We start from the raw sequence: 72089 nt of genomic DNA, 5'->3' as shown, positions 1-72089 counted from the left end.
TCAGTCCTTCCAATGAACACCCAGGATTGATCTCCTTTAGGATGGACTGGTTGGATGTCCTTGCAGTCCAAGGGACTTTCAGGAGTCTTCTCCAACACCACATCTCAAAAGCCTCAACTTTTCGATGCTCAGCTGTCTTCACAGTCCAACTCTTACATCCATACATGACCACTGGAAAAACCATAGCCTTGAGTAGATGGACATTTGTTGGCAAAGTAATGTCTCTGTTTTTTAATATGCTATCTAGGTTGGTCATAACTTTCCTTCCAAGGAGTAAGTGTCTTTTAATTTCATGGCTGCAATCATCATCTGCAGTGATTTTGGATCCCAGAAAAATAAAGTCAGCCACTGTTTCCACTGTTTCCCCATCTATTTCCCATGAAGTGATGGGACCAGATGCCATGATCTTAGTTTTCTGAATGTTGAGTTTTAAGCCAACTTTTTCACTCTCCTCTTTCACTTTCATCAAGAAGCTTTTCAGTTCCTCTTCACTTTCTGCTATAAAGGTGTGTCATCTGCATATCTGATATTATTGATGTTTCTCCCAGCAATCTTGATTCCAGCTTGTGTTTCTTCCAGCCTAGCGTTTCTCATGAAGTACTCTGCATATAAGTTAAATAAGCAGGGTGACAATATACAGCCTTGATATACTCCTTTTCCTATTTGGAACCAGTCTGTTGTTCCATGTCCAGTTCTAATTCTTGCTTCCTTACCTGCATACAGGTTTCTCAAGAGGCAGGTCAGGTGGTCTGGTATTCCCATCTCTTTCAGAATTTTCCACAGTTTATTGTGATCCACACAGTCAAAGGTGTTGGCATAGTCTTAATAAAGCAGAAATAGATGTTTTTCTGGAACTCTCTTGCTTTTTCAATGATCCAGAGGATGTTGGCAATTTGATCTCTGGTTCCTCCGCCTTTTCTAAAACCAGCTTGAACATCTGGAAGTTCACTGAAAAGAAAATGCCAAGATTCCAAAAAGAAATGTTAAAGCTAAATAGAACAAATGGAAAAGGAAAACTATACAGGAAACAAAAGACAGACTCCATTGAGGCGCCAACTACTATCTTTCTATGTATTTGGCAGGTGAGCATGAAAACAGAGGATTTTGGAAGAGTTTAGCAAAATCATCTATTCCTGCAGGAATTTCTCTTTATTGATACTAGTCACTACTTATTTTTATTTTTCTGTTCCCTTAAAGCCATTATTCTAATCCCTCCCCAGTACTGTCACTTGTGTGTTGGTATTAATGCAATACTGTAAGAGAAGATTAATAATATAATAAACAGATTGAGTCAGCCTTAATTGATATGTAAATCTATACATGATTTAAAAAGAAATAATAGATGATTAGAATAGTGTTATCATTTAGATTCTTAATCAGAGTCCAATATAGTGAGAATTGTCTTAATATGTGTCAAATGTTTGGGTTTTCTTGCTGCTATTGTTTTTGTTAGACATATCTTGAGAATTTAAAACTTGTGTTACTCTGGGAATGTTTATTCTCAAAAATTTATTTTTCAGTTTCTACATGTAGAATAAGTGACTATGGAAAGATAAGAATTTAAAATCCCATCAAGTTCTAACATCCTGGAATTAAGAATACTTACCAGATCACTATCTTTTTCAATCACCTTCTTTATATACTCAGTCAGCAGTGGTTCATTTTTCACTGGAAAAGGCAATTTTGATACTTAAAGATAGAAAAAATTGACCTATTGCAATATTTTTTTATAATTCATTTTGGCTGGCCTTCTGTGTTCATAAAAGAAATTTGTGTCTCCCTTCTTTGTTCATAGAAGAAATGTGTGCTTCCCTCAGGAAGACTACTGTTCGTTAGGATAATTCAAGACCTTTTATATTTCTCTGAGGCTTTTGAGACTAATTTTCTGATCTCACATCTGATTCCAGGAACACACACTGATACCCCAATCCCAGTGGGAATATTTACCAGCATAATTACAGTTCTACTGAGGAATTGTTTAAACACAAAATGAGATTTTGTAATATGTTTTTCTACAGGTTAAGAATGTCTCAGGGAAACATATTATTATATTGTGGCTTGCAAAATGGTATGCTATTATATGCAAAATTGTATTATGTATGTCTTATCTAATTTTATTTAACCTGCTCAAAGCAATGTATCAAACAATTAACAGCCTATACTAGGAAGGTGGAATAAACTGGCATAGTCTGGAATTGGTGCAGTGATGTGCCTTCTGGCCAAAGCTGTGACCTCATCTATGAGGAGGAAGAACAGCGAGGGAAAGACTCTCAGTTCAGGAGCTTCTGATAATTCAGTGATAATGAACTTTCCCACAGGAGCGCTTTATACCACATGTCAGGTTTTGGAAACTAAATGATAAATTTTGTGTTTCTCCTGAAAAAAAAAAAAGGGAGAAAGCACATTTATATTAACTTCAGAAAACTATAATATTGGCATCAAACACTGTCTTTATTTATTTGGCTTTCTTTATTTTTTTATTTTTAACAAACAGTCTAAAATACAATCATCAAATAATTCATAATGTTCAGTGTCTCAGATGATCTGATTAAAACTCAAGTATCAGCAGAAATTGATATAATTCCAAACTTTAATCTTTCAAAATAAATTGAGTTGATTAATTCAATTAGGTATTTTGCTGGATCTTGAAACAGAGTCAGTGATATATTTTAGAGCCTGATGAAGACCAACTCTTTCCTTGAAAAATGTAGTCAGTCCACCAAAGTAGGATGGCAGCTCTTATGATACTATATCAGCTCAGTTCTGTTCAGTCATTCAGTCGTGATTCTATATAATACAAGCTATTTGTTTTAATTCAGTTATCAGTCACACAGATTTGTAGTAGGTGAGGCTTTGTACAATTCCCTTGTAGGGAGCATGACCCTTCTCTTTGAAATTAGTGGCTCATAAGGACGTTTACATTTGGATTTGTGTAGAATAAAAAAGAGAATTTCAATATATGCTGATGGCTATCATAATTTTTACCTATCAAATTAACAAAGGGATTTAATTAATTACAATAGTAGTGGTAAGTGTCAATAAGGACACAGAAAGATGTAACTCTGGTATACATTTTTCTGGAAAGCCATTGATAACATATTTCCCAAGTCTTAGCATTGAAAGCCATAAAATTATATGATTTTTTAATGAGATGTTTTATTCTTGAAAGTGAAAGTGAGTCACTCCACCTCGTCCAACTCTTTGTTACCCCATGGACTGTAGCCCACCAGGCTTCTCTATCCATGGGATTCTCCAGGCAAGAATACTGGAGTGGGTAGCCATTCCCTTTTCCAGGGAATCTTCCCAACCCAGTGATTGAACTCAGGTCTCCCACATTGCAGGTGGACTTATTCTTAGCTATTAAAAGAAATAATTTAAGTACATATTGATAAAATTGAGGGGAAAAAGCTATCTTCAAAGCTACATTGTACCATTGTTTAGAATTCTAACAATATGGAAAGTTAACAGTGAAAAATAGAGTTGTTGTTTTTTTTTGTTTTTTAACTCCGGTGCATCATATCTTGGGTAGAAAATTATCACTTTATTTAAAATTATGGTTTTGCATTTTAAAAGATTATGGTTAATTTAAAAACTAAAGATATCTAAGTATACACTTAGGGTATATATGCAGATGTAAATGAAGGTGTATATGTAGAGGTATGAGTGCACAGAGATATTATATGTTATTACTCTTATTTGCCTACAGTCCTAAAAAGATAGCTCCTTTATCCATATTAAGAAAGAGGCAAGTAAAAATTTCTCCAAGGTCTCTCAAGTTCTACATTATGGATTCTATGTGAGTAGGATCTACCGTTCAGACATTTTCCTGAGGAAAAAAAAACAAGTGGAAATTGACCAGTTTTACATTCTGCTCTCCTTCCTAACAGCAGGATTATACATGCTTTCTTATACATAGTAACAAGATAGAGTCAAGTACATGCATGGCAAGTCGCTTCAGTCATGTCTGACTCTGTGTGACCCCATGGACTGTAGCCCCCCAGTTTCCTCTGTCCGTGGGATTCTCCAGGCAAGAATAGCGGAGTGGGTTGCCATGCCCTCCTCCAGGGGATCTTCCAGACCAAGGGATCGAACCCAAGTCTCTTACTTCTACTCTGGCAGGTGGGTTCTTTACCACTAATGCCACCAGAAGTGCATCTTCTCCATAACTTGATTGTTTGTTTGTTTGTTTTTAATTTATTTTTATTAGTGGAGGCTAATTACTTTAATAATTTCCTTAAAATAAAAAATTCTCCAATTCTTTAAATGGAAAACATATCACTTTCCTGAAATCATATTTTCATTGCCTGACCAACCAACAAATCACATCAAAACAAAAGAAAAACAAATTATAGCAACAACAACAAAAATTGAGTGATTTGCTTACTTCAGAGTTAAAATAGAAACATCAACTTGGAAAATTGCCTTCCTTAAGTTCTAGACTAATAATAATAAGCTAATTTATGATAAACTCATAGCTTCATCATTTTATGCCCTATTTATTCTTAGTAATATTTCTCTGGTAAAGTCTACTTTGTTTTATATTAATGCATGAGATACTTTCTGCCCTTTTATATTTAACTCTTCATAATTTACATATATATATAATTTATATTTAACTCTTTATAATTGAGATTCCTTTAGAAAGCACTTTAATTCATTCATTTTAGAGGCATATGAGCTAAAAAAATGAGTAACACAGTGTAACTTATACTCTGCAGCAGCTATAGGAGTTACCAAAGACTAATTGAAATCTAAAGGTAAATAATAGAAGAGTATGGAATTTTGCATCAGTATTTATTGAAAAGTGTCAGTGCCTGTAGTGTTGCCATATTAAATCATCCTCTTGATTATGCCACGCACTAATTTTTAAACCACAGAGGACTTAAGTAATATGTATTTCCATTTGTTCAGAATGAGAGTAAAGGAATCGTGTCTATGACTACACCAAAAAAAAAAAAAAAAAAAAATTAGTCATCCTGTCAAGATAGAGAGGAAGCTTGACAATTTACGCTCTGAAAATAGATTATTGTTTACTGATTCCAGTCAACATTAATATAACATTTCTGCTACTTTCCACTTTTGTTCTATTTAATGTAAAAATCAAGTGAGCAAGGATGTGTTGAAGAAGATAGTTTATTTGTGAATATATATAAAATAATGCTGGTTTTCACTACACATCAAAATGTTAGCCATGAAAAAAGTGATATTACATAATTCATCATTGTAAGTTTGAAATCATATAAGCATTTCAAGTTACCTCATTAAACTAACATAAAATTGTTTTTCAGTTTTTACTTCATCCTCACAAAAATGAAATTATTATAATATTTAATATTTATTTAATATTTTTTCTCAAAAGATTAGGAATTTTGTTCAGACATGAAGATTATAGAACAGAAAACAGATGTGTAAATTATTCTGGCAAAACTGATGAGACTGCAGATGAAATAAAATATAAATATGATTTTTATTTTCAAATTAAATATATGTGTCTATGAGGGTGAAAGTGAAAGTTGTTCAGTCACTTCTGATTCTTTGTGACCCCATGGACTGCAGTCCATGGAATTCTCCAGACCACAATACTGGAGTGGCTAGCCTTTCCCTTCTCCAGGGGATCTTCCCAATCCAGGGATTGAACCTAGGTCTCCTGCATTGCAGGCAGATTCTTTACCAGCTGAGCCACAAGGGAAGCCCAGGAGTACTGGAGTGGGTAGCCTATCCCTTCTCCAGTGGATTTACTGACATGGGAAATGAACTGGGGTCTCCTGCATTGCAGTAGATTCTTCACCAACTGAGCTATCAGGAAGCCCCTAAATATTACATTGCTTAGAGGAGAATGTAATCCTCCCCGATATACACAACCATGTTGATAAGATTATTTCTATGTTTCAGTTCAGTTCAGTTCAGTCGCTCAGTCATGTCCAACTCTTTGCGACCCCATGAATCTCAACACGCCAGGCCTCCCTGTCCATCAGCAACTCCCGGAGTTTACTCAAACCCATGTCCATTGAGTCGGTGATGCCATCCAACCATCTCATCCTCTGTTGTCCCCTTCTCCTCCTGCCCTCAATCAAAAAAACCTCAGGGTCTTTTCAACTCTTTGCATGAGGTGGCCAAAGTACTGGAGTTTCAGCTTCAGCATCAGTCTTTCCAATGAACACCCAGGACTTATCTCCTTTAGGATGGACTGGTTGGATCTTCTTGTAGTCCAATGGACTCTCAAGAGTCTTCCCCAACACCATAGTTCACAAGCATCAATTCTTCAGCGCTCAGCTGTTTTCACAGTCCAACTCTCACATCCATACATGGCCACTGGAAAAGCCATAGCCTTGACTGGACAGACTTTTGTTGGAAAAGTAATGTCTCTGTTTTTTAATATGCTATCTAGGTTGGTCATAACTTTCCTTCCAAGGAGTAAGTGTCTTTTAATTTCATGGCTGCAATCACCATCAGCAGTGATTTTGGATCCCAGAAAAATAAAGTCAGCCACTGTTTCCACTGTTTCGCCATCTATTTCCCATGAAGTGATGGGACCAGATGCCATGATCTTAGTTTTCTGAATGTTAAGCTTTAAGCCAACTTTTTCACTCTCTTCTTTCACTTTCATCAAGAGGCTTTTTAGTTCATCTTCACTTTCTGCCATAAGGGTGGTGTTATCTGCATATCTGAGGTTATTGATATTTCTCCTGGCAATCTTGATCCCAACTTGTGCTTCTTCCAGCCCAGCGTTTCTCATGATGTACTCTGCATATAAGTTAAATAAGCAGGGTGACAATATACAGCCTTGATGTATTCCTTTTCCTATTTGGAACCAGTCTGTTGTTCCATGTCCAGTTCTAATTCTTGCTTCCTTACCTGCATACAGGTTTCTCAAGAGGCAGGTCAGGTGGTCTGGTATTCCCATCTCTTTCAGAATTTTCCACAGTTTTTTTGTGATCCACACAGTCAAAGGCTTTGGCGTAGTCAATAAAGAAGAAATAGATGTTTAGATTGTACTTAAACATTAGAGTTATTTTTAAGCAATGTTCAAGTCCCAGGAAAGCTATTAGCTCTCAATTTTTACAACTAATCTACTCAATTGTATGAAGACCTTCTAGAGAGTCCTGATAAGGAGAACTGAGATATAGGCTTGATCAAGCTTCTATGTGAAGTAATAATATACATATAATGATTAGTAAGTTATAGAAAGGGGACAGAAAACATACAACAAATATAAAGTACCTTTGTTTTTGTTCTCAGTATTTTAAGAAGCAAGCTAATTTTCCTAAGCCTCGTGTAAATTCTTTCATCCTCTCTACTGAAACTTTTTTCCAAAGTAAATTAGAATTGTATCTAATGTATGCAAAATTTCATTTCTTCAAGCACCTAACAAGATATTTTGTATGCATATGACATAAAAGAATAGCTTAATATATGTTTAAATCATTGGCTCTTGACCATTATGTTCTTTACTCCCAAGTAAAACTTATGGCATTCTCTCTTGTTTCTCTTAAAAAATGTGCCTGTACTTCAAGGCCAAGTAAAAGAAGTATGATAACCGCAAATGATTTTGTATAATCTCTCCCCACCAACTGTATTATGATATTAACTAACACCACTGGGTCCGGAGCTTCCTGAAAGTGAAACTATATATTTCCCTGTCATCTATTTCACCAAATTTAAAGTATAAAATTGGTCACTTATTTAATGACCTGTTAGTCATCTGGGAAAAAAAGGAATAACAGAACTAGAGTTTACTGCAGATATACAATATGCTTGATCTATTATTTTGTTCTATATACAAATTTATGAACAAAATCATATTGAATTGGTTTTATAGATAAAGACTGAGTCAGGTTAATCCATCTTCTCTGACTTATTCAGTCAGAACCAGGTATAGTCTCTTGATCTAAAACTCATACTCTTTCCATTGCAAACAGGTTTTGTTTTACAAATCTAAAGTGATTTTTAAATGAATTTTTGACACATAATTCATTCAAAATCAGAAAAGTGTTGTCTAATAACCAAAGCAAATATTTAGTAGTTACATGCCCTCAATGTGAATACAATTTTGCTTTCATTAGTTTGCTCACTGTGTCTTTGACATCCTTATTTCTCAGACTGTAGATCAAGGAATTCAACATGGGGATGACCACCATGTAAAACACAGAGGCCACTTTGACTGTGTGCCTGGAGGTTGTGGAGTTGGGCACACAGTAAAGGAAGAGGATGGTGCCGTGGAAGATGCTAATGGTGGTCAGGTGGGAGGCTTTGCGATGCCCACCGGCTGACTGCTTCTTCAAGGTGGTGACAACAATGAACACGTAAGACGTGAGAATGACAAGCAATGTGATCACCTCATTAAAGGTGGCAACAGTGAAAAGAAGCAACTGGCTGAGATAAGAATCAGAATAAGAGAGGGAAATCAAGGAAGAAAGCTCACAAAAGAAGTGATTGATTATGTTGAAACCACGAAAAGATAATTTGACAGCAGAACAGGTGAGAGTCAAGGAGCACGCTACTCCCCATGCATATGACACGACCACTAGCATGGCACAGAATCTCTGGGACATGACGACTGTGTAGAGCAGAGGGTTGCAAATAGCCGCGGAGCGGTCATAGGCCATCACAGCAAACAGAATTAATTCAGTCACCACAAAGGTGCAAAAGAGAAAGAATTGCACCATACATCCTGAAAATGAAATGGTTCTGTCTTCTACAAGCAGGTTCACCAGCATCTTGGGAGCAATGATGGAAGAATAGCAAAAATCCACGAACGAGAGGTGGCTGAGAAAAAAGTACATGGGGGTGTGCAGTTTGGGGTTAACTTTGATGATGACCATCATCCCAAGGTTCCCTGCTATGCTGAAGCTGTAGATGGCCAGAAACACCAGGAAGAGGGGGGCTTGCAGTTCTCGGTAGTCTGAAAAACCCAGGAGGGTGAATGTGGCCCCAATGGTTATATTTCTCTTGGTCAGAGACATGCTTCCTGATGGACGGATCTGAAAATCTGTCTTGGAAATAAAATATTAGGAGAGTGATTGACAGATAAAGCATACTTACCTGTGCCCTGTTCAGAGGGGATATGAAATGAGCCAAAATAAATCTGTGTTATAATCCTGATAAGGGTTCATCATCTAAAGCAAAAATAGCTACAGCTTCAGAAAAGAATTACTAGTTAATTTTTTTCCTCAAACATTATAACACTTTATTCTGTTCAAGTTCTGAAATATAATTTTAATGACATACAAATGTAATAATTATAAATCAAGCAATTTTGTTTGTAACATGTAATCAAATCCTCATGTGAGACATTTTAATACTGAACTCCATGAATTCTGCAAAATGAAATAATTTTAGCTGGTATAGTTATTAATAAAAAGTGAAAACACTTGAAATAACTTCTATAATCAGAAATAAGTTTTATATAAAATATGTGCATATTTGTGATGTAAACAAAGATTAGTCTGTGTGGTAAGTAATAACAACTTACTTTTTGTTGTTTAGTTGGTAAGTCCTGTCTGACTCTGCGGCCCCATGGACTGCAGCCCACTAGACTCCTCTATCCATGGAATTTTCAGGCAAGAATACTAGAGTGGGTTGCCATTTCCTTCTTCAGGGGATCTTCCCAACCCAGGGATTGAACCTATGTCTTCTGCATTGGGGGCTGGGTCCTTTACCACTAAATCACCAGGAAACTTGTACTTACTTATGCTCATATTTTAAATATCTGATTAGCACTTTAATCATCATCCCTCTTATTTTGACCAAAAAGGTCAGCTAGCAAATTAAATAATGATTTACAGCTTTCAGGAAATAATACCTATTGAAGGGCCTTCCTTTACATGTGAGAAAACAGAACTATGACTTGCCTAGTGACATACAGGTATTGATGCTTAACTACAGCTAGAGCCCATATTCCTTAATTCCCAGTGACATACACAGCAGGCTGTGATTCCCATTACAGATTGAGATATGAGCATTTCTACTTTGCAAAGATTACATTTCACTCCTCATTTTGCTAATACTTTTGGCACTTTAAAGACAAATTTTATGATATAAAGCTATAAAAGTTAGTTCAATATTTATGTGTGGGCCACAGAGATCTTCTGAAGATCTGTGTAAAGATGGAACATAAAGAATGGATGTTAGGGGAAGCCCTTTTTAGAAATAAATATAATTAAAAGTCCTAAATATTGACACTTGTCTAGATGATTCTCTCTTCCTTGAAAGTGAAAATGAAGTCACTCAGTCATGTCCGACTCTGTGATCCCATGGACTTCAGACCCACCATGTTCCTCTGTCCATGGAAATCTCTAGGCAAGAATACTGGAGTGGGTTGTCATTTCCTTCCCAGGGGATCTTCCAGACCCAGGGATCGAACCCAGGTCTCCCACATTGCAGGCAGATGCTTTAACCTCTGAGCCACCAGGGAAGGTTTTCTAGATGATTCTCTCTTCCTTAGGCACCTAGAATACTCAAATTGTCAGAAGCATGGATGGAAATTGAGATTCTCCATACTCTGATGACACTTAAAATAAAAGAGTTCTTAATATAGGAAAAAAACCAAAAAGATGGGATTTCTTAAACTGGCACACAGATAGGAAGTCCAGTTACATTTGAATCTCAGATAGATAATGGATTATTGATATAAATGCATCCCAAGTATTCTATGGAGGTTTCCATACTAAACATTCATTGTTTATCAGAAGTTCAAATTAAATTTACCATGCTGTATTTTTGCTTGCTAAATCTGTCAACCTTATATCTAGAAGAATTTAGAATGTTATAGTGAACAATACATTCCACTTGGGACTTCCTTGTTTTAGAACAATAGGGTCTTGCCTGCCAGAAATTCCCTCCATCAAATAATGAAGACTTCTTGCTCAGACTAATATATCTGGTAAGGTCATCTCTGTTTCCACATCCCTAGAAGCAACTGGCTCTAGGTGTTTCAGCATTAAAGGTTAGAGGTCCCATGTAGCAGGACTCTTGAAGGTCCTGTATGTTCAGATATCCAAGGATTTAAGGATCAGTCAGAAGGTGATGTTTCCAAATCAGTTCTCACTATTATAAAATTCTTTACCAGTGAGCTTTCTCAGAGTTTCTCAAGCTCAGCACTATTGATATTTTGTGCTGGTTTATTCTTTTTTATGGGTACCTACACTGTTCAAGGTACCACATATAGCAGTAACTCTGGCCTCTATGACAGCATCACCCTCCCCCTGGTCTCTCCATTATGGCAATAAAAAAGGTCTCTAGATATTGTCACGTGTACACTTGGGAGGGGAGAGAAAGTGCATAAAGTGAAATTGCTCACTTGTGTCCGACTCTTTGTGACCTCATGGACTGTAGCCTAACAGGATCCTCCATCCATGGGATTCTGCAGGCAAGAGTACTGGAGTGGGTTGCCATTTCCTTCTCCAGGGGATCTTCCCGACCCAGGGATTGAACCTGGGTCTCCTGCATTGTAGGCAGACACTTTACCGTCTGAGCCACCAGGGAAGTCAAGAAAGTGCATAATTGCCTGTAATTGAGAACTACTGCCTTGTTTCTTTTATTCTGGTAGCTTTTCATTTTTCTTCTGTCTGACTTAAAGCTATTTCTTATCTCCCAAGTGATGCTATAGTATGGATTAAACAATTTAGCCTATCTTTGGATCAGGGAAGAATGGTCTAAAATCTTCTTTCTTATGACTGCTTCCCTTTTTTTTTTTTTTCATTTTGCATTTATGAGCCGACATATTCTTCCCCCTGCTCTAAAGTATTATTTAGAGCTAGTCCTATTGATTCTATTTCTACAAAAGGTTCATTTCATTCTTTCAGTTCAGTTTTATGTAAATACCTCCCTATTGTCTGAAAAATCACAGAAGCGCAGAGTCACATACCTGAAAACTCTCACGCCCCTCTGTCCCTCCACTCCCAGGAAACACTTGTCCAGGACACTATGAAGAAGTTCAGTTACACCAAGGCCCCTCTACAGAGCTCTCTAGAAAGTATGGCCTTCCTGTTCTAAAAATGTAATGTTTGCAGTGGCTCAAACTTTCCCTAAAATAATTTTTCTCATAAAGCACTGACAAGCCTAAGATATGTTCTAGATCACCTTACACAGTAAAGAAGATCCTATTTTCTCAAACCTACAAGCAAAGCCGCATGTGGAAAGAACAGCCTCCCTCCAGGCTCTGGAGAGTCACTGGTTTGGGGGAGAGGACTCTCATGTCTCTTTTACCTCTGGTGCCAACAAGACCCTAGAGAAAACTCCCTGCATTGTTCTTTGTTCTTTGGAGGCCTCAGAACAAGCAATTAGAGCTAATGATTGTTTTCTGATGAAATTCTGATTTCTTGAAAAACAAACAGCAGCTTTAGAAACATTTTTTTTCATTTATTTTTATTAGTTGGATGCTAATCACTTTATAATACCGCAGTGGGTCTTGTCATACATTGAGATGAATCAGCCATGGATTTACATGTATTCCCCATCCTGATCCCCCCTCCCACCTCCCTCTCTACCCAATCCCTCTGGGTCTTCCCAGTGCACCATTTTATACAAAAGTTGATCAAAGTGTCAACGTCAAAAAGAAAAAAAAAACAAGTGTCAATGTCTTCTCCCCATGCTCCATGATCACTGAGGTAGAATCCAAAACATTTTGTATAGTAACAAGAGACAGCAAAAGTTATGTTTACTAATTAGTAAACATACTTTTAGTATATTGTTTTATTCTTTTAAATTTTTTCTAGATTTACTGAAGTACAATTGACAAGCAAAAATTGTATATATTTCAGGTATACACCTTAATGTTCTGATAAATAAATAAATATATATATGTATATATATATATTTAATCTGGCATGAGGAAATGCACGTACAATTGAGTTAATTTACTTTTTGTAGTTTTAATATTGAATATAATCAACACTGATGGAAAAACATTTACAAGGAACTCTGCAACTTATTCCCATTAATTGTAATATTTAATTTTGTGTGTTGTTTATAAATGTTATCTCCTCACCCTCATTGAGGATTATTGTATCCAGCTAGAGAAATAATATAGTTCTGTTCATGTATTAATATGACAGTTGCTGATAGAAAATAGTATATATTATAACCTTGTACAACACCACTGGGTGTTTCAGAAAAAAACTTTATACTTTGAATGTTAAATAACATTACTCAAGTCTCCTGCATTGCAGGCAGATTCTTTAGCATCTGAGCCACCATGGAAGTCAATTGTTAAAGAATATATCCTTCATTCTTTAGTAAAGAAAAAGAAAAGAAGATGGAATAGGGACTGTTGGATATTACCCAGGGTCGGATAGAAGTATCAATACTAAGATCATAATTTAATAAATGTTACTGGATATGTTACATACCAACAGGGAAAGAAATCATTCTCAGTAAATGATGTTGTGAACATTTCTATATAGTTTGGGGATGAGAGCTGCACGATTTGTTTACAAGTACTGTTTCACTTAACAAAGTATAAAATAACAACAAAAGATCAGTAAGCTTAATACTTACCAAAATTTGAGTTCAAATATCATCCAAATTTGAGATAAAATATAGAATGGAGTTGGATTTATTTTCACTGCATTTATTCTTTTTTTTTTCTTTTTTTTCGCATTTATTCTTTAAATCACTAAAAGTAAATGTAAGTACATAAAAATCTAGACTGCATATTGAAAACAAAACAAAAACCAATTAAAAAGTAAACTACATATTGAAAAGTGTGCCTGATACATAAAATTAAGTGTTACTAAATTATGATATTTTGTAAATATTCTTCATAGGGGTTGGCGATTTTAATGTGTAAAATGTTTTATAAATTACTTTGAAAAACTTGAACACCCAGTGGAAATGTAAGCAAAGTGAACAGAAAAGAAAGGAAATCATTGAACATTAAAATGCTTCCATTTTTTAAATTTCTCTTGCTGTTGTTTTTCTCCTTTGCTTCTAATTTTTAGGTTCACATAGGAAATAACCTATAAATCCATTTGAGGATGTTTTCTGGAATTTTATTTTATCTAAAATATATTATTAGTGAGAAATGTTTCTTATACACTTTTTATTGCTGATCTGTGTACTTTGAACATATCATTTTATTTGACAAAAGGTATAAATATAGAAATAAAGTTGAATGCTTTATCTATATTTCCATGGTCCAGTGATTTATATATTTCTTTTGCCCCTTCCACAATTCTGAATCACTCTTTCCATTCTATCTGATCAACAAAGTCACCAGCTTCAAAGACTATTTATTTTTGATGGCTAAAATTCCTTTTGGAACAAGTTGCCCAGGAAAGCTTCATTTAGTTACTAAGTCTAAAATCAACCAAGGAGACTCTGAGCTTCCATTGCAGGGGGCACAGTTTCCAACCCTGGTCCAGGAACTGAGATCCAGTATGCCTTGTAGCATGGCCTAAAAAACAAAAGCAATAACAACAACAATAACAACAAAGCAAAGCAACCAAAGAAAATGTAATAATAATAATAATTATTATTATTATTATAAGGAAATTATGACATTTATTGTACAATATGGAACCATGGAATTTTACTTAGGTCTTAAAAGATGACCACCACACTCTGTCATCTTTGGTTTACAAATATTACAAAGAATAAAGTGTAATGTATCCATACTTAAAATAATAAAATGAAGATAAGAGGCTTGAGAAGTACTTGAATATTCAGTTACAGAGAGATTTATACAGTAAGTGGAGCTTACCAGCTGGCACAGTGGTAAAGAATCTGCCTGCCAATGCAAGAAATGTGAGTTTGGTCCCTGGGTTGGGAACATCCTCTGGAGGAGGAAATGGCAGCCCACTGCAGAACTGTTACCTGAAAAGGTCCATGGACAGAGGAACCTGGCAGGCTACAGTCCATGGGGTCACAAAGAGTGGGACACATATGAGCGACTGAGCACACACACACACACACACACACACACACACACACACTCTTAGCGAAATGAAAACAGATTAGAAACTCTGCATTGTGCACCACAATCCCTAAAAAGTCATGTTTGTAGCCTTTTGTCATATTTTCATGTCCACTCTTTGATTCTTTGGACCATATTTCTGCTGCGACTTGCGACCTAAATCCCCAGATGCACTTATTAACTGACTTACCTTTCAGTTCAGTTCAGTTCAGTCACTCAGTCATGTCCAACTCTTTGCAACCCCATGAACCGCAGCACATCAGGCCTCCCTGTCCATCTCCAACTGCTGAATTCCACCCAAACTCATGTCCATTGAGTCGGTGATGCCATCCAACCATTTCATCCTCTGTCATCCCCTTCTTTTCCTGCTTTCAATCTTTACAAGCATCAGGGTCTTTTCCAATGAGTCAGCTCTTCACATCAGGTGGCCAAAGTATTGGAGTTTCAGCTTCAGCATCAGTCCTTCCAATGAACACCCAGGGCTGATCTCCTTTGGGGTGGACTGGTTGGATCTCCTTGCAGTCCAAGGTACTCTCAAGAGTCTTCTCCAACACCACAGCTTAAAAGCATCAATTCTTGGGAGCTCAGCTTTCTTTATAGTCCAACTCTCACATCCATATATGACTACTGGAAAAACCATAGCCTTGACTAGATAGACCTTTGTTGACAAAGTAATGTCTATGCTTTTTAATATGCTGTCTAGGTTGATCATAACTTTCCTTCCAAGGAGTAAGTGTCTTTTAATTTCATGGCTGCAATCACCATCTGCAGTGATCTTGTAGCACCCCTCCCAAAAAGCTTACCTTTAGGTTCAGCCAAAGCCAGAGAAAAAAGAGAAAGGGGAGGGGGAGGAAAAGGAGGAAAAGTTCAAAGGAAATGGGAAGGAGAAAAGAAAGAAATGTCTTCTTGCTTTCCAGTGTCTTTTCCAGTCTTTCACCATACTCTACTCAGAAGCAAAAGCAGCAGGCTGGTTTGTCCCAGGGACCAAAGACCAACGGGGCCTGTGCCTAGAGGCTGAAATATATAGACACCCCTTAGAGCTCTGTCTTTTCCTTATGAGCTTCGTATCAGATGAGCAGAGCACATCGTCCAATCTCTGAGATTCTGGCAAGGATACTTCTTCCCTGTTGTCCACACACATAAAGAATAATATAGTTTCTTCCTGAGGTTAATAATCATTATATCAGAGACTTCCCTGGTGATCCAGTGGATAAGAACACACTCTCAATGCAGGGGCCACAGTTTAAATCCCTGGGCAGGGAGCTAAGTTCTCATATGCCACGGGGCAACTAAGCCTGCACACTATAACGAGACAGCCTATGTGCTGCAACAAGAGAAGTCCACGGACTGCAACTAGAGAGGCCTGCATGAAGCAACGAAGACCCAACACAACCAAAATAATTAAATAAATAAAATACCATTAAATGAATGCATTCTTCATCTCTCCAGGCTTCCAAAATCTAACATTCCATGTATTCAACCTCACTAGGGATTTCTTTCCCTAAGTGGACCTGCCTCATATAACACACCATGTACAATATATTCAACATGGAACAATTTTGAACTAATTTACAATCTTAAAAGTCAACATAGTACTTTAAGTTCTGATATTAAGCTCAATATACATACAGCTTGTATAACAGTTTTTATTCATCTAACTATCTAATAAAACTAAAGATAACTTATAATATGTAAGTGATAGTGAGAGAGAAAAGAATAAATAGTTCCAGGCCTCAAAGATTTCACTGAAACACACATAAAGTATCTTCCTAGTGCCAGTGAGTACCTACATGTTGTCAAAGTGTAATCTCGGTATAATGCTGAGAGGTTAATAGTAATAACCATTGTTCAAACTTGAGGAAACTGAGAAATTAAGAAGTTTGTATTACTTGTCAAATTAAAAAAATGAGAGTCAAATTGCCTGTCCTGGTTTTCATAAACTCCAGTGTCCAGTTTCATAAACTCCAGTTGCATGAACTTTCTAACACTAGGATAGACAGAGATATGCTTCATTGAGCAAGTGAATGCAATGTATAAATTTACATAAAACATAATGGAAGCACAAATAAAGTATCAGTGGCACATATGAACCACGGTTGAAGGAAGAAATGAAGTTTAAACACATAAAGGAAGGATGAACAAAGGTCATTTTATCAAGACACAGAAAAGAAATATACACAGAAGTTAGAAGTCCACCTATGAGTCACAGTAAGCATTTAATGCATATTTTTAAGTATATTATCAAGTGTAAAAGAGATCGCCAGCCCAGGTTGGATGCATGAGACAAGTGCTCAGGGCTGGTGCACTGGGAAGACACAGAGGGATGGGATGGGGAGGGAAGGGGGAGGGGGGATCAGGATGGGGAACACATGTAAATCCATGGCTGATTCATGTCAATGTATGGCAAAAACCACTACAATGTTGTAAAGTAATTAGCCTCCAACTAATAAAAAATAAATGAAAAAAAAATAAAGTAAGCCTGAAGAAAATAATTAAAAGTGAGAAAAGTGGCAAAAGTCAGAAATGCTGCTATTCATAACAATGGTTATTAAATAATTGCATACATAGAGGTACCTGATGGTCTATAGTCCATGGGGTCACAAAAGATCTGAACCTGACCTAGGGACTAAATAACATCCAACCAATACATACACATATATAATATATCAATATATCTACATAACATGTAGGTATATACATTTATAAGCATACAGGCATAACTGGGAAATATTATAGGTTTGGTATATTCACTTTATTGTGATAAGGCAAATTAGGCTTCTCTGGTGGCTCAGATGGTAAAGAGTCTGCCTGCAGTGCAGAAGACCCCAGTTCGATCCCTGGGTCCTTCCTGCAGAAGGAAATAGCTACCCACTCCAGTATTCTTGCCTGGAAAACCCCATGGATGGAGGAGCCTGGCAGGCTACAGTCCATGGGGTCGCAAAGAGTTGGACACGACTGAGTGACTTCACTTTCTCTTTCCAATAAGGCAAATATCATTAATAATGCAGGTCAAAAGCATTTTCAGTGTGCATATGTCTAAGTATGCACTCTGAAATATTATGTCTAAGGAATGTACATATATTGGGACTTCCTTAGGGGTCCAGTGGTTGAGAATCCACTTACTTTTTCAGGGGACCTATGCTTGATCCCTTATGCGGCAACTAAGATACCACATGCCACAGGGAACTAAATCCAAGCACCACAACTAGAGAAGTCCACATGCCACATAGAAGACCCAGCACAGCCAAAATAAAATAAAATAATTTAAAATTTTATGCAAATCAATAAAAACTAAAAAAACACATATCCTAGTTGAAAAATACTTTAAAATGCTAACCACCATCTAAACCTTCAGTGAGCTGTAATCTTTTTCGATAGTAAAATCAGATCACCATAACTTATATAATAATGAAAAAGTTTAGAATATTTCAAGAATTACCAAAATGTAACATGTGAAAGAGACATGAGCAAGCAAACGTTGCTGGAAAAACTGTGCAAATAGACTTGCCTGATGCAGGGTTTCCGCAAATCTTCAATCTGTAAAAATGCAGTATCTGCAAAGTACAGTACTGTCAAGTGCAATAGACAACATACATCTATGCACACACACACACACACGGACACACATATACACATACATAGAGACAGCCAATTATGTGTTAGGGATATTCCTAAGTCATTTGCACTTGACATGTAATTTGATTTCCCTAAAATTTTTGTAACGTAATTATTATCAATGTCTCTATTATTTAGATGTGATAATATATGAAACCCCAAAACCACTGGACACTGCAATGACAAAAACAAATAATAATAAAGGAAGTAAGAACAAAACAATAAAGAGAATATATAAATTTATATTTGTATACACATATGGAATCTTATTCTATGTAAAAACTGACAAAGGTGTGTTCCTTATTGTAAAATAACAGGTGTTCAATTTTGAAATGAACCCCATAATGGATGTTAAAATAAAATGTGATACTTAGTCCATTAAACTCATGAAAGTCTAAGAGAAAATTAAATTTGTGTGTTTTAACAGTCCAGTGCATGGTCCAATTTAAAACATTTTAGATAGCATCAAAGCAAAGAAGTAGGCTGCACATTTTGAAATATTCTCAATCAATCTTAAACTTGTAAATTGAAAAGGCACAAAGATAAGAAAATTAAAAAGATTCACTCATAGCTATTCACATCTTGACTGTTCTTTTCACTCCAACACTGAAATGCATCATTACCCTTTCATCAGTCTCCAATTTCTAACCCTGAGTCCTGCTAGGAAAATATTCTCTAGGATAATATTTTGGAGCTTACCACTTTCTGAGAGCTTTTTTCACATCCTTGTTCCTCAGACTATAGATCAGGGGGTTCAGCATGGGGATCACTACAGTGTAGAAAACTGGCCACTTTGTCAGTATCCATGCTGTTGCCAGAGTGGGGCTGGCAATAAATGAAATGGATTGTTCCATGAAAGACAATGATGGCAGCAAGGTGGGAAGCACAGGTGGAAAGAGCTTTGCACCTTTTGTCTGCAGAGCGCATCCTCAGGATGGTGATGAGAATAAACAAGTAGGACGTGAGGATGACCACAATGGTGATAACCTCATTGAAAATGGTCACACTGTATAGCACCAGTTGAGTCACAGTGACATCAGAGCAAGCAAGAGACAAGAGAGGGGGAAGATCACAAAAGAAATGGTTGATCACATTTGATCTGTAGGATGGGATCTGAAGGGCTAAACACAAGTGAATCAGAGAACATACAGCACCATTGAAGTAGCAACAAAACACCAACTCCATGCAGAGATTCCAGGACATGGTGACCATGTAGAACAGTGGGTCACAGTTGGCCACAAAGTGGTCATAGGCCATCACTGCCAGCAGAATGACCTCAGTTACCACAAATGTGCAAAACAGGTAGAATTGCACAGCACATTCCAGGAAGGAAATGGCTTTGTCATCATTTAAGGATGTTAGCTAGCATCTTCAGCATGATGGTCATGGAGTAACAGAAATCCACAAAGGACAAGTGGCTGAGGAAAAAGTACATGGGGGTGTGGAGTCGAGAGCTGACCTGAATCAGGGCAATCATGCCCAGGTTTCCCAAAACTGTGGCTCCATAGATGGAAAGAAACAGCAGGAAGAGGAAGACTCTGAGCTCAGGGGCATCTGAGAATCCGAGGAGGGTGGAGTCTGACACAGCAGTGCAGTTTTCCTTTTCCATGTTCCTAATTTACTGGGTATGGAGTAAAATACTAATAGTTATTCTTCATTGGATCATTCCCAATTAGCTGCTAAAAAGGACATGAGAATAAATAAGACAGTCAACTTTTTCAGCAAAGAAATAAAACATTGACATCTTGAAGCTTAGGAAAAGTTCGGATATTATAGCCCACAAATGCACAGAGCTCACATTCAAATTCACAGATCACATGAAATAATTCACATCCATGAAAATCTGTGTGTTTATTTAAACTAGCTCTACACAATTTGCAGCTTGGAAACGGCTCATTAGAAAGACATCAAACGTTATTTAGTTAGCCATATTTGAAATTTAAATATCTTTTTTTATTCATAGACTTTTTAATCAGTTATTGAAATACTGGAATCACAGGGGATTTTTTTCTTAACACTACACAGGGAATTTCTTTCTTTCTTTTGATGAAATGATGAGAAGTATGCTTATTTAAGATTATTAACACACAAGCATCATGTTTTTATTATTACCCTTTAAATGGAGAAGTTAATTTTATACTCTATTTTAGCATGTTTTTTCTATACAATTAGCCTAGTGATTTTTAAATTATGATATACAATGTTAGTCATTGTTCAGGGAATTATTACTTAGGTCTAAACTTTCTGAACTGTGACTCTGAAGCCTTCTAAAACCTATTTGACAAATGCATTCACTACTTTAATTTATTCAAGAAATCAAATTTGTGAATATTAAATTAACACAAGTTCTTGTTGCCACATTGCACTATTATTAATGATAGGAACTTAGAAACAAAATGTCAAACAGCAGGGTAAAATTTGAGCTACATGTATATTATTGGAAAATATGCAGCTTTCAGAGGAGCTCTCAAAGACCTGAAAAATGACTAAGAAAATGGCAAGTTAAAAATAGAAAGCCAGATCACAAAGATAGAATATGGTATATCTGTACATAAGTCATAGTGCATATTTAATTCTCAAACCATCCAAGAAACATAAATATTTTTACCAATATTTTATTCCAGTTGCTTTAAAAGTGCATTCAGAAATTTGCCTACTTTTTTTAAGTAAAGGATAGATACATACAAAGCCTTTGATATGTAGAAAATGCCAACAAAGTGTAAGACATTTGTTTGCTCTCCTGATCCTAACTAACAATAAAATGACTTAGTAGCACCTACTACTTATTCCTGGAGGAAAGGGAATTTGGACTAAAAGTCAACACAGCCAGATTTTTCCTCATTCTTCAAACAACTTGAAAGAGGTAAATGATATGTGAATTAAGGAATCCTAGTTTGAATACAAATAATCATTCTGATGACATGCATTGCTCTCTTCAATGGCCAGTAATACGTGAGTTGTCTTTTCTGATTTCAAAGTAGTAAATAATTTTGAAAACCTTTTCCTGTTTTTAAGTTCTAAAGATGAAAAGTTGGCTGCTGATTACTTACGGAGCAGGAGTGATATTGATCCGTGTTGGACCTTTGTCAATGTCTGGAGATAGAGCTGGCTGTCACAACAGGAAGGGGTGCTCCTGACATCTAGAAGGCAGACTACAGATGCTGCTAAGCAGTGTGCAGGCACAGGACGACATCTCCTTCCCCATTCCGATCCTCCACACACACCCACAACATAAGCAAAACCCAAAATATAATCTGGCCCCAAATGTTAATAGCATCACATTTGAGAAAACTGTTGTGGAGATACATGGCCTTGGCACAAGGTCACACTACTGGCTCTCCTGTCTGTTTCAGAAGTGGTTCACAGGCCTCTGCCCCTCTGTCTGCAGTCCTAAGGACCCCTCACCACCATTCTCAGCATCAGGGTGACTCTCAGGAGAACCTCCCTGTTGTCTTTCCTTAGTTCTGTGGATGGAGTTAATGTGAAAGGAGAAGAAGAGGGGAAGGGGGGAGGAATCAAATATTCTTCCCAATTGGCTCACACTCTTTCTCCTGTTGCACTAATAACCATTACAAGATATTTCATTCTACAGATTGAATCGCTCCCATTTCCTGTTAAGATCATTTTTCAGTAGGTAAAAGGAAAACACTTTCATAGAGTTCTCCAAACTTGACATTTGTTACAACACTTTCCAAATACAGACTTTTAAAAATCATTTCTAATGTCATTTCCCTCTTTTACAATTCCTCCTTCTCTGACACATGGCTAATAATGAATCACTCTCATTAGAAAAGAAACAAATAAGTTTACAGGCATCAGGAAATATCATTCAGTCCATTCCTCCCCAAAATATAGTCCGACCAACCTGTTGATTGGTATTGCTCCCTGTGTTTCTGAGGATGCGATGAGGGAAAATGTCACAGGCTTTATGTTTTCATGTGTGTGTATCCAGAAGGCCCACATCCTTTGAGATGCCAGAACCAATCACTGATCTCTGTGGGATCTCAATCAGATATCAAGAAAACAACATCGTCTTGGGACTCAAACAATTAATGGCTTTCATAAGACGTAAAAAGAGGGGAGAAACTCTCCTGAGTTGGTAAATGTTATTGTAAGACAACATGATTCCTTTCAGAATTTATGATAAATGACAGAGTGTTGTATGCTCCATCCAGACATTGCACTATGAACAAGATAATGTTGCCATTATGACATATGTGAATGAGTCTTATAAACTCTGCCCATTTTACACTCAAAGCTCCTTTCTGGAGGACATAGGGTCTGAAGTCACAGCAGCATCCTACCAAATACCAAAAAGGGGTGGGAACAATGGGCCTCCTTTTCTGAGAATAATAGCAACTGCTCACACTTACTCACCACTTTCTATGTGTTAGGTACTGTTCTGAATACAACAATTAGCACATTTCATTTTAAGTACAGTTATATAGCTTTGTTAACACAATGCCTGAGGCATAGGCAGTTGCCACTTGCACAAAGTCACTGATAGAATGAGCGCATATGTTGCATTTGGGTTTCAGCACCCACATGGCTCTGTGATGAAGAGCAAAGCTAATGGACGGTGCTGGATGCAGACCCTACTCATTGCAGAGACCATTTATGGGTCTGCCTGAAGGGTCTCTCCCAGGACCGCTGCTTCTCTGCCTGTGTAATCTTTTCCTAAACCAATAGATAGAGTTCGAACAATATGATGTGGTTTGTGCTCCTGGATATACCAAACATTTAAGAACTCCATGACTCTAAATAGTAGCAAGTAAATTGGTTTCCAAATTCTCAACAGCTTTCGTGTGTTTCCCTAAACTTGATTCATCTGACAATTTCCCGAGATTGTGGAGTGTTTCTGCCTCTACATTCCACCCAGTACTTTCACTATTCCTTTTGCTTCATTCTTTAACAGCAAAGCTTCCTGTTAGCCATTCACATTTTACTGTGGGAATTACCCCATTTAGAAAAGTAATAGCAAACTTCCAAAACTTAAGAACACTGTGAAATATTTTTTTTTCCATGAAACCTGAAATTTGTTTGAATTAACATTTCAAGCCCATGGTATGACTTCTTGTTTCCCTCTAGATTATATAACTTTATTTTCTCAGAAAATAAGGGCATTGGGCATGTATTTTAGCCAATACAGTGATGTTTTGGTATTATATATAGTAAATTCATGATGATATCTCATTAGCATCATTTTTTTGTTGTTGTTGTTCTTAGTATACCCTGAAAGTGTTGCCACAAAATGCATCTCTCTGGAGAGAGTCTCATGGCAGAAAGACTAAAAAGACAGTATCATTTGCAGTGATATTTATATTATTTATCCAACCCACTCATAGAAAACTGTTTTGCATATCTATCTTAAAGACAAAGCAGAAACTTTTCTTAAAATTGATTTAAATATAAATATTTAATATTATTTCATAGGCATTGCCCATAAATTAAGTACTACAAATACTAAGATCTAAGTTTTTGATAAACTGTATTTATATCACATAAGATCATATTGTTTGAGTGAATCATTTCATCAAAAGATTCAATGACATCAACAATATGTTAAATTTTCTAAACTTTTTAATTGTACATTTTAACTGAGAAGCCTCCAAGCAGAAGGAAAGCAGAAATGCTTCATTGCTGTATGATAAGACTTGGGAAGGTGATTGTGGTAGCATCAGAAATTAAGAAAATCAGTTGTATTTGAAGATAGCACAACAAACTACTCCAAAACATATGAGTTAAAACAGCTGTTTATTGTATGGATCACTACTACATAAGTCACTCAGGTAGTTCTGATGATCTGATCCAGAGGTGACTGATCTTCGCTGGTATGTTTGTGAAAGTCGCTCAGTCATGTCCGACTCTGCGATCCCATGAACTTCCCCATGTTTGCGATCCCATGGAATTATCCAGGCCAGAATACTGGAGAGGGTAGCCTTTCCCTCCAGGGGATCTTCCCAACCCAGGGATCAAACCCAGGTTTCCTGCACTGCAGTGGATTCTTTATGAGCTTAGCCAACAAGGGAAACCCAAGAATACTGGAGTGGGTAGCCTATCCCTTCTCCAGCGAATCTTCACGACCCAGGAATCAAACTGGAGTCTCCTGCATTGCAAGAAGATTCTTTATTAACTGAGCTATCAGGGAAGCTGGTATGTTTATGTGTGCTATTAGCTTGTCAGGCTTGGTGATCTAAGAGAGCTCATACTGACATTGCTACAGGGCCTTTCTTGTAACTGACACTTCAAGAGCATTATATTAGCCAAAATCACTCACAAAAATAGCCTAAATTAAAAAAAAATGGAGTAATTGATTTGACCATTTGATCAGAAAAAAAGAAAAATGTAGGCATGCCTAGTTAAGTGGAGAATTGGGATCATGCTTGCAATATATCATACAGGGTAAAAAAAAAAAAGAAAGAAAGAAAAGAAAAAGAAATCATTTTCAAAGACAGAATCTCCAAAAATTTAGCCTTAAGCAAACTGGAAGATAATCTAATTTTGTTTAAAGTATTACTTTAAAAAATTTGATGAAAGATCATTTTAAAAAATTAAATGAAAGATCGGCATGTCAGTACTATTCCAGCACAATTTCTGACAGAGTTTCTATTCTCATTTACCATTATTACTCCCAAATATGCTCAGCATTTTCATCTATTAAAAAGTTGGCATTGAGAAATTTGTTTAGACATATTGAGTAGAGAAGGAGAAGGGTGTTTTAAGTTATTCAAGAAAAAATGAGCTATTGATGTTAGAGAAATCTGATAGTTCTAATTTGCCTTATAGAATAGACCCTAATACTAATGATCAGGCTTCCCTGGGGGCTCAGCGGTGAAGAATCTGACTGCCATTGCAGGAGACATGGGTTCAACCCCTGTGTCTGGAAAGTCTCCTAGAGAAGGAAATGGCTATTTCCACTCCAGTATTCTTATCTGGAAGATCCTGTGGACAGAGGAGCCTGGTGGGCTACAGTCCAGGGGGTCACAAAAAGTCTGACACGACTTGGTCAGTAAACCACAACAACCACAACAACACTGATGGCTATCTGGTTTACATTTTATTTTGAATATAGTTACACAGGTTGTTAGTTTTCAAATCTTTGGGCAACAGCAAGCAACTTTTTTTTTTTTTTTTTAAGCTGCAAGTTCAGTTGAGAAGGATAAACATTATATTTAGGAGAAAAAAATAGCATGAAGAATTGATAATATTTTTGATGACTTCATAGGCAAAATAATAGAAAGTGAAAGTGGCTCCATTGTGTTTGACTCTTTGTGACCTCACGGACTATATAGTCCATGAAATTCTCCAGGCCAGAATGCTGGAGTTGGTAGCATTTCCCTTCTCCAGGGGATCTTCCCAATTCAGGGATCAAACCTAGGTCTTCTGCACTGCAGGCAGATTTTTTTTTTACCAACTGAGCCACAAGTGAAGCCCAGGATAATAGAATGAAATGTCAATTTGGTAGTCATTTGTCATGCTTCCCTTTTGCATGTAAGATGTTCTGAGAATGAGTTCTCCATTTTTAGACCTCTGGTGGAGTTTATCATTGTTGTTCATGCTGCCATATTGGAGTTCTTTTGAAAACATATTCAGAATATAGACAGTGTCTTATCAGCTTTCCTTCATGCCAAGTAACCTGTATATACAATACAACCCAAATACTCCAACACACAGGCAAATATACACATGAGTTATACAGCATTCACTCAATATAAAAATTGTTGTGTCATTAGCACATTATTAATTCTGATCTCCTTGTTTGTCACGATTTAGTCTCCTGGATGAGACTCCTGCATTGAAATATGTCTCCTAAAACTCTGTCTCTTCAGTTATCCAAGAGAAGTCAACACAATACCTTCATAAAATTTATGAAGGACTTGAACATTTTTTTCCTTCTCAAATCCATTGTTATACTGTTTATCTAACTTATACAGTTGTCACTTTCTTAAGTATCCTCCTGTCACCACTGGATTTTCATTCCTTGAAGGATGAACACCATGTCTTATTTTAACTGTTCTTTGTATTTTTATAAGACAAATGCATGTGCTAATTGAGAGCTTAGCTTTTTTCGGTATTAAAAAAAAGAAGATGAAATTAAATTTATTAAGATTACACAAAGTTTGCCACGTGATATCTATATTGTATTTTAATCTATGTAATACAGTGATTTTGCCTAAGTTTCAGATAAAAATTTTAAAATTGAGAGATTGTTATTTTTTTTCCCAGTAAGAGACAGAGTCGAGTTTAGTGTCTTTGAGTCAAAATTCACGTTCTTCAATTTTACAGCATTTATTTAACACTTTTTAAAAAATCTTTTTATTTTGTATTCATATACAGCCTTTTTTTTTTTCATTTATTTTTATTAGTTGGAGGCTAATTACTTTACAATATTGTAGTGGTTTTTGCCATACATTGACACGAATCAGTCATGGATTTACATGTGTTCCCCATCCTGAACCCCCCTCCCACATCCCTCCCCATCCCATCCCTCTGGGTCATCTCAGTGTACCAGCCCTGAGCACTTGTCCCATGCATCTAACAATGGAATATTACTCAGCCATTAAAAAGAATACATTTGAATCAGTTCTAATGAGATGGATGAATCTGGAACCCATTATACAGAGTGAAGTAAGCCAGAAAGATAAACACCAATGCAGTATACTAACACACTTATATGGAATTTATAAAGATAGTAATGATAACCCTATATGTAATATGGAAAAAGAGACACAGATGTATAGAACAGATTTTTGAACTCTATGGGAGGAGGCGAGGATGGGATGATCTGAGAGAATAGCATTGAAACAGATATAGCCTTTTAACAATGTTGTGATAATTTCAGGTGAAAAGTAAAGACTCAGACATATATATACATGTATCCTTTCACCCACAGACACTCCTCCCATCCAGGCTGCCTCATAACATTGAGAAGAGTTTGGTGTGCTATACAGTAAATCCTTGTTGGCTATCCATTTTAAATATAAGATTGCTCATATCCATCCCAAACACCCTAACTATCCCTTCCCCCCATCCTTCCCCAAGCCTAGCATTCATAAATTTTACAGCATTCACTCTTCTTCAACCTAAATGTATCTTTAAAAACCAACCTCTGTAGACACACCATATTTACATATCAAGGAAAAACTCTACTATTACAATAATGCTCAATAAGAAATCAATTTAGAGCTCATGATCTTTGAGAATGTGTCCTTGGCATTCTTATTTCTCAGACTGTAGATCAGGGGATTCAACATGGGGATGACCACCGTGTAAAACGCAGACACCACTTTGACTGTGTGCCTGGAGTTTGTGGAGCTGGACACACAGCAGAGGAAGAGGATGATGCCTTGGAAGATGCTGATGGCGGTCAGGTGCAAGGTGCAGGTGGAGAGGGCTTTGCGGCGACCACAGGCTGAAGGCATTTTGAGGATGGTGACAATAATAAACACATAAGACAGGAGAATGATGAAGAGTGTGCTGAGCTCACTAAAGGTGGATAAGATAAAAAGCAGCAACTGGTTGAGATAAGTATCAGAGCAAGAGAGGGAAAGCAGGGAGGAGGACTCACAGAAGAAGTGATCGATTGTATTGATAATTTGCTAACAGAACATGTGAATGTCAAGGAGTAGGTTGCTCCCCAGGCATAAGATCCAACCACTAACTTCACACAGAGTCTTGGGGACATGGACACCATGTAGAGCAGAGGGTTGCAGATGGCCACGAAGCAGTCATAGGCCATCACAGCAAATAAAAAGGACTCAGTCACCACAATGGTACAAAAGAAAAAGTATTGCATTATACATGCTGCAAATGAAACAGTTCTGTCTTCTACCATGAGATCCATCATGGTCTTGGGAGCAATGATGGAGGAATAACAAAAGTCTGCAAAGGAGAGGTGGCTGAGGAAAAAGTACATTTGAGTGTGCAGTTTGGGGTTAATTTTGATGATTACAATCATCCAAGATTCCCTACCACAGTGACACTGTCGATGGCCAAGAATGTCAAGAAGAGGGGGACTTGCAACTCTGGGTAATTGGAGAAGCCCAGAAGAGTGAACATGGCCCCACTTTTATTTATCTCTGCTAGAAACATGGTTTCTGTTTGTCAGAATCTGAATCAGCCCTAGCAACAAAAATATTAAAGAAAATGAGGATGTAAGACCCTTGGTTAACTACTTCTTACCAAGACTTGTAGATGAAACAAAATATCTCTTTTAGAATCTCTCCATTTGTTTTTTCTTATGCAAGATATGCTAAATGTCTAAAATTTTAAGCAAGATAACCATTTAAAATTTTCTTTAAGTAACACAATTATTGAACTTGTTTTGTTCTCAGTTATAAATTTTAATACTAAGAAATATCAATATGAGATTTAAAGGATTATTTTAAATGATTAAAAGGTTATTTTTTTAAAAGTTGTAGTGGATTTTATTAATATGTAAAAATGAAGGTTCAAGGAAACCAAAGAGTACTCAGAATACACAGGTAAAGGATGAGGTTTATTTTAGAAAATTCAGTTAGCTTGTTACTGAGCAAAGAATAAGGAAGCAACAATCACATGTATATAGACAGTTATGTTCCTCCAACTAATATAAATAAATGGAAAAAAAGGTCATTTTAAATGAAATCCTCCCACAATGCTTTTAGGTCTCCTTGAATATTATAAATTCGTAAAAGATTAACCTAGCCTAGAACTATAGCTGATTATTTCAGTCCTGCAACTAATAGCAAAAGTGAGAAATTTCTAAATTAATTTACCATCACAAGTTTACAATGTGACTTTAAGAATGACACCTCTTATCATTTAAGTCAGTGTCTTTATTGTTAATTCCACATAACACTGTAACATTTATTTTTGTTTCTGACTTAGTAAATCTATTGTTAAAATAAACCTTATTATTTTTTTTTCAGACAGTGTTCTTCTCAACTCAAGGAAGCCTGATTATCAATCCCACCTTGCCACTTGAGGAATAATAACAGTGAACAAATAAAGTTAATCCAGTCTACGTCTTTATTCAAGACTTGACAAAACAGAAGACAGAGATTCTTGACTTTCCTTATAATATGGAAATAAGGGCAATATACACCTTAATGTCTGGAATCCTGATTCTGACTCCCACAAATTTTCTATTCCTCTACAATAGGCTCTGGTCTATGTTCAAAGTGTCAAAATTAAGATATTCACTTTATTTATGATCATACTTCCAGTTAAACACCAACTACAAGTGGCTCAGATGGTAAAGACTCTACATGCAATGTAGGAGAACCAGGTTTAATTTCTGGGGTGGTCAGGTCCCCTGGAGAAGGAAATGGCAACCCACTCCAGTATTCGTGCCTGGAGAAATCCCAAGGACAGAGAAGCCTGGCAGACTACAGTACATGGGGTCGCAAAGAGTCGGACTTGACTAATGGCTAAGACTCACGTCCGATTTAACGACACTAGAGGGCTTCCCTGGTGTCTCAGACGGTAAAGTGTCTGCCTGCAGTGCAAGAGATTCAGGTTCGATCCCTGGATTGGGAAGATACCCTAGAGAAGGAAATGGCAACCCACTCCAGTATTCTTGCCTGGAAAATTGCATGGACTGAGGAGCCTGGTAGGCTACAGTCCATGGGATCACAAAGAGTAGGACACGACTGAGTGACTTCACTTTCACTTTCAGAGATTTTAAATCTATGGAAAAGTGTCCAGTGAAAGTGTACATAAGACAAAGCCTTACCAGAAAGCAGCAACAAGATGAGATGAGAAAGAATTTAAGAAAGTTTTCTTTCCCAGGAAGAATAAATTACTTTACTAAAGTTTATAACTTAGAAACATAGGATATTTAGTATGTTCCTGTAAAGGACAAAGATAAAACACTTGAGGTGGTAGTACACTGTGAAGACATTTCATGAGGAAACAGTAATAGCAAATAATTATATTTCTCTAATTGGTGACAATTAGGAACCAGGAACTTTCTCTATCATTTCTGGCAAGGTTCTCTCTAGTCCCATAGCTCAAGAAACAGATTTCAGATGATTCAGCATGAAGATGTCAGATCATATGCAAAACTGAAATACTTAAGACTCCTATCTCTTCTTAAATTCATAAATTTGAATGTTGAAGACAAACTCGGAAGACAATCTATCACAAAACCAGATATTCTAACTATAGCTAATTTGCTTAAGCCACTACAAAATTCGTTTTAAACTAAAATTATATTCCATGTAATGGTTCTTGTGACCCAAATATTATTTTTAAGTTATTGGTGAGTTTTCTTTCTTTTCTTTTCTTTTTTTTAATTTAGGAAATGGGACAGCTAATATTGCCTGAATAATTTTTCTTCTCTGTTTTGTTATCAATTTTGCTCTTAAGTCTGCTTTGTAACCTTAATCAAAAATAGAGCCATTTACTCTTTCTTCACTGGTGTTTGTTTAACCTCTGCTTATTTTTTGTTGTTGTTTGTTTGTTTAAATAATTGTCTTTTTTTTTTTCCACTTTGACTACTCCTTTAAAAAACTGTAGAAGCAAGACAATGCACCTTCCCCAAATGCTCAGAGCTCTTCTAGCCCCCCATTCCAGGCACTTGCTTGTGTTCAGTCACTCAGTTGTGTCTGACTCTTTTGTGACCCCCATGTCCTGCTGGCAGGGCTCTTTTGTTCATTTATTCCAGGATAGAATACTGGAGCTGATGGCATTTCCTACACCAGAGGACCATCCTGACCCAGGGATCAACCCAGTCTCCTGCATCTCCTGGATTGGCAGGCAGATTCTTTACCACTACTACACCTGGGAAGCCCTATTGTTTCAATCAGTTCAGTTCAGGCCCTCAGTCATGTCTGACTCTGCAACTCCATGGACTTCAGCACAGTGTGCCAGGCTTCTGTATCCATCACCAACTCTGGGAGCTTCCTCAAAGTCAAGTCCATCTAATTGGTGATGCTGTCTAACCACCTCATCCCCTGTCATCCCCTTCTCCTCCTCCCTTAAATCTTTCCGAACATCAGGGTCTTTTCCAGTGAGTCAGTTCTTTGCATCAGGTGGCCAGAGCATTGGATCTTCAGCTTCAGCATCAGTTATCCAATGACTATTCAGGACTGATTTCCTTTAGGATTGACTGGTTGGATCTCTTTGCAGTCCAAAGGACTCTCAAGAGTATTCTCCAACACCACAGTTCAAAAGCATCAATTCTTCTGTGCTCAGCCTTCTTTATGGTCCAACTCTCATTTCCATACACAACTGTGGAGAAAACAATAGCTTCTGTTTTTCTCAACAGCCTCTTGACTAAAGTGAAAGAGGACAGTGAAAAAGTTGGTTTAAAACTCAACATTCAGAACACTGTGATCATGACATTCAGTCCCATCACTTCATAGCAAATAGATAGGGAAACAAAGGAAACCATGATGGGCTTTATTTTCTTGGGCTCCAAAATCACTGCAGATGGTGACCACAGCCATGAAATTAAAAGACGCTTGCTTCTTGGAAGAAAAGCTCTGACCAACCAACAGCATATTGAAAAGCAGAGGCATTACTTTGCCCTGTTGTTTACGGGGCTATAACTCAGGGGCTCAGTTGGTCCAGCTCTAATACAAAGCTCTGGAGACTGAGTGCATGCCCTCTTCCTTTACAGTTCTTATTGGTAGCTTTTACGTTAACTCGGTATTACACAAAGACTCTCTATGTCTAAAGGGCAAATTTCCCCACACGCTTTTTTTTTCCTATATACCCTACATGGAGAATAATATTAATTTTTCTTTAGAATATTTTCAAATTTTATTTTTAATTGCAGGGGATATATAATATAACCCCTCCCCCTTGAACCTCCCCCCTCCCTTCCATGGCACCTCCTAGGTCGTCACATAGTGTCAGGCTGAGCTCCTGAGTTACACAGCATCTTCCCACGAGCTGTCTATTGTACATACTTGCTGATGGGTGAAAGTAGGATCTCTCTTGTTTGGGAGTGGTGGATATATTATTATATCTAGAGTCACAACCCATGGGGCATAAACCCTAGAGACTGTCTGTTGCCTCATTCTCTTAGAGCCTTGAAATAATTAAAATTAATCACAATTCCCTGATGCAATTATTTCTTGCGTTCTAGAATTATTTTCTTGCGTTCTGGAGCAATGTTAGGGGCATTTCACATGAACATTTGTAGGTTAAAGTCACTTCTCTCAGATGTTTCATCACTCTGATATGGTTTTACAATTAACAAAATTATGTAACTACAGAAGTCATCATTATCAAATATTAATTGAATGATACAGTATGCCAGTCATAATCCTGTTTCTCCATACTTTTAGTCTAACATATGGGAGAGGTATGAAGATCCACCTTTAATATCACCATGATTCATTGAGAGTTAAAGCAGAGATATTTACAAAGTTAAATATTAAGTTTGGATAATGATCTGATCCCTTTAAAATAAATGTTCTATTCGATTGCACCATCACATCCATTCCATTAATTACTTTTGTTTATTGAATTATTGAAATAACACATATTCATTGAAGAAAGCATAGACTATAGAATGTAAATAAGAAACATGAACACACTAGAGATAATTGATATCAACTGCATTTCGAATCTCACATTCAAGTTTAGTAAACATGAGTAACACTACCTGAAGTAAAAGATAAACGTGAGCATCCCCAGTGGTGCAGTGTGGGCATCACTTATCCCCTGACATTATGTGATGAGAAACTTCACCTCTGTAATATTCTTTCCCCAAAATCTCTACTCCAGTCTTAACATGAGAAAATTATTAGGCAAAGCCATATTTGCAAGCATTCTACAGGATACCTCAGCACTCTTTAAAATTATTGAAGCCAAAAAGTAAAAATAAAATAAAATAATATTCAAAACCTGTCACAGGACAGGTCGGACATTTGGGAGACATGATGACAATACAGTGTGGTACCTGAATTGGGTCCAAGAAAATAGAGAGAGAATTAATGGGAAAAAACTGATGGAATCCAGGTAAAATTTAGATTTTAGTGATCATATTGTACTAATATTTCTTTTTTATTTTTATTTTATTGTGAAAGAACATTTCACATAAGACCTACCCAGTTAAGATAGTTTAGGTGTAAAATACAGTTTTGTTGACTACAGATGTGATTTTTGTACAGTGCATCTTTGGAACTCATTCATCTAGCTTAAATGACATTTTATGCCCTTTGATTGGTAATGTCCCATTGTTCTCTCCTCTTGCCTGTGACATCTATCACTCCACTTTATGACTCCATGAACATATAAGTGGAGTCATACATTATTTGTCTTTCTGTGACTGATATATTTCACTAAGAATACTGTCATCCATGTGGTAACATTGCAAAATTTCCATCTTTTTAAAAGGGTGAATTGTATTCCATTTTATCTGCATGCCACTTTTCCTTTATTCACTTTTTGGTCCATTTAGGTTATTTCTACTTCTCGGCTATTGTGAATAGCTCTGCAATGAACACAAGAATGCTTCAGAATCATGATTTTAATTCTTTTGGATAAAATTCAGAAGCAGGATTACTGGGTCATATATTTAATTTTAATATTGTGAAAAACTACCATATTATTTCACAGCATCTGCATGATTTTACATAACAGAAATAGTGTAAAAGGGTTTCAGTTTTCCATATGTTTACCAACACTCACTTATTTTCAGTTTTGTTTTCTGATGATTGTCATCCTGACAAGTGTGACTTGATCTCATTGTGGTTTTGATTTTCCTCTTCCTGATGCTTAGTGACACTGAATATGTTTTCTCATTTTAATATACTTACTGGCCATTTGCATATCAGAAAAAATCTAAATCTTGTGTTTAGATAACTTTTTTTTCATTTATTTTTATTAGTTGGAGGCTAATTTCTTTACAATATTGTAGTGGTTGTTGTCATATATTGACATGAATCAGCCACGGATTTACATGTATTCCCCATCCCAATCCCCCCTCCCACCTCCCTCTCTACCCGATCCCTCTGGGTCTTCCCAGTGCACCAGCCCCGAGCACTTGTCTCATGCACCCAACCTGGGCTGGTGATCTGTTTCACTATAGATAATATACATGTTTCGATGCTGTTCTCTCGAAACATCCCACCCTCACCTTCTCCCACAGAGTCCAAAAGTCTGTTCTGTACATCTGTGTCTCTTTTTCTGTTTTGCATATAGTGTTATCATTACCATCTTTCTAAATTCCATATATATGTGTTAGTATACTGTGTTGGTGTTTATCTTTCTGGCTTACTTCACTCTGTATGATGGGCTCTAGTTTCATCCATCTCATTAGAACTGATTCAAATGAATTCTTTTTAATGGCTGAGTAATATACCATGGTGTATATGTACCACAGCTTCCTTATATATAGATAACTTTTTAACTGGGCTATTAGTTTTTATTTTTGTTGTGTTGTTGTGTTTGTTTTTGCTATTGAGTTGTATGAGTTCTTTAGATGTATATTAGAGATAAATATTTTAACATATAGATTGCTAATATTTTTTTAATTCTGTTGCTTCTTCATTCTGTTTGTTTCTTTTCCTGTGCAGAAGGTTTTAATGAATGACTGATAGCAATCAGCAATTGCACTGGATATTAACAGTGCAAGTAATTCAGAAAGCTCTCATGATCAACACATCCCAGTTCACTTGTAGCTGTCCTTGTTTTAGTAAAGTCATGCATATCAGGTATTCTCTTAATCATATTTCTTTATAATGGATATTTCTTTCTCAGATTAACATTTCTGATAAGGTCAGTTTTGTTTCTACAGGCCTAGAATCAGATGTGCTAAATTGTTTGTATCATGTCTGGCTCTTGTGACCCCATGGGCTGTATCCCACCAGACTCCTCTGTCCATGGGATTTTTCAAACAAATTATTGGAGTGGGTTGCCATTTCTTTCTCCATAGAGACAGATAGTTTTAGATATATCAGCACTAAAGGCTTGGGATCCCATATAACAGAAACAATCTTTGATGGTTTTATATGTTCAGATATCCAAGGATGTTTCAGGATCAGTCAGAAGGCAATCTTTCCAAGTCGATTCTCACTATTATATAACTCTTTTTTACTGATCTTTTTCAGAGCATTTCAAACATGGCACTATTGATGTTTTGGGCTGGATTATTCTTTTTATTGGGAGGTATCCTGTGCATGGTACCATGTAGAGCAGCTTCTCTGGCCTCTATCAACTGGATGATAGTACCTTCACCCCTGGTCTCTGCATTGTGACACCAAAGATGTCTCCAGATATTGTCTTCTGTCCCCTTGGGAGGTGAGGGGGAGTGAATAAACAACTGGCCATCCTTTACTCAATTCCGGTAGATTTCTATGTTTTGCTGTCTAACTTACATGCAATGAAATATCTAATTCCTTATCTCCCAAATACTTCTATATAAGCAATATGTATTATCATTGATCCTGGGAAGCATGGTGTCTAAAATCTTTATCCTTACAATTTCTTCGCATTGTTTTTGTTTGTGGTCTTGTTAGTCAGCACTTGTTTTTCCCATGCTTTAAAATCTTATTTAGAGGTGACCTTACCTGAAGGAGATCAGTCCTGGGTGTTCATTGGAAGGACTAATGTTGAAGCTGAAACTCCAATACTTTGACCACCTGATGCCAAGAGCTGACTTGTTTGAAAAGACCCTGATGCTGTGAAAGATTAAGGGCAGGAGGAGAAGAGGACAACAGAGGATGAGATGGTTGGATGGCATCACCAACTCAATGGACATGCATTTGGGTAATTTCTGGGTGTTGGTAATGGACAGGGAGGCCAGGCATGCTGCAGTCCGTGGGGTCACAAACAGTCAGACATGACTGAACAAGAGAACTGAACTTATTGATTCTATTTCTCCAGTTTAGTTTTAGTTCCTTTAAATTCAGTTTGGGTTAAATACCTGTCAATCCTCCCTTGTACAGTTCTACCCTGAATTGGCAGAAGCAGAAAGACATGCACCAAAGAGTCTCAGGGCCCCTGTGTCCTCACACTCCCAGAAAATACTTGTTCAGTACACTGCTATGAAGGAGTTCAGTAAGCCAGGCCCTTCTACCTATCTTTCGGGAAAGTATGCACTTCCAGTTCCTGATATGTAATGTTTTCCGTGACTCAAAATTCCCCCAAGTGATTTGTCTCATGAAGAAATAACTGAAGCTAAGGTATCTATTAGATACTCTACATGGGACTGTGGGAAAGGCAGCCCCCCTCTGCCCTCTAGAGGACTTGTTGATTTACCGGGAAGGCTGAGACCCTTATGTTTCCTGCACTCCCTGTGGCGCAAGGCCCTAGAGAGAATCCCTTGCATTCTTCTTCAGAGGCTCAGAACAAGCAATTAAAGCTAATTATTGTTTTCTGATGCAATTTATATTTCTTGGAAAACATGAAGAAAAACCAACAGCAGATTTAGAAACATTTTATATGAAAATTAATCAAAGGTCTAACTGTCTTCTCACCATGCCCCAACCAACTCTTTGTGACCCCATGGACTGTAGCCTGCCAGGCTCCTCTGTCCATGGAATTCTCCAGGCAAAAATACTGGAGTGGGTTGTCATGACCTTCTCCAGGGGATCTTCTGACCCAGGGATCAAACTCAGGTCTTCTGCATTGCAGGCAGATTCTTTACCATCTGAACTACCTGGGAAGCCCAATTATCATTGCCATAGACTTCAACAATGTTGGACAATGACAAGTCATAACAAAAGTTATCTATATTGCACAGAAAATAACTCTCTTTTTTAAGCACACTGTTTTATGCTTTTAATTTTTGTTTAGATTTACTGAGGTATAATTGACAAAAAATTCTATATATTTAAGGTGAAAATTTGATGTTCTGATGTATATGTATACACAAACACACACACACACACACACACATATATATATATATTGAAATAATCACCACCATCAAGCTAGCATGTCCACTGATTTATGTTACCATTTTCTTTTTCTTGGACTTCCCTGGTGGCTCAGACGGTAAGGCGTCTGCCTACAATGTGGGAGACCTGGGTTCAATCCCTGGGTTGGGAAGATCTCCTGGAGAAGGAAATGACAACCCACTCCAGTATTCTTGCCTGGAAAATCCCATGATGGAGGAGCCTGGTAGGCTACAGAGTTGGACACAACTGAGCAACTTCACTTTCTTTTCTTTTTCTTTATCTTTTTAAAGTAATTAGAATACAAATTCTACCCTCTTAGCAAGTTTCAAGAGTACAGTACAGTATTGTTAACTATAGTCACATTGTTGTACATTGAAACTTCAGAGTTTGTTCGTCTTGCATGAGGACTTTGTATCTCTTCACCCTCATCTCTCCTTGCCCTGATCCCCCAGCCCTGAATCATCAGTCATCACTCTACATTCTACTTCTATGAGGCTAACTGCTGTAGTTTATGAGCAAGTGAGATCATGGAGTAGTTGTCTTCCAACAAATATTAAGTTTCTACCATGCTTGTGACCTCTGTAAGGCAGAACTGCCCCTCTTATACTAACCACAAGCAACAGTGGGGAAATCTTGCCTTCAAATCTCTCGGCTACATTGTTACCAACCTGTAAATGGCATTACTACTTATGGACACACAATCCTTAGCTTTATTTTCTTCAGTTGAAATACTTGGCATAAAAGATGCTCTTCACATCAGGAGTAATGTGTTTCCGGTCACATTCATGTATTGTTTATTTTGGTTTACTCTCTTAGTTGTGTCTGACTCTTTGCCACCCGGCCTACTGTAGCCTGCCAGGCTCCTCTAGCCATGGGGTTCTCCAGGCAATAATATTGGAGTGGGGTGTCATTTCTTTTTCTAGGGGATGCTCATGACTGAGGGATGGAACTCTCCTCTCTTGCTTGACAGGCAGATTCTTTACTGTTAAGTCACCTGGAAGGCTCTCATGTATTAACTGCTGCAACCAAACCTAGATCTCAAGTCTTATCTTCCATTCTTCAGCTCTTTCTCCTGTAGCAAGCTGACTGTTGGCCTTTGGTGTAAGAAATAAACAGATTGTGGATTGTAAAGCCTTGATTGAACTGTGCAAATGATACTTAAAATGTATGATACAAAATTTTTAAAAGTAAAAAAAAGAAAAGAATTATAAAATATTAATAAAGATTATTTAATTTTCCAAAAATAAAAATAAATGAATAAATAAAATGGGTGATGCAGTTGGGAATCTGCTGGCAGTCCAGAGGATAGTACTCTGTGCTTTCACTGCCAAAAGCAGGGGTTCAGTCACTGGTGTGGAAATTAATATCCCAAAAGCTGCATAGTGCAGTCAAAAGAAAAAAAAATGCATGATACAATAAAGGCCTAATTGATTTTTATTGTATTTTTGCTTATGAAAAAAAAGTTAATAATAGAAATGTCATTGAATTCATACATTATTTAAACTATTTTAATGTATTTTTTCTATTAAAACATCATTGAATCTTGTAATTAAGGTAAAGAAATTGCTGCCTCATATTGGAATGTATAAAGATTGTTCCCTTTGGGTACATTTAATGATGGTGTATATTGTCATCTGCTTCTTGAACTTATATGCAGAGTACATCATGAGAAACGCTGGGCTGGAGGAAGCACAAGCTGGAATCAAGATTGCCAGGAGAAATATCAATAACCTCAGAGAGGCAGATGACACTACCCTTATGGAAGAAAACAAAGAACTACAGAGTTTCTTGATGACAGTGAAAGAGGAGAGTGAAAAAGTTGGCTTAAAACTCACCATTCATAAAATTAAGATCATGGCATCCAGTCCAATCACTTCATGGCAAATAGATGGGGAAACAGTGGAAACAGTAGCTGATTTTATTTTTGGGCGCTCCAAAATCACTGCAGATGGTGATTGCAGCCATGAAATTAAAAGACACTTGCTCCTTGGAAGAAAAGCTCTGACCAACCTAGACAGTGTATTAAAAAGCAGAGACATTATTTTGCCAACAAAGGTCTGCCTAATCAAAGCTATGGTTTTTCCAGTGGTCATGTACGGATGTGAGAGTTGGACTATAAAGAAAGCTGAGTGCCCAAGAATTGATGCTTTTGAACTGTGGTGTTGGAGAAGACTCTTAAGAGTCCCTTGGACTACAAGGATATCTAACCAGTCCATCCTAAAGGAAATCAGTCCTGAATATTCATTGGAAGGACTGATGTTGAAGCTGAAACTCCAGTACTTTGGCTAATCTGATGCGAAGAACCATCTCATTGAAAAAGCCCCTGATTCTGGGAAAGATTGAAGGCAGGAGAAGGGGCCGACAGAGGATGAGATGGTTGGATGGCTTTATCTACTCAATGGACAGGAGTTGGAGTAAGCTCCAGGAGTTGGTGATGGACAGGAAAGCCTGGCGTGATGAAGTCCATGGGGTTGCAGAGTCGGACACAACTGAGTGACTGAACTGAACTGAGAGACTGCTCCCTTTGGGTACATTTAGTGATGGTGAATCTTATAATACTAAACTAGGAAATGGTCATGGTCATAACAAGGAAGGCTGCATGGTGACAAACATTCAGAAACAGCACTCCTGAGGCTCGGTAATAGCATGCTCTTTTATTCTATTAGCATAATCGTGGATATTTGAAAGTGAAATTCGTTCAGTCGTGTCCAACTCTTTGTGACCCCATGGACTTTGCAGTCCATGGAATTCTCCAGGCCAGAATATTGGAGTGAGTAGCCTTTTTCTTCTCCAGGAGATCTTCCCAACCAAGGCCTCCTGCGTTGTAGGCGGACTTTTTACTGACTAAGCTATCAGGGAAGTCCTGGATATTGGAAGACTAACAGGAAAAAAAATATTAAAAAAGCAACTCTATTGCTGTCCAAGTCCTGGTCTTTTAAAATAAATACTATGGGTGAAATTAAAGCCACAGAGTTTAGATGGATTTGTTTAAAATCACATACACACAGACAAAATTGCAATAAAATTAGTGTTTTCCTTGTCTACTTGCTTTTTAATTCATATGTTTCTCAGCTAAATATTATTTAATGACCTACCTAAAAAAAAAAAAAAAAAGAAAGAAAAACTAACATAGAAACACTGAATTAGATGCTATTGATGTTACCATTAAAATTATGATTTTTTTTCTATATGCCAAAAATATCCTGAGCAAGGCCTAATTACAGTATTTTGAAAGATGGTTTTGCATAAAATGCATATTCCATGAAAGTGACTCTAAAGTAATTAAACAAGTTAGTTGATTGGAACAAATTTTCAAAATATGGGTGATTTTAGCTCTGAAAATGGTTTTCCCAATTCTGAAGTACAGTATTTTTTGAAATGTTTATTTCTTTTTTAAAAAATTCTGAGCAATATTTCTTGCTAGATACTGGTTTTTCTTTTTGAAAGCTGTTTTTAATCCAATATGAGATATTGTTCAAATATTTGATTTAATGTACTTCTTGTAGTGTGATAATTAACTTGAAATCAAGTACATTTCCATAGATCTTAAGGGTGACAACTACCCTGTGTCACATTTGCTTTATAACTCTTATGATGAATCAAGTACATCTAAACTAACAATGACCTGAAGAGTGAAGAGTCTTGAGGTGCACTTGCGTGTCCAGTTACAGAGAGATTTACACATTCTAAGTGAGGATATAAGAGAAATGAATCTCTCTTTTTGCATCCTAACCTGCAAGTCCTTTGTTGCCTTTTGTCATGTGTCTATGGCTGCCCTTCTATTCCTGAGTTGTGGTGCTGTTGCTGGGACTTGCAAACTGAATCCCCAGATGCCCTTGCTAGCTGGTTTCCATTTAGGTTTTGCTAAAGGGATATACCAAGGGAAATGGGGGAAAGAAAAGAATATTGAAGAGAAATGGAGAGGAGAGAAGAAAAGGATTTCTTTTCTTCTTGTTCTCCAGTTCTGGCTCCAGTTTCTCATCCTACTCTCTTCAGAGGTCAGAGCGGTAGTCTGGCATTCCTCTGGGACCAAACACCACTAGGGCCCATCACCAGCTTCTGAAAACTGTTGAGTCATAAGCCAGACTTAGGCCTCAGACACCCTTACAACCATGGCCCTTCCTCAAGGGCTTACCACTGATGAGCAGAGTACTTCCTCCAAGTTCTGAGACTCTGATAAAATGACTTTTCTCTACTTCTCCCAACCTCAAGAATGATGGCTGCTTCCTGAAATTATAATCATTAAATTAACAGACTTTTTTTTACTTTTCTGAAAAATTTTAAATATTATAAGAATTACAAAATATTCACAGAGACATGAAGTGAGAGATGTTCTTGGAAAAAGGCCCATATATACTTGCTCAAGGGAGAGTTGCCACATACCTTTAATCTGTAGAAAAACTACCTGCGAATTTCAATAAAGAGAGGTATGCTTGTATACACACACACATACACACACACCTCCACCCCCATGCACATAGGGAGAACTACTGATATACCAGGGATTACTCTAAGATATTTCCATATGATCTTTAATTTAATTTTGTTAAGATTTCTTTGAAATAATTATTATTAATGTGCCTATTATTCAGAAATAATGATATGTGAAACTCCCCAAACACTGGACACTGCAATGAGAGCAAAAACAATAAAGGAAGCTAGAAATAAATAAGCAGGATATATATATATAATTTGTGCATAAACTCAAACGTGTGTTCTTCACTGTAAAATAACAGCCATTCAATTTTGAAATAAATCATAGTTTCCACAATAGATAGTGAAATAAAATGTGAGTTCTTTAGTAAACTTGTGAAAGTTATACAGCAAACTAAATGTGTATTTAAACAGTCCATTACCAGGAACCATTTAAAGCATGTTAGACTGAATAAGCGTAAATAAGTAGGCTACTCTTGTAAATTGACAGGATATAAGGTACAAAAATAAGTGAGCCAGAAAGACTCACTTGAATCTACCCACTTAAATTCTGCACTTCCAACACTGCAATCATTATTACCTTTTCACCAGCCTCCAATTTCTAACATTGAGTCCTGCTAGGAAAATATTCTCTAGGATAATGTTTTGGAGCTCACCACTTTTCTGAGAGCTTCTTTCACAGGCTTGTTCCTCAGACTACAGATCAGGGGGTTCAGCATGGGAATCACTACAGTGTAGAACACCATGCCCACTTTGTCAATGCCCATGCTGTTGCCAGATTGGGGCTGGCAATAAATGAAAAGGATCATTCCCTGTAAGACTGTGATGGCTATAAGGTGGGAGGCACAGGTGAAAGAGGTTTTGCACCTTCCCTCTGCAGAGTGCATCCTCAGGATGGTGATGAGAACAAACAAGTAGGAGGTGAGGATTACCATGATGGTGATGATCTCATAGAGAGTGGCCACAGAGTATAGCACCAATTGATTCACAGTGACATCAAAGCAAGCAAGAGACAAGAGAGGGGGAAGATCACAAAAGAAGTGGTTGATCAGATTTGATCTGTAGGATAGGATCTGAAGAGCTAAACATAAGTGAATCAGAGAACATACAGCACCATTGAGATAGCAACAAGATACCAACTCCATGCAGAGATTCCGGGACATGGTGACCATGTAGAACAGTGGGTCACAGATAGCCACAAAGTGGTCACAGGCCATCACTGTCAGCAGAATGACCTAAGAATGACATTGTTACCACAAATGTGCAAAACAGGTAGAATTGCACAGCACATTCCAGGAAGGAAATGGCTTTGTCATCATTTAAGGATGTTAGCTAGCATATTTGGAGTGAAGATCGTGGGGTAACAGAAATCCACAAAATACAAGTGGCTGAGGAATAAGTACATAGGGATGTGGAGTCGAGAGCTGACCTGAATCAGGGCAATCATGCCCAGGTTTCCCAAAACTGTGGCTCCATAGATGGAAAGAAACAGCAGGAAGAGGAAGACTCTGAGCTCAGGGGTGTCTGAGAATCTGAGGAGGGTGGAGTCTGTCACAGCGGTGCAGTTTTCCTTTTCCATGTTCCTAATTTACTGGGTATGGAGTAAAATACTAATAGTTATTCTTCATTGGATCATTCCCAATTAGCTGCTAAAAAGGACATGAGAATAAATAAGACAGTCAACTTTTTCAGCAAAGAAATAAAACATTGACATTTTGAAGCTTAAGAAAAGTTCAAACATCATAACCCACAAATGCACAGAGCTCACATTTAAATTCACAGATCACATGAAATAATTCACATCCATGACCACCATCAGCCTAATAACAAAACCAGACAAAGATGCTGCAAAAAAGAAAACCACAGGCCAATATCACTGATGAACATAGATGCAAAAATCCTTAACAAAATTCTAGCAAACAGAATCCAACAACATATTAAAAAGATCATACCTCATGACCAAGTGGACGTTATCCAAGGAATGCAAGGATTCTTTAATATTCTCAAATCAATCAATGTAATAAACCACATTAACAAATTGAAAGATAAAAATCATATGATTATCTCAATAGATGCAGAAAAAGCCTTTGACAAAATTCAGCATCTATTTATGATAAAAACTCTCCAGAAAGCAGGAATAGAAGGAACATATCTCAACATAATAAAAACTATATTTGACAATCCCATAGCAAACATTATCCTCAATGGTGAAAAATTGAAAGCATTTCCCTTAAAGTCAGGAACAAGACAAGAGTGCCCACTTTCACCACTACTATTCAACATAGTTTTGGAAGTGTTGGCCATAGCAATCAGAGCAGAAAGAGAAATAAAAGGAATCCAGATAGGGAAAGAAGTAAAACTCTCAGTCTTTGCAGATGACATGATCCTCTACATAGAAAACCCTAAAGACTCTTCCAGAAAATTACTAGAGCTAATCAACGAATATAGTAAAGTTGCAGGATATAAAATTAACACACAGAAATCCCTTGCATTCCTATACACTAACAATGAGAAAACAGAGAGAGAAATTAAGGAAACAATACCATTCACCATTGCAACAAAAAGAATAAAATACTTAGGAGTATATCTACCTAAAGAAATGAAAGACCTATATATAGAAAACTATAAAATAGTGATGAAGGAAATCAAATAGGACACAAATAGATGGAGAAATATACAGTGTTCATGGATTGGAAAAATCAATATTGTGAAAATGACTATACTACCCAATGCAATCTATAGATTCAATGCAGTCCCTATCAAGTTACCAACAGTATTTTTCACAGAACTAGAACAAATAATTTCACAATTTGTATGGAAAAACACAGAAACCTCGAATAGCCAAAGTAATCTTGAGAAAGAAGAATGGAACTGGAGGAATCAACCTGCCTGACTTCAGACTCTACTACAAAGCCACAGTCATCAAGACAGTATGGTAGTGGCACAAAGACAGAAATATAGATCAATGGAACAGAATAGAAAGCCCAGAGATAAATCCACATACCTATGGACACCTTATCTTCGACAAAGGAGTCAAGGATATACAGTGGAAAAAAGACAACCTCTGTAACAAGGGGAGCTGGGAAAACTAGTCAACCGCTTGTAAAAGAATGAAACTAGAACACTTTCTAACACCATACACAAAAATAAACTCAAGATGGGTTAAAGATCTAAATGTAAGACCAGAAATTACAAAACTCCTAGAGGAGAACATAGGCAAAACACTCTCTGACATAAATCACAGAAGGATCCTCTATGACCCACCTCCAAGAATATTGGAAATAAAAGCCAAGATAAACAAATGGGACCTAATGAAACTTAAAATCTTTTGTACAACAAAGGAAACTATAAGCGAGGTGAAAAGACAGCCTTCAGAATGGGAGAAAATAATAGCAAAGCAAGCAACAGGCAAAGGATTGATCTTAAAAATATACAAGCAACTCCTGCAGCTCAATTCCAGAAAAATAAATGACCCAATCAAAAAAATGGGCCAAAGAACTAAACAGACCTTTCTCCAAAGGAGACATACAAATGGCTAACAAACACATGAAAAATGCTCAACATCACTAATTATCAGAGAAATGCAAATCAAAACCACAATGAGGTACCATTACACGCCAGTCAGGATGGCTGCTATCCAAAAGTCTACAAGCAATAAATGCTGGAGAGGGTGTGGAGAAAAGGGAACCCTCTTACACTGCTGGTGGGAATGCAAACTAGTACAGCCACTATGGAGAACAGTGTGGAGATTTCTTAAAAAACTGGAAATAGAACTGTTATATGACCCAGCAATACCACTCCTGGGCATACACACCGAGGAAACCAGATCTGAAAGAAGAACGTGCACCCTAATGTTCATCATGACACTGTTTATAATAGCCAGGACATGGAAGCAACCTAGATGCCCATCAGCAGACAAATGAATAAGGAAGCCATGGTACATATATACCATGGAATATTTCTCAGCCATTAAAAATAATTCATTTGAATCAGTTCGAATGAGATGGATGAAAGTGGAGCCTGTTGTACAGAGTGAAGTAAGCCAGAAATATAAAGACCAATATAGTATACTAATGCATATATATGGAATTTAGAAAGATGGTAATGATAATCCTATATGCAAAACAGAAAAAGAGACACAGATGTACAGAACAGAATTTTGGACTCTGTAGGAGAAGGCGAGGGTGGGATGTTCGGAGAGAATAGCATTGAAACAAGTATACTATCAAGGGTGAAACAGTCCAAGATCACCAGTCCAGCTTGGATGCATGAGACAGGTGCTCAGGGCTGGTGCACTGGGAAGACCCAGAGGGATGAGATGGGGAGGGAGGTGGGAGGGGGGATTGGGATGAGGAACACATATAAATCCATGGCTGATTCATGTCAATGTATGGCAAATACCACTACAATACTGTAATTTAAATAGCCACCAACTAATAAAAATAAATTTAAAAAAGAGAGAGAGAGAGACAGTAGAGAAAAACATTAAAAAAAAAAAAAAAAAAGGAAGACCCAGAGGGATCGGGTAGAGATGGAAGTGGGAGGGGGTATCAGGATGGGGAATACATGTAAATCCAAGGCTGATTCATGTCAGTGTATGACAAAAACCACTACAATATTGTAAAGTAATTAGCCTCCAACTAATAAATTACTTGAAAAAAAAATTAAAAAAATTCACATCCATGAAAACCCGTATGATTATTTAAACTAGTTCTACACAATTTACAGCTTGGAACTGAACCCTTGGAAAGACATCAAATATTAACTAATTAGCGATGTTTGAAATAATACCTTTTTACTGCTAGACTGTTACATCAATTTTGGAAACACTAGGATCCTTGGGAATTTTTTTTAATACTATAAAGGAAATTTATCTTTTTTGATGAAATGATGAGAAGTATGCTTATTTAAGATTATTAACACAAAAGCATCATTTTTACTCTTACCCTTTAAACGGAAATGTGAATTTTATAGTCTATTTCAGCAGTGTTTTTCTATAAAATTAGCTTAGTGATTTTTAAACTATGCTATATAATGTTAGTCATTGTATAGAGAATTATTACTTAGGTCTAAACTTTCTGTATGGAGAAGGAAATGGCAACCCACTCCAATATCTTTGCCTGGAGAATCCCATGGACAGAGGAGCCTGGCAGGCTACAATCTATGGGGATGCGAAGAGTCGGACACGACTGAAGCAACTAAGCATGCAGCACAAACTTTTTGTAACTGTGGCCCTGAAGCCTTCTAAGACCTATTTGACAAATGAATTCATTACTTGAAATCTATTCAATAAATCAAAATTGTGAATATTAAATTAACACAAATTCTTGTTGCTGCATTGCACTATTATTTATTATATGTGCTTAGAAACAGAATGTCAAAGAGGAGGGTCAAAGTTATGCTATGTGCATATCATAGGAAACTATGCAGAAAGTGTTGAGTTAAAAATAGAAAGTCAGATCACAATGATAGAATATGGCATACCTATCCAAAAGTCTCCATGCATATTTAATTCTCAAAACATCCAAGAAGCATACATATTTTTTACCAATTAATTTAAAAAGTGCATGCTTGGAGACAAGAGAAGGGTCTTTACATTTCCTTGTTTGTCAGCATTTCTTGATAAATATGAGCTGCAAATACCATCAGATGAAAAACTTGAGGAGTTTTGGATAGATTTTAATCTTGGGAGCCAGACTCTCTCATTCTACATTGCTGGAGACAATGATGATCATCAGTGGGAAGCAGTCACTGTGCCTGAAGAAAAAGTGCAGATATACAGCATTGAAGTGAGAGAATCAAAGAAGCTACTGACTATAACTCTGAAAAATATAGTAAAAATTAGTAAAAGAGAAGGGAAAGAATTGCTTTTGTATTTTGATGCATCATTAGAAATCACTAATGTGGCACAAAAAATTTTTGGTGGAAATAAATATAGGGAATTTACCAGAAAACAAGGTATATCCGTTGCCAAAACATCTGTGCATATTCTTTTTGATGCAAGTGGATCACAGATTCTAGTCCCAGAAAGTCAAATCTCACCAGTTGAAGAAGAACATAATAGTTTGAAAGAAAAAGCTGACCTCCAAGAGGAATTTACTAAACCTTCAAAATATATCAAAAACAGTAATCAAAGGGATAGAAAAAATAGCCAGCCTGAGATAATTACTCCTAGCAAAAGAAAAATGTCTGAAGCATCAATGATTGTTCCTGGTACAGATAGATACACTGTGAGAAGTCCAATACTTTTAGTCAATACATCAACACCACGAAAAAGAAGAATTAAACCACCACTGCAAATGACAAGTTCTACAGAAAAACCTGGTGTTTCTAAAACATTGGAACAAGGAGTGGATTATGCTGTATCACTTAAATCTAGACCATCTGAAGAAGTAAAGAGAGGAGATAATACAGACAAACCTATCAAAACTGCTAAAGTTGTAGAAAAGACAGAAAATAAGGACACTGAATTCCCAAACCAAAATTTTAGTGAACTCCAGGAAATTGTTCTTGATTCACAGGCAGCAGGAAGAATAGATAAACCTGTGTTACCTGGTATTGTAGACAATACCGGTGGAGATAAAATGCACTCCAAATGGGCATGTTGGACACCTGTAACAAATATTAAGCTGTGTAATAACCAAAGAGCAAGTACTTCATCAAGAGACACATTTAATCAAGATATTGTTATCAACCAAAAACTTAATAAACAAAAGTCATCCTCTTCAATATCTGATGATAATTCTGAGGAAACAGGAAAGGTACAGTATAGGAAGGAGATAATGCAACATAATAGAACAGATGAGGCAGAAGCAGATGACTGCATACGAAGCAGACAACAACCAGGTCACGCTACACATTTGGAGGATAAAAGTATTGAAGATACCAAGCAGAGTGATTGGTGTATTGAATCTGAAACTACTTTTAAATCAGTCCTCCTAAATAAGACAGTTGAAGAATCTGTGATCTATAAGAAGAAATATGTGTTGTCAAAAGATGTGAATACTAATACTTGTGATCAAAGCCCTTCTCAAAAAAATGCAAAGAGTCTTAGAAAATCAGGGAGAAGATTGACGTCTGAGTTTAATTCCTGGGATTTGAAACAAAAAAACACGAGAGAAAAGTCAAAAGGGAAAGGATTTACTGATGCAGCAGAATCTTTGATAAATCAAATTAATAAGCGATACCAGCCAAAGGACAGCATACAGTCTGTAAGAAAATCAAAGGAGTCTTTGATTGACAGTGGTTTTTCAAACAAATTAGATCTACAGCTTGGTAAGGAGAAGGTTCAGAAAAAAAGTTATAGACAATTGAAGACTACTTTTGTTAATGTTACTTCAGAATGCCCATTGGATGATGTTTACAATTTTAATTTGAGTGGAGCTGATGAACCTGTTATTAAACTTGGAATGCAAGAATTTCAAGCTACAGCTAGAGAAGCCTGCGTGGATAGTTCAATAACATTGGTAGGTTTAAGGAATCATGATGAACTTGAACCTTCTCTCAAAGCAAAAGATAAAAGAATTGGATCAGATTGTAAAAAGAAAAATCCCTTTAGTGATAGTGACACAGAATATAGATGTGATGACAGCAAGACTGATATTAGCTGGCTAAGAGAACCAAAATCAAAACCACTGATGATGGACTACAGCAGAAATAAAAATGTGAAGAAACATAAAAATGGGAAGAAATCAAGACCATCTTTGGAAAGGGCGCAACCAAGATCTAAAATGATACCCAACAAAATCATTACCAAAAAGGTAAATGAGACAGTTGCATATGGGAGAACCAGACTTCCACGAAGAGCAGCAAAAACCAAAAAAAATTATAAAGACCTCTCAAATTCAGAATCAGAGGGTGAACAAGAATTTTCATGTTCATTTAAAGAAAAAGTTCTAGTACAGGAGAAGATTCATTCCAGAAGCAAAACCGTGAAACTGCCAAAGAAACAGCAGAATTCCTTCACTGCCAAAACACAAGAGGATGTATCAAAAGAATGGAAAATCTCATCTGTCCTGAAAGATGCTGGAAGAGATAATAGTCTTGACCCATCTCCTATGTCTTTATCTGGGAGTCCATCATCTATAGAAGTAATGAGATGTGTAGAGAAAATAACAGAAAGGGACTTTACTCAGGATTGTGACTGTGTAGCAGAATCATTATCACCTTATCCAAAGACTTCATCACCCGAATCCTTGAACAGTGGAGTTGGAGGTCCAATAAAGTCATCCAAAAACAGCGAGAAAAATTTACTGTGTACAAGAGAAAGTTCATCAATTGCACAATCATTCTTTTTGAAAAGTCATTCAGCATCTCCATTGTCCACGTCTAGTGAAGAGAGAGAGAAAACATGGTATGGCGTGCCCAGTGACTCCACACGTATGTCAGGCTGTATACAACATCTTAGTTGCAAACGAATGTACACAGAAGACAGCCTAAATTATTCTGGTGAACTGGAAGAAGAAAGAGCAAACTTGCTTCCCAAAAAACTCTGTAAAAGCGAAGATGCAGATCATCACACCTACAAAGTGTCCAAAAGTATATCTCCATTATCAGCAAATGACTTTTCTATTCCTTTGGAGAACTGGGAAACTGAAATTTCAGATGTAGGGATGATGGTGTGCGAGCAGCTCAATACAGAATTTCAGAGGAAAGTTAATATCCGCCACAAAATGATGGATTATTTTACCAAACAGACTTGGAAAACAGTTCAACAGCATATAAAAGCAATCAACCAGAAGATTCAGGAGTACAGGATCAAAAAACTTGACAAATTCCAATTCATCATCATGGAGGAGCTAGAGAATTTTGAAAAAGATTCACAATATTTAAAAGATTTGGAGAAGGAATTTGTGGACTTTCGGGAAAAGGTATTTCAGCAGTTCAGTGCCTATCAAAAAAGTGAACAGCAGAGACTTCACCTTTTAAAAGCTTCATTGGACAAGAATGTCTTCTACAGCACTGATTGTGAAGAAAATATTATTACATCTCAGATGGGTTTGATGAAAGAAAACATGAAAATGCTGCAAGACAGACTTCTTAAGGAAATGCAAGAAGAGGAGCTTCTCACTGTACGCAGAGGACTGAGGTCATTATTCGTGGCTCATGAGAGAAACAGTGATGTCTAGTTGTTCTCAACAAGTTTTATCCAATTATTCCTGTTTAGCTTAGGAAATGCCAGAGTAGCTCTATAAAGAAAAGACATGTTACCCAGGCAAGAGTACCTCTGTAGAACCCTCTAAATTCAAAGAACAGTCGTCCTCTGCTGGATAAGAAAGAACCTGTAATCACCATAACATGACTGAGCCCCTAAGCCTTTTGTCTGTGCAATACTTTTTTCAGAAAACTTTGGGAAACCAATCAGTAGAAGGAATTGGCTTACTTTTATAGTAATATTTGTATGAGGCAAATATTACCAGTTAACTATACTCATAAAACTAGTTATTAAAATTTATCATATAAAATATATTTTAAACACAAACAGTTGTAACTAAATATATAAAGTATTGTTAAAATTTACTAGTTCAGAACATGGTTCAAATAATAAAATTTAGTGATGCATAGAAGGGGAAGAAGTCTGATTTAAAATGCTTACCTGAGTGTAAAGCAGTACTTTCAGCACACTGTTGGAGAGTGTATTTATTCAGCTATGGCTCCATTGTATTAGAAGACACTAAATAGCCTAACAGAGTTACCATTTAATAATAGGTAGACATACTATTAACCTTGGCTGTTTGGACAAGTACTTTTTAAGCCCTAGGGTTCACTGTAATATTTTGCTAGATTAATATATGAAAATGAATACACAGTTTGTGTAATAAAGTTGAAATAAATGCTGTCACTTGGAAAAAAAAATAAATAAAAAGTGCATGCAGAAACTTTTTTTTTTTTTTTAATACAGGAGAGATACATTCTAAGACCTGGACATGCAGAAGATGCCAAAAAGGATATGAACATGCTCATTTATTCACTCTCCTGACCCTAACTAAAAATAAAATGACTTAGTATCACTGACTGCTTATTCCAGGAGGAAAGTGAATCTGTACTAAAAGCCAACACAGTCAGTTTTGTCCTCATTCTTCAAATAATTTCAAGAGGTAAAGGCTATGTGAATTAAGGACTCCTGGTTTGAACACAAATGATCACTGTGATGGAAGGCTTTTCTCTCTTCAAATGGCCAGTAATAAGTGAGCCGTATTTTCTGATTTCAATGTGGTGCATAATTTTGAAGCTTTTTCCTGCTTTTAAGTTCTAAAGATGAAAAGTCAGGCTGCTGATTACTTGTAGAGCAGGAGTGATGTTTATCCCTGTTGGACCTTTGTCAATGTCTGGAGATATTGTTGACTGTCACAGTAGGAAGGGGTGCTACAGACATCCAGAAGGCAGACTACAGATGCTGCTAAGTGTATAAGGTGCAGGATGGCATCTCTTTCCCCACCTCCTTCCTCCCACATATCCTCAACATAAGCAAAGACCAAATATATATCTTGACCGAATGTTAATAGCATCACACTTGAGAAACCTGCTATAGAGATGCATGGCCTTTTCACAAGGTCAAAGTTCTTGCTCTCCTGTCTGCTTCAGAGGTGGTTCACATGTTTGTGCTTCTCCATCCACAGTCCTGAGGACCCCTTGCCACCACTCTCAGCAACAGAGTGACTCTCAGGAGAATCTCCCTTCTGTCTTTCCCACGTTCCTTGTATGGAGTTAATGTGAGAGTGGAGGCAGATGGAAGGGGAGAGGAATCAAGCATTCTTCCCACTGGCTCACACTCTTACCCTGTTACACTAACGGCTGTTACAAGATATTTCATTCTACAGATTGAAGTGCCCCCATTTCCTCTCATATTGTTTCTCAGTACGTAAAGGGAACACATTTCATAGAGTTCTACACACTTGGCATTTCTTAAAACACTCTCCAAATATAGACTTGTAAAAGTTATTTCTAATGCCACTGCCCTTTTTACCATTCCTCTTTCTCTTATACAAGGTTAGTAATAAATTAATCCCCTAAAAAAAGAAGCACACAACTTTCCAGACATCAGGAAATATCATTCATCCCATTCCTCTCCAAAATAGAATGTAGTCTATCAACCTTTTGACAGGTATTTCTTCCTTTGTTTCTGAGGATGCTATGAGGGAAAATTTCACAGGATTTATGTTTTTATGTGTGTGTATCACTTCATGGGAAATATATGGGGAAACAGTGCCAGACTTTATTTTTTGGGGCTCCAAAATCACTGCAGATGGTGATTGCAGCCATGAAATTAAAAGATGCTTACTCTTTGGAAAGATCGTTATCACCAGCCTAGATAGCATATTAGAAAGCAGAGACATTACTTTGCCAACAAAGGTCCATCTAGTCAAGGCTATGGATTTTCCAGTGGTCATGTATGGATGTGAGAGTTGGACTATGAAGAAAGCTGAGTGCTGAAGAATTGGTGCTTTTGAACTGTGTTGTTGGAGAAGACTCTTGAGAGTCCCTTGGACTGCAAGGCGATCCAACCAGTCCATCCTAAAGGAGATCAGTCCTGGCTGTTCATTGGAAGGAATGATGCTGAAGTAGAAACTCCAGTACTTTGGCCACCTCATGCGAAGAGTTGACTCATTGGAAAAATCCCTGATGCTGGGAGGGATTGGGGGCAGGAGGAGAAGGGGACGACAGAAGATGAGATGGCTGGATGACATCTCCGACTCAATGGACATGGGTTTGGGTAGACTCCAGGACACCAACTCTGGGAGTTGGTGATGGACAGGGAGGCCTGGTGTGCTGTGATTCATGGGGTCGCAAACAGTCAGACATGACTGAGTGACTGAACTGAACCGAACTGATCCCCGAGGCCCATATCCCTTAATTTTCCAGAACCAATCATTGGTCTCTATGGGATCTCAACAAGATGTCAAGAGAAAAACATCATCTTGGGACACAAACAGATAATGACTTTCATAAGATATAAAGAGAGGGGGGAGGAAACTCTCCTAAGTGTGTACAGTTCAGTTCACTCATTCGTGTCCGGTTCTTTGTGACCCTGACTCTTTGCAAAGCCAGAAGCACACCAGGCCTCCCTGTCCATCACCAACTCCCAGAGCTTGCTCAAACTCATGTCCATAGAGTTGGTGATGCCATCCAGCCATCTCATCCCCTGTCGTCCCCTTCTCCTCCTGCCCCCAATCCCTGCCTGCATCAGGGTCTTGTCCAATGAGTCAGTTCTTCACATCAGGTGCCCAATGTATTGGATCTTCAGCATCAGTCCTTCCAATGAATATTCAGGACTATATATAAAGGAATATTTCCTTTAGGATTGACTGGTTTGATCCCCTTCCAGTCCAAGGGACTCTCTAGAGTCTTCTCCAACACTGCAGTTGAAAAGCATCAATTCTTTAACACTCAGTCTTCTCTAAAGTCCAACTCTCACATCCATACAGGGCTACTGGAAACCCATTGCTTTCAGTAGACAGACCTTTGCCAGCAAAGTAATGTCTCTGCTTTGTAATATGCTGTCTAGTTTGGTCACCACTTTTCTTCCAAGAATCATGCGTTTTGTTGTTCCTGTTGTTGTTTGTTTTTTGTTTTATTTTTTTATTTTATATTTTTAAAAATTAATTAATTTATTATTTTACTTTACAATATTGTATTGGTTTTGTGATACATTGACTTGAATCCTCCATGGGTGTACATGTGTTCCCCATCCTGAACCCCCCTCCCGCCTCCCTCCCCATCCCATCTCTCTGGGTCATCCCAGTGCACCAGCCCTGACCACCCTGTCTCTTGCATTGAACCTGGACTGGCGATTCATTTCACATATGATAATTTACATGTTTCAATGTCATTCTCCCATATTATCCCACCCTCACCTTCTCCCACAGAGTCCAAAAGACTATTCAATACATCTGTGTCTCTTTTGCTGTCTCGCATACAGGGTATCATTACCATTTTCTAAATTCCATAAATATGTGTTAGTATATTGTATTGATGTTTTTCTTTCTGGCTTACTTCACTCTGTATAATAGGCTCCAGTTTCATCCGCCTCATTAGAACAGATTCAAATGTATTCTTTTTAATGGCTGAGCAATATTCCATTGTGTATATGTACCACAGCTTTACTAATCATTCATCTGTTGATGGACATCTAGGCTGCTTCCATGTCCTGGCTATTATAAACAGTGTCATGATGAACATTGTGGTACACGTGTCTCTTTCAATTCTGGTTTCCTCAGTGTGTATGCCCAGCAGTGGTATTGCTGGGTCATATAACAGTTCTATTTCCAGTTTTTTTAAGGAATCTCCACACTGTTCTCCATAGTGGCTGTACTAGTTTGCATTCCCACAAACAGTGTAAGAGGGTTTCCTTTTCTCCACACCCTCTCCAGCATTTATTGCTTGTAGACTTTTGGATGGCAGCCATTCTGACTGGTGTGAAGTGGTAGTTCATTGTGGCTTTAAATTACACATCTCTGATAATGAGTAATGTTGAGGATTTTTTCATGTGTTTGTTAGCCATCTGTATGTCTTCTTTGGAGAAATGTCTGTTTAGTTCTTTGGCCCACTTTTTGATTAGGTCTTTTATTTTTCTGGAATTTAGCTTTAGGTGTTTATTGTATATTTTATAGATAAATGGAATAAAATACAAAGCCCAGGGATAAATCCACGTACCTATGGACACCTTGTCTTTGACAAAGGAGGCAAGAATATACAATGGAGAAAAGACAATCTCTTTAACAGGTGGTGCTAGGAAAACTGGTCAACCACTTGTAAAAGAATGAAACTAGAACACTTTCTAATACCATACACAAAAATAAACTTAAAATAGATTAAAGATCTAAATGTAAGACCAGAAACTATTAAACTCCTAGAGGAGAACATAGGCAAAACACTCTCCAACATAAACCATAGCAGGATCCCCTATGAGTCACCTCCCAGAATATTGGATGGGGAACACATGTAAATCCATGACTGATTCATGTCAATGTATGGCAAAAAACCACTACAATATTGTAAAGTAATTAGCCTCCAACTTACAAAAATAAATGGAAAAAAATAAGGAAAAAAAAAGCAAAAATAAACAAATGGGACCTAATTAAGATTAAAAGCTTCTTCACAACAAAGGAAACTATAAGCAAGGTGAAAAGACAACCTTCAGAATGGGAGAAAATAATAGCAAATGAAGCAAAGGACAATGAATTAATCTCAAAAATATACAATTTTTTAAAAAATTTGATGGTTGCAGTCACCATTAGCAGTGATTAGCATTAGCACTCCAGAGCCCAAGAAAATAAAGTCCACCACTTTTTCCATCATTTTTCCATCTATTTGCATGAAGTGATGGGACTGGATGCCATGATCTTAGTTTTCTGAATGTTGAGTTTAAGCCAAATTTTTCACTCTCTTCTTTCACCTTCATCAAAAGCCTCTTTAGTTCCTCTTCACTTTCTGCCATGCCATGGTGTCATCTGCATATGTGAGATTATTGATATTTCTCCCAGCAATCTTGATTCCAGCTTATATTTCATCCAGCTTGGCATTTTGAATGATGTACTCTGGGTATAAGTTAAATTCGCAGGGTGACAATATACAGCCTTGACGCACTCCTTTCCCTATTTGGAACCAGTGCATCACTCCATGTCTGGTTTTAACTCTTGTTTCTTGACCTGCATACAGATTTTTCAGGAGAGCATGTAAGATGGTCTAGTATTCCCATCTCTTCAATGATTTTCCACAGTTTGTTTTGATCCACACAATCAAAGGTTTTAGTGTAGTCAATGAAGCAGAAATAGATGCTTTTCTGGAATTATTACTTTTTCTGTGATCCAGCAGATGTTGAAAGTCTGATCTATGGTTCCTCTGCCTTTTCTAAATCCAGCTTCAACATGTGGATGTGTAGAGACCATTTAATGGATCTACCTGAGGGACATCTCCCAGGTCTGCTCCTTCTCTGCCTGTATAATATTTTCCTAAAGCAAGAGTTTATGATTGATACTATGTGGTTTGTGCCCCCGGATATACCAATCATTTATGAATTTCATGACTATAAATAGTTAGAAGTAAACTGGTTTCCATATTCTCAACAACCTTCATGTATTTCCCTAAAATTGATTCACCTGATAATTTCCTGAGATTGTGGAATGTTTCTGCCTCTCCATTTCACTCAGTACATTCACTATTCCTTATGTTTCATTTTCCAAAAGCAAAAGTTCCTGTTATCCATTCACAGGTTACCTTGGGAATTACCATGATTAGAAAAGTAATAGAAAACTTCCAAAACCTAAAATATAAGAACACTGTGAAACAGTGTATTCTATGAAGCCTGAAATTTATTTTTATTAAGACATTTCAAATCAGTGGTATGACTTCTTATTTCCTTTTAGCTCATATGTCTTTCTTTTCTCAGAAAATAAGAGATTTGCAATAGACACATATTTTAGCCAATACAGTGATGTTTCAAAATCATATATAGTAGATTGATGATGATATCTAATTAGCACTTATTTTTTTGTTGTTTTGAAAAATTGAATGAAAGGTCTGTGTATCATTACTATTCCAGCACAATTTCTGACAGAATTTCTAATCCCATTTACTTTTAATAGTCCCAAATATTCTCAGTATTTTCATCTAAAAAAGTGGGGATTTAGGAATTTATTTATGCATATTTAGTAGAGATGGAGAAGGAAATGAAGCCCACTCCATTATTCTCACCTGGAAAATCCCAAGGACAGAGCAGTGACAGTCCATGTGGTCGAAAAGAATTAGACATGACTGAGTAACACACACATTGAGTAGAGAAGGAGAAGGGTATGTAAATCATTCAAGCGAGCATGACTTATTGCTGCTAAAGAGATATCTTATTTCTAATTTACATTATTAAACAGACCTTACTAATACTAATGTACAGGCTTCCCAGGTGGCTGGGTAGTGAAGAATCTGCCTGCCAATGCAGGAGACATAACTTTGACTCTTGGGTCTGGAAGATGTCCTAGAAAAGGTAATGACTACCCACTCCAGTATCCTTGCCTTGGTAATCCAAAGGACAGAGGATCCTGGTGGGCTACAGTTCATGGGGTTGTAAAGGGTTGGACATGACTTAGCCACTAAACTACAACAACCACAGCAAACTAATGATACCTAGTTTGCATTTTATTTTGAATATGACTACACAGGCAATTAGTTTTCAACTCTTTGGGCGATTGGAAGCCCTTTTTTTTTTTTTAAGATGCAAGATTATTTGAGAAGGATACAGACATTAAGTTTGGTAAAAGAAAAAAAAATAATTGATAATGCTTTTGATGACTTCATAGGTAGAATAATAGAATGAAATGTCAATTGGGCAGGCACTTGTCATGCTTCGTTTTTGCATGAAAGATGTTCTGAGAGCTCATTCTGCAGTTTTAAGCCTCTGGTGGAGTCTACCATAGTTGCTCATGCTGCCATACTGAAGCTCTTTTGAAAACACATTCAGAATATAATCCGTGTCTTATCAACATTGTGCCAAGTAACCTGTATACACAATACAACACAAATACACCAAAACAGATAAAAACATATGCATAACTTATGCACTATTCACTCAATTAAAAACAGTGTTTTATCATTAATATATTACTACCTTCTGATGTCCTTGTTTGCTATGCTTTAGTCTCCTGGATAAAACTCCTAAATTGAAATACATTTCCTAAAATTCTGTCTCTTAAGTTATCCAAGCCAGGTCAACACAATACCTATTTTATGAAGGACTTGGACTTTTTTTTCCTCTCAAACCCATTGTGATACTATTTTCCAGCTTGCACAGTTATCATTTTCTTAACTACCCTACTCTGAACACCAGATTTTCAGCCTTTGAAGGATGAATACCACATCTTTTTTTAACTTCTATTTGTATCTTTGTAAGAGAAATTCATGTGCTAATTGAAAGCCTGGTTATTATTCTAGGTGTAAAAAAGGAAGATGAAATTCAATTAAGATTACACAAGCCATGCCACATATCTATGTTGTATTTTAATCTATTTAATAAATTTATCTTGTCTGAATTTTTTAGATGAAAACTTAGAAAATGGTAAGATTGCTAATTTTTTTTTTTCCTGGTAAGTAAGAGAGAATTAAGTTTAGTCTCTTTGAGCCAAAATGCATGTTCTTTCTATATTAAATAATTCTCTTTTTTTAACTTTTTTTGTTTTAATTGGGGTATACCCTATTAACAAACAGTGGTCTGATAGTTTCAGGTGAACGGCAAAGGGACTCAGCCATATGTATACATATATTCATTCTCCCACAAACTATCATCCCATCCAGGCTGCCACATAACATTGAGCAGAGTTCCATGTGCTATACAGCAGATCCTTGTTGGCTATCCATTTAAATACAACAGAGTTTACACATTCATCCCAAACTCCCAAACTAACCCTTTCCCCCAAACTTCTTTCCTCTCCTGGCAACCATAAATTTTATAGCATTAACCCTTCATTAATTTAAACTTATCTTTAAAGCCCAACCTTTGTAGCTACACTTTGTTTACATATCAAGAACAAACTATAATTATTATAATGCTCAATAAGAAATCAATTTAGAGCCCCACAACCTTGGAGATTGTGTCCTTGACATCCTTATTTCTCAGACTGTAGATCGGGGATTCAACATGGGGATGACCACCGTGTAAAACGCAGACACCACTCTGACTGTGTGCCTGGAGGTTGTGGAGCTGGGCACACAGGAGAGGAAGAGGATGATGCCTGGAAGATGCTGATGGCGCTCAGGTGGGAGGCGCAGGTGGAGAAGGCTTTGCGGTGACCACAGGGTGAACACATCTTGAGGATGGTGACAACAATAGACAAATAAGACAGGAGAATGATGAAGAGTGTGCTGACCACATTAAAAGTGGCAAAAATGAAAAGCAGCAACTGGTTGAGATAAGTATCAGAGCAAGAGAGGGAAAGCAGGGAGGATAACTCACAGAATAAGTGATTGATTATGCTGAAACCTTGAAATGATAATTTGGTAACAGAACATGTGAATGTCAAGGAGCAAGCTACACCCCTCCCCAAGCATAAGATCCAACTACTAACATCACACAGAGTCTTGGGGACATGGCCACCATGTAGAGCAGAGTGTTGCAGATGCCCACGAAGCAGTCATAGGCCATCACAACTAATAAAAAGGACTCAGTCACCACAAAGGTACAAAAGAAAAGTATTGCATTATACAACCTAAAAATGAAATGGTTTTGTCTTTTACAATGAGGTTCACCATGGTCTTGGGAGCAATTATGGAGGAATAACAGAAATCCACAAAGGAGAGGTGGCTGAGGAAAAAGTACATGGGAGTGTGCAGTTTGGGGTTAATTTTGATGATTAGAATCATCCCAAGATTCCCTACCACAGTGACACTGCAGATGGTGAAGAATGTCACTTGAAATTCTGGGTAATCGGAGAAGCCCAGGAGAGTGAACACGGCCCCACTTTTATTTCTCTCTGATAGAATCATGACTTCTGTTTGTCAGAATCTGAATCAGCCCTGGAAACAAACATATTAGAGAAAATGAGGATGTAAGACCCTCAGTTAATGACTCCTTTCCAAACCTGGAAGATGAAGCAAAGTGTCTCTTTTAGAACCTCTCTCTGTGTTTCTCATGCACAATTGCTAAATGTCTAGAATTTTCAAAAGATAACTGTTTAAATTTTCTTTAAATAGCACAGTACCATTATTGAACTTTTTAGCTCTGAATTATAATTTCAGTATTTAGAGATAATATGAAATCAAAATTCTTGGAAGTTATTTTCAGTGAAATCCTTCTATAACACTTTTAGGTCCTCTTGAACATTATAAAATTTTAAAAGATTAACCTAGCCTAGTACCATACCTGATTATTTCAGTCCTAAAACTAGTAGCAAAAGTGAGAAAATTCTAAATAAATTACATTTTGCATCACATATTCACAACATGACACTAAGAATGACCCCTCTAACAGTTTTTACCTGTGCCTTTATTGTTAATTCCACATGATACTTTAACATTTACTTTTGTTTCTGACTCAGTAAGTCTATTGTCAAAATAAACCTTAGTTTAATTTTTTTTCAGAGTGTTCTTCTCAACACAGGGAGCCCTAATTACCAATCCCACCTCATTGCTTGTGGAATAATAGCATTGAACAAATAATAAGGATAATACAGTCTAGGTCTTTATCAAAGACATGACAAAACAGAAGACAGAGATCCTTGACTTTCCCTGTAACATGCAAATAAGGATCAATCTACACATCTGTGACTGGAATCTTGATCCAGACTCCCACAAATTTTCCATTTGTCTACAAGAGAATCTATGTTCAACGTCTTAGTACTAAGATACTTCACTTATTCATAATCATGTCCCAACTTGTGACAAACTAGTGATCTTAAATCTATGGGAAATTGCCCAATCAAAGTGTACACATCAGAGAGCTATACGAGAAGGCAGCATCAGACGAGATGAGAAAGGAACTTAGGAAAAAATTAACTAACACTACTAATGCCTCTAACATAGAAATGTCCATAAATAAAGACATTTATTCTGTCCCTATATTACCTGTAAAAGAGAAAGATCAAACATTTAAGGTAGTACTGCAGTGTGATATTTCATGAGAAAATGTTAATAGAAAAGAATTGTATTTCTCTAATCGGTGACCAATGACTTCTCAGGGGGATAGTGGCAAAGAATCCACCTGCCAATGTAGGAGATGCAAGAGATGCAGGTTCAGTCCCTGGGTTGGAAGATCCTCTGGTGGAGGAAATGGCAACTGACTCCAGTATTCTTGACTGAAAAATTACGTGGGCAGAGTCAGGTTGGCTATATAGTACATGGAGTTGCAAAGAATAGGACACAACTGAGAGACTCAGCACACATGCATGCAGAATTGGAGACCTACACCTCTTAGACCCTGCCATACCAGGAATTTTCTCTATTATTTCTGATAAGGTTGTCTCTAGTCCCACAACTCAAGAAATAGATTTTACATGGCTCAGCAGTGATGTCAGATCATAGGCAAAACTGAGGCACTCAAGATATATATATCTTCCTATACTCATAAATTTGAGTATATATTTTAAAAAGACAACCTCAAAAGACAATCTATCACAAAGCTAGACATTCTAACTATAGCTGATTTGTCTAGGTCACTTGAAAATTAATATTAAACTGTTTTATTTCACACAGTGGATTTTGTGATGCAAATGTTATTTTTAAATTGCTGGTGATAATACACCTTCCACAGATTCTCAGAGCTCTTCTAACCCTCTATTCCAGGCACTTGTTTGTGTTCAGTCACTCCATTGCTTCAGATTCTTTTATGAACCCATGGACTGTATGTAGCTCGCCATACTCCTTTGCCCATGGAATATTTTCCGGGCAAGAATACTGAAGTGGGTTACCATTTTCTACTCCAGGGGACGTCCCTAACCCAGGGATCAAACCCGGGTCTCTTGCATCTCTTGCACTGGCAGCAGATTCTTTACCACTGCCCCACCAGGGAAGCCCTGTTGTTTCAGAGGCTTAGCTGAGCCAGTTCTCAGCCAAAGCTCTGGAGGCTGAGTCATTTCCTCTTCCTTTACTGTTCAGATTGGTGACTTTCACAATGACTCAGTATTACTCAAGGACTCTCTATGTCTAAATGATAAATTTTCCCTCACACTTTTTTTTCTGATACCCTACTCTGAAAATAATATTAATTTTTTTTAGAATCTTATTTTTTAATTTACTTTTGCTTGGAAGGGATATATACAGATATATCCCTGCCCTCTTGAGCCTCCCCCCTCCCTCCCATGCCTCCTCCTAGGTCATCACAGAGCATAAGGCTGAGCTCCTGAGTTACACAGCAGCTTTCCATGAGCTGCTGAGGTATTATACATACCTGCTGATGAGTGAAAGTAGGATCTCTCTTGGTTGGGAGTGACAGATATAGCCTTATATCTAGAGTCACAACCTATGGGGCATAAACCCTAGAGACTGTTGCCTCATTCTCTTAAAGCCTTGACATAATTAAAATTAATCACAATTCTCTGATGTAATTCTTTCTTGTGTTCTATAAAACCTGGAGCAGTGTTAGGGGCATTTCACATGAATATTTGTAGGTTAAAATCACTTCTCTCAGACCCTTCCTCACACTGATACTTTTTTCACAGTTATAAAAATTATGCAATTATAAATTAAATAATTATTAAATATTAATTGAATGACTACAATATGCCAGGCATAATCTTGTTCTTCCATACTTTTACTCTAACATATGGGAGAAGTATGAAGGTCCAGCATTTAGATCATCATGATTCACTGAGAGTTAAAGCAGTGATATTTACAAAGTTAAATATTAAGTTTGGACAATGAACTGATCCCTTTAAAATAACTGTTCTATTTGATTGCACTACCACATCCATTCCATTAATTACTTCTGTTTGTTGAATTATTGAAATAGCACATATTCAGTGCAGAAACCAAGGACTACAGAATTTAAATAAGGAAAATGAACACAGTAGAAATAATTTTTATTAACTCAACTCCATTTCAAATCTCACAGTCAAGTTTAGTAAATATGACCAACATTACCTGAAGTAAAAGATAAAGGTGAGCATCTTCAGTGGTGCAGTGTGGGCATCATTTACCCCTTGATATGATGTGATGAGAAACTTCACCTCTGTGATATTCTTTTCACAAAATCTATTATCTCATCTTACTATGAGAAAATTATTAGGCAAACCAATACCTGAAAGCATTCTACAGGATACCTCACCCATACTCCTTAAAATCATTGAGGCTGGAAAAAAAGGAAAGAGTCAAAATCTGTCACAGGTCAGACATTAGGGAGACATGATGACAACACAATGTGGTACCTGGATTGTGTCCAAGAAAATAAAGAGAGAATTAAAGGGAAAAAGCTGATGGAATCCAAGTACAATTTAGATTTTAGTAATCATATTGTGCTGATATTTATTTTTATTTTATTGTGGTAAGAACATTTCACATAAGACCTACCAAATTAAGATATTTTAGTGTACAATACAGTATAGTTGACTACTAATATGATTTTTGTACAGTATATCTCTAGAACTCATTTAACTTGCTTAATTGATATTTTATGTCCATTGATTTGTAACTTCCTGTTTTCACCTCCTGCCTCTGACATCTATCACTCCACTTTTTGACTCCATGAACATATAAGTGAATTCATACAGTATTTGTCTTTCTGTGACTTATTTCACTAAGCATACTGTCATCCATGTGGTAATTTACTGCATAATTTCTTTCTTTTTTTATGCCATTTTATGTACATGCCACCTTTTCTTGGCCCACTTTTTGGTCCATAGACATTTAGGTTATTTCTAATCTCTGTTATTGTGAATAGCTATGCAATGAACACGGGAATGTTAATATCTCTTTGAAATCATCATTTTAATTCTTTTGAAATAAATAAATATTTGAATTAAATAATTAAATATTCAGAAGCAGGATTACTGGATTATCAGAGCATATATTTAATTTTTATATTATGAAAAGCCACCATACTATTTTCACGAGTATATTTAAATCAGAAGGGAATTTTTCCATGTCAATTCTCACTGTTATAAAATTCTTTATCAGTGATCTTTCTGAGTTTTTCAGTCATGGCACTATTGATATTTTGAACTGGATTGTTCTTTTTATGAGGAGCTATCCTTTACAGCTTCTCTGGCCTTTGTCCACTAGATGATAGTAACTTCACCCCTTGTCCCTGCATTGTGACAACCAAAAATGCCTCCAGATATTGTCTATCATCCTCTTTGGAGGTGAAGGGGAGTGAATAAACCACTGACTATCTTTTACTCAATTCTGGTAGATTTACATGTTCTTCTAGTTAACTTATATGCAATTAAATATCTATTTCCTTAACTCCTTAAAATCTTACTTAGAGGCAACCTTGTTGATTCTATTTCTCCAGAAATTACCTTTTAATTCCTTTAAATTCAATTTTGGTTAAATACCTACCTGCCTATTCTCCCTTGCACAATTCTACTCCAAATTGGCAGAAGGGGAGAGCCATGCACCAAAGAGTGTCAGGGCCCCTGTGTCCTCACACTCCCAGGAAACACTTGTTCAGGACACTGCTATGAAGGAGTTCAGTAAGTCAGGCCCTTCTACCTATCTTTCATGGAAGTATGCACTTCCTGTTCCTGATATGTAATGTTTTCCGTGACTCAAAGTTCCCCAAAGTGATTTGTCTCATGAAGAAATAACTGAAGCTAAGGTATCTATTAAATACTCTACATGAGACTGTGGAAAGGCAGCCCCCCTCTGCCCTCTAGAGGACTTGTTGATTTACCGGGAAGGCTGAGACCCTTATGTCTCCTCCACTCCCTGTGGCGCAAGGCCCTAGAGAGAATCCCTTGCATTCTTCTTCAGAGGCTCAGAACAAGCAATTAAAGCTAATTATTGTTTCCTGATTCACTTTATATTTCTTGAAAACATGAGGAAAAATCAATAGCAGATTTAGAAACATTGTATATGAAAGTAAGTCAAAAGTTTAATTGTCACCTTCTCACCAAACCCCATTATCACTCCCAGAGACTGTAAATGATACAGTCTCTATGTTTTTATTTGTGTCTGTCTCTGGGGCCCATACTCCTTAAGCTTCTAAAACCAATCATTGATTTCTGTAGGCCCTCAGCAGAATATTAAGAAAGCAACATCATCTTGGGACTCAAATAATTAATGAGTTTTATGAGGTAAAAGAGGGGTAAAACTATCCCAAGTGGGTACATGTTATTATCAATATAATCAAACATGATTCACTCCAAAGGTCATGATGAACTGTAGACCACCATAGGCTGCATTCAAACATTGCTCTGTTCACCAGGACCTACACTGTCATTATGAAATATAATAGGACTTTTAAACTTTGTCTGTTATATACAAAATCTTCATCCTTGAGGGTTTAGTGTCTGAAGTCACACCAGAGTTTTGCCAAAAATTAGAGAAGGGTAAGAATATTGAGCCTCCTTTCCTGAAAAAAATAATAGCTGATCACACGTACTTTGCACGTTCTGAATACAGCTATTAACACATTTGATTTTTATTAAAATAAGTTAGGTAAGTAATGTACCTTTACTAATAAGGTGACTGAGGCAAAGACAGGTGTCACTTGCACAAAATCCATGATAAGATGAGCCTACATGCTGCATTTGGGTATCTGCCATCCACGTGATTCTGTGTGGAAGAGCAGAGCTACTACACAGTTCTGAATGGCATCCCTCCTGCTTAATGCCAAGACCATTTAATGGGTTTGCCTGAAGGATCTCTCCCAGGTCTGCTCCTTCTCTAACTATATGAATAATGTCCCTAAACCAACAGTGTTCAAAGGAAAGGCTGTGGTTTGTGTCTTTGGATATACAAAATGTTTCAAAAATTCCTTGAATATAATTAGTTACAATAATTGGTTTCCAAATACTTGACAATTTATATGGCCTTCCCTAAATTGATCCATCTGATAAGTTCCTGAGTTTGAGGAGTGTTTCTGTATCTTCTTTCTATCTGGCACTGTCACTATTCCTTTTCTGTCATTTTTTCAAAAGCAAAGATTCCTCTTTTCCATTCACATAATACCCTGTGAACTGCCTCAATTAGGAAAGCAAAATCAATTTTCCAAAACCTAAAACACAAGAACACCGTGGAATATTACTTTCCAAGAAGCCTAAACTGTGCTTCAAACCTATGGTTTGACCTCTTATTTCTCTCTGACACAAACACACACATGTGTGTGTGTGTGTTCATGGAAAATTATGACATTAGATGTGTTTTACCCAATACAGTGATGTTATGAAATTGAATATTAATAGATTGTCATTAGTTTGAAATTCTTAATACACCATAAACTTGTTTTCACAAAATGTATCATCTGAAGAAGGCTGTGTATTGTCACCCTGCTTATTTAACTTATATGCAGAGTGCATCATGAGAAACGCTGGGCTGGAGGAAGCACAAGCTGGAATCAAGATTGCTGGGAGAGATATCAATAACATCAGATATGCAGATGACACCACCCTTATGGCAGAAAGTGAAGAAGAACTAAAATGCCTCTTGATGAAAGTGAAAGAGGAGAATGGAAAAGTTGGCTTAAAGCTCAACTTTCAGAAAACTAAGATCGTTCCATCTGTTCCCATCACTTCATGACAAATAGATGGGGAAACAGTAGAAACAGTGGCTGACTTTATTTTCTGGGCTCCAAAATCACTGCATATGGTGATTGCAGCCATGACATTAAAAGATGCTTACCCCTTGGAAGGAAAGTTATGACCAACCTAGACAGCATATTAAAAAGCAGAGACATTACTTTGTCAACAAAGGTCCATCTAGTCAAAGCCGTGGCCTTTCCAGTGGTCATGTATGGATGTGAGAGTTGGACTGTAAAGAAAGCTGAGTGCTGAAGAATTGACACTTTTGAACTGTGGTGTTGGAGAAGATTCTTGAGAGTCCCTTGGACTGCAAGGAGATCCAACCAGTCCATCCTAAAGGAGATCAGTCCTGGGTGTTCATTGGAAGGACTGATGCTGAATCTGAAACTCCAATACTTTGGCCACCTGATGCGAAGAGTTGACTCATTGGAAAAGACCCTGATGCTGGGAAAGATTGAGGGCAGGAGGAGAAGGGGACGGCAGAGGATGAGATGGTTGGAAGACATCACCGACTCGATGGACACAGGTTTGGGTAGACTCTGGGAGTTGGTGATAGACAGGAGGCCTGGCATGCCTCCCTGGGGTCGCAAAGAGTCGGACATGGGGTCACAAAGAGTCGGACATAACTGAGTGACTGAACTGAACTGAACTGAAGAAAGGAGTCTCATGACAAAAACACAAAACCAAAATCTATAAAGAGCATCATTGTCAGTGGCCCTTTATATGTCCAGGAAACACATTCACAGGAAAACTGCTCTGCATGGCAGGTGTTTTACATAAATTATTTAAATATAAAAATTTATTGAAATTTATTTCATAGTCATTAGTCATAAATTGAGTAACATAAATATGCAGTTTTGTTTGATGAGCTGTATTTAAACCACATGAAACAAAATTTTAGAAGAATATCAGAAAGGTGGAATGACATCAACAATATGTTAAATTTTCTAACTTTCAGATTTCATTGTTTTAGTCAAATTTATTCTATGTGGAAGAATAGCAGTCATTTTTAATTGTTATATAATAAGCAGTACTTAATACTAAGTACATAATGAGGATACATAATTACTCATTCATTTATTCACTCATGTTTAAACATATTTATTATAGGCTTGCCCAGAGATAAGTACTATTTTAGGTACTGCAGGAAGAAAGAAAGAATGTTCCCTTGTCAAAAATTTATATTTAATGGGAACAGTTTAATAGACTAATGTCTTAGTCATCTATAAAAATTTCATGTAAATATATGCTACACATCTTGGAAGGCTCTTTACCCATTGTTAATGGGAATTGAAGACTTCTTTGGACATTGGTTCAGTGAAATGAGGCTTTTGTGTCTATTAATTTTCGGAAGGCATCATTCACATCTTTATTCCTCAGGCTGTAGATCAGAGGGTTCAGCATGGGGTTGACCACTGTATAGAACACAGAGGCCACCTTGACAGTTTGTCACGAGTTCTTGGAATTGGGCACACAGTAGAGAGAAAGGATGGTCCCATGGAAGATGGTAATGGCAGTCAGGTGAGACGCACAGGTGGAGAAAGCTTTGCGACATCCACTAGCAGAACGGATGTTTAGCACAGTGACAAAAATAAACACATAGGAAGTGAGGATGATCAGAAGTGTACTCACCTTGTTGAAGGTGGTGAAGCCAAAGAGCAGCAGGTTGGGGGTGGGTGTATTGGAGCTTGAGACAGCAATGAGAGCAGTGTATTCACAGAAAAAGTGGTCGATCACCTTATGTCCAGAAAAGTTTAGTTGGAGGGCATAGCAAAGGAGTACCAATGGGCCAAACATGCCCCAGAGATATGACCCAGCCACCAGCAGGGCACACAGCCTCTGTGACATGACCACTGTGTAAAGCAGAGGGTTACAGGTGGCCACAAAGCGATCATAGGCCATCACTGCCAGCAAGAAGGACTCAGTCACCACAGCAATGCAGGACAGGAAGAACTGCAGCATGCAGCTACTATAGAAGATGCTCTTATTGGCCATGACCAAGTTCTCAAGCAGCTTGGGAGTAACAATGGAAGAGTAACAAAAATCAACAAAAGGAAGATGACTAAGGAAAAAATACATGGGGGTGTGAAACTTAGGGTTAATTTTGATGATTACCATCATGGCCAGATTTCCTACCACGGTGATAATGTACATGATCAGAAACATGAGGAAGAGAGGAATCTGAAGCTCTGGATAATCTGTGAAACCCAAGAGGGCAAACATTGTCTCCAGACTCAGATTTTTTGTAGTCATCACTATGATGCCTTTGAAAAGAAAGGATGGGTAAAGGGAGTTTTTCTTGACAAAGATGAGATTTACAGAAATAAGTGAAAATCATACTATGACTTTCTATGATGGACTAAATAAAATGAAAGGAGTTATTAGTTCTAACTTTTTCCATTTACAATATTCCTTATATAGATAACTACTGTGGATGGATCTACCAATCCAAGTGAGTCTCTGAACTGTTTTTGCATATACATTGCAGCTGGTATTTTTCTAGAAATACTTAACACATTGAAGTGAGTACATTCACTCATCAGCTAGTAGCATAGTATGCACATAACTGATAGAAAATATTTGCACAGAATGCATAAGCAAATGAAAGTGTCTAAGAAAAATGTGAGATGTTTGCCTCAAATAACAACATATATTGTTACTATATTTTGCTTGCATACACAAATCAATTAAAGCCTTGAAGAGAATATGTTTGTCTTCTAAGTATCAAGGAAAATGATAGAGTCATCTAATAAGATGTCATTTCAGTCAGTTCAGTTCAGTCGCTCAGTCGTGTCTGACTCTTTGCGACCCCATGAATCGCAGCACGCCAGGCCTTCCTGTCCATCACCAACTCCCGGAGTTTACTAAAACTCATGCCCATCAAGTTAATGATGCCATCCAGCCATCTCATTCTCTGCCATCCCCTTCTCCTCCTGCCCCCAACCCCTCCCAACATCAGGGTCTTTTCCAGTGAGTCAACTCTTCACATCAGGTGGCCAAAGTATTGGAGTTTCAGCTTCAGCATCAGTCCTTCCAATGAACACCCAGGACTTATCTCCTTCAGAATGGATTTGTTGGATCTCTTTGCAGTCCAAGGGACTCTCAAGAGTCTTCTCCAACAACACAGTTCAAAAGCATCAATTTTTCAGTGCTCAGCTTTCTTCACAGTCCAACTCTCACATCCATACATGACCACTGGAAAGGCCACAGCTTTGACTAGATGGACCTTTGTTGGCAAAGTAATGTCTCTGCTTTTTAATATGCTATTTAGGTTGGTCATAACTTTCCTTCCAAGGAGTAAGCATCTTTTAATTTCAAGAAGAGAGCATAGCAATCCCATTTTAGCATGTTTTGTTCAGTAAAGGATACTTCTCTCCTGGGACAGTTTCACTGCTGAGGAGGACAATAACTCGTTTTGAATTCTAAGTGGAGTGTACACTTTATCAGGATTTATAGCTTATAGCTTAACTTCTATTACAGACCTAGACATTGCATACATGTCTCTTAAGGGTCTCAAGATTTATCAGGTAAGAGTTCTGTCAGAATTAACTACTTCTTATTTTTGTAAAAGTTTATATACCAATTTAAAACTACACGTAAATAAATATGTATAAATGCCCATTTCCCAGTAGCAAGTTTATTCTCTTCTTTGTGAAATAATTGTCAGTGGCCTTGAAGCATGGTTGCTAATTTGTTTCTTTAATATTGTTGGACTCAGAATTGGCTAGCATTTACAGTGATTTAACATAAAAAGAAAAGTGAAAAGAAGACCTCAGTTACCATTTCAAGAAAATAATATTTTTTACTGTGTCATAAACAACTTCAAAAACTTACTTGCAACAGAGAAGCAGGTCTCCACTGTCCTGTTTTTCTGTGGGCTGCATATAACTGGGAGACCAAGATGCTTACATCTGACTCTGTAGCCCTGGAGACTCAAACCCAGGAGGACCACTAGCAACATTTTCCTCACAAGCATCAAAACAGATCATTAAGGCAAATGACAGGTCTCACATCATTTTTAATGACTAGAACTTTTTTGGAATTTCACAGAAATGTGTGGCTTGAAATTGGCTGCTCGGCTTTGTTTCCATGTAATTAAAATGCCCCCTGGAATGCATGACACTAAAATAAAGCTAAGGGAAAAGATCCTTAATGATGTCTAAAATTGGAAGTTTACTTACATGGTTTTCTTTGCAATTTGGTTTGTCTGTTTCTTGAGTATATGTTTAATATTTATTCTTTCTTGGATTTACTTATGTTTGCCAAAAAATTTAAAAGATTTAGATATAATTTTCCAACTTTTTTCACACCTGATATGCCCAGCATTGCAATTATTTTCCTAGAAAGCATCCTGTCAGAAATATATTTCATATTTGAGTTATAATGAACAGGACACAAGTCAATTCACAGTCAGCTATATCAGCAATAAGTGAACAATGAACTTCCAGATGCTCCAGCTGGTTTTAGAAAAAGCAGAGGAACAAGAGATCAATTGCCAACATCTGCTGGATCGTTGAAAAAGCAAGAGTTCAAAAAAAATATTTCTGCTTTGTTGACTATGCCAAAACATTTGACTGTGTGGATCACAATAAACTGTGGAAGATTCTGAAAGAGATGGGAATACCAGACCACCTGACCTGCCTCTTGAGAAACCTGTATGCAGGTCAGGAAGCAACAGTTAGAACTGGACATGAAACAACAAACTGGTTCCAAATAGGAAAAGGAGTACATCAAGGCTGTATATTGTCACCCTGTTTATTTAATTTATATGCAGAGTACATCATGAGAAACGCTGGGCTGGAGGAAGCACAAGCTGGAATCAAGATTGCTGGCAGAAATATCAATAACATCAGATATGTAGATGACACCACCCTTATGGCAGAGAGTGAAGGAGAACTAAAAAGCCTCTTGATGAAAGTGAAAGAGGAGAGTGAAAAAGTTGGCTTAAAGCTCAACATTCAGAAAACTAAGATCATGGCATCCAGTCTCATCACTTCATGGGAAATAGATGGGGAAACAGTGGAAACAGTGGCTGACTTTATTTTTCTGGACTCCAAAATCACTGTAAATGGTGACTGCAGCCATGAAATTAAAAAGACACTTACCCCTTGGAAGGAAAGTTATGAC

The 72089-nt window shown here is 37.2% G+C and overlaps 2 protein-coding genes and 5 pseudogenes across 2 annotated transcripts; 1 reads left to right on the top strand and 6 right to left on the bottom strand.

Moving 5' to 3' along the window:
- Window positions 1–8033: 8033 nt before the first annotated feature.
- Window positions 8034–8963, bottom strand: LOC122693352 (olfactory receptor 5D16-like). Its single transcript, XM_043900859.1, has one exon. It carries the CDS (start codon window positions 8961–8963, stop codon window positions 8034–8036), a length of 930 nt encoding a protein of 309 aa, XP_043756794.1.
- Window positions 8964–19189: 10226 nt separating this feature from the next.
- On the bottom strand, window positions 19190–20138 carry LOC122693351 (annotated as a pseudogene).
- A 7555-nt stretch (window positions 20139–27693) lies between these two features.
- On the bottom strand, window positions 27694–28621 carry LOC122693350 (annotated as a pseudogene).
- Window positions 28622–42434: 13813 nt separating this feature from the next.
- On the bottom strand, window positions 42435–43381 carry LOC122694237 (annotated as a pseudogene).
- Window positions 43382–47369: 3988 nt separating this feature from the next.
- On the top strand, window positions 47370–51194 carry LOC122694236 (synaptonemal complex protein 2-like). Its single transcript, XM_043902700.1, has one exon. The coding sequence runs from the start codon at window positions 47370–47372 to the stop codon at window positions 50928–50930; it is 3561 nt and encodes a 1186-aa protein (XP_043758635.1). The 3' UTR covers window positions 50931–51194.
- An 8146-nt stretch (window positions 51195–59340) lies between these two features.
- Window positions 59341–60273, bottom strand: LOC122694238 (annotated as a pseudogene).
- An 8003-nt stretch (window positions 60274–68276) lies between these two features.
- LOC122693349 lies at window positions 68277–69215 on the bottom strand (annotated as a pseudogene).
- Window positions 69216–72089: the final 2874 nt, after the last annotated feature.

This window comes from Cervus elaphus, chromosome 5 (assembly GCF_910594005.1).
Source record: "Cervus elaphus chromosome 5, mCerEla1.1, whole genome shotgun sequence".
Lineage (NCBI taxonomy): Eukaryota > Metazoa > Chordata > Mammalia > Artiodactyla > Cervidae > Cervus > Cervus elaphus.
The sequence above is the reverse complement of the archived record's forward strand: the minus strand, read 5'-3'. Positions and strand labels throughout refer to the sequence as shown.

Excerpts from the sequence above, each read along its gene's own strand:
- LOC122693352 (XM_043900859.1), bottom strand. The coding sequence starts at position 8,963 with ATGTCTCTGACCAAGAGAAATATAACCATTGGGGCCACATTCACCCTC.
- LOC122694236 (XM_043902700.1), top strand. The coding sequence starts at position 47,370 with ATGCTTGGAGACAAGAGAAGGGTCTTTACATTTCCTTGTTTGTCAGCA.